The following is a 72,089-nucleotide window of genomic DNA, read 5'->3' as shown; positions in this document are numbered from 1 at the left end:
CAGCTAACAGGATACTATCGCCAAAACCTTACACTTGTACCTATTAGGGCCTTCACAAAGGGGTGTTAGAAGGGCATCCCCCTTGTAAACAGTTGGGTGAATCTGGAAGAAAATGAGGAATTGTTTACTATTCAAACCTTTTTATTTGCACTTTCAACAGTAACCATTCATAAATGACAGGAAAGTTTTTGAATGAGCTTTGATATTTATATTTTAATTGGATTGCTTATTAGTTTATGCAGCTCAAGGGGTCACATAATTTTTATAATATAACTAGTGTTTTTGCTTATCGATATTAGGTAGTTTTTATTATGTTACATTCTTTAACCTGTCTTTAATAGAGTTAGGTGAGCTATTAAGCATGTGTTAGATGACCAGTGACTCTTCTCTAATCATATTACTTTACCACATTTCTGATGAAACCATAACTAATGTTACATAATTATAGAAGACACATCCGAAGTGCTATTTTTACATATTGATTAGCAGCCGACATTTACTGAAAGGATGCGTCCGTCTCTCGTCTGGTTCATTACAACCAGTAGTTACAAACTGTTACAGTTACAACCTTAATCAGTACCGCACATCTTATTACTCAATTCAACCAACCAAAGCTAGCCATGTTGTCTATCCGAATCCATATCATATTATTTGATTAAGTTACAGTATGCAGGGCAGGCCTACTTATATTTCCAAGATAATACAACAGTACACAACAGTACACTAGCATCATGCTAAGTGCTGGTTAGCATCACAGCATATGCGCTAACCTTAGGTCAATTAGATGATCCGAGCCTGATAATCTATTGACCTATCTAAGCTTAACGTTATTACAACATTAGAGTAGGCCCGGTTGCAAACGGGACTAGGCATCAACGTGTTTATAGCATAATGCTAAGTTAGCATTTAATACCACAAACATTTTTACCACATACAACTATTATTTACTTTATTAACGCTTAACGAGGTTCGACAGTCGATGTTGTACTTTGATAACGGGACAATTGTGTGTTAAGAAAAATGACATTACAATAAATATAAACATGCATCTCTGGAAAATACTATTACTGCTGTTTCAACGTGTTGTTTGGCCATCTTGAAAGAACGAATGACTTCTTCTGCGAGGATTTATAAAAGCAGCTGGAATCCCTTAAGTTGCATTACTGCCACCTACAGTATGTATTTCTGCTGAGTGTCATTATTCTATTGGATAGGGGATAGATAGGGGAGGATCCTATAGATATAGGATCCTCCCCCTATAGGAACCGCCCCCTGCCTGCGGTCTGCATCCAGACCCGTCTCCTAATGTTAGCTAAATGGCGTCTCACCTGATGTAGTAGCACAAAGCAGCCGTCCAAGCGCCACCCTCCTCTCCCTATGATGGAAGCCTGGGACAGCCTGTGGCAGGGTTCTAGCATCCGGCGTTCAATGTGGGGTGGTGTCCGACTCACACGACTAAAAGAAAGGTGACAAAAACAGCAACAGGGTGAAAAAAAAAGATCTACGTCTTTCAGCGAACACGAACAAGTGAAAAAAGTACAGCACTATCTGTTTAAAACTATCTGCACCTCGTAGCCTACTATTGCTCAGTAAAAGTTAACAAAAGCGAGGGAAACACACATTGCCTGACTGCAGTAGCGTAGAAGTGCTGCAGTTAAGTGACGTAAATCAACTGAAAACTTAATGTGGTCGCTATTAAGATCTAGATCCCTCCGCGGGCTCCATGATCACACTGCGGGGATTTCCCCCCCCCCCCCCCCTAATGACCACCTAGCAGCACATTATACCGCTTATTACACGGCTACATACTAAAAAAACAAACAAATGATTCATAATATCAATTTTAAAATGATTTAATTGACTTGAAAACGATCGTAATGCTTCCGCCAAAATAAAAAGTCTGTTCCGCGGCGCACCAACGAATGGAACTTTAATTCAGAAAATAAACGGCAGCATTATTCGAATCTACCTGTAACTGTCAAAGTCTGTTAACATTTTATTTTCCTCTAACAAGTACTTAAACAATGCGAGAGAAGCCCACACCGTGTTCCCGCCAGTTGATACTTCCTGTGGCTGTGTTACACCCATAAGTATGAGAATTCAACCAAGCCCTGTTAGCTAAATCACTTACCAGATTCAGTAGATAAGGCAGCCGTGCAGCGTCACCCTCCTCTCCCTCCTTTGGAAGCGTAGACAGTGCGGTCAAAGGGTGTGTTAGGAATTAAAATCAATGTTTTGATGGTATAATGTAGGTTAAACATAACATCAGTTTAAATGCTGTTTTATACTGAAAAAAACAGAAATTCTCGTGAACAACCAGTTCTTAAGCTTATATTCTGAAAATCCTTCATCTCCGGTTAGCATTTAGCATGTGGCTAATATACTATTTCCTAAAGAGGTGAATTTAGTAGCGAAATGACATGGAGTGATGCACACCGAAACCTACTGATTTAACACTACAACTATAGATGTCGAGATACGACCATGCTGAATATTAAATGAAGGTACAGTTTATTTGAATACATTATTGTTTACAGACGTGGGTAGCATGTGACAACATCCGGAACTCCACCGGAACTCCACCGGAAACCAAAATGCCGTGAAGTATTTCCAGTATTTTTAAAGTATGAATTACAGCGTTTAGAATGTGTTAAATGAAAAGTGATGAAAGAGAATATGAGGAGAAAAGGCATGTGGAAGTAAGCAATTAATGTAAAATGTCGGAATCCTCCGTATAACGCAATATCGGACTCAGAAGAACGAGGGGGGAGTCCCCTACGTCACTACGGCTCCCAGAGAGGAGGAGCGAACAGCCAGCAAGCGGGAAGTACAAAGACTTGTGTGCTCTCTTCTTCACGGCCGCCATTGCGAGAGGGAGCTGCAGCTTTTCTCTCCTCACCTGAACAATATTCTGCTTGTAACACTACCGCGCCTTTTTTAATTAAAGTATCCCATTTGAATCTTCTCAGAGACTCCATTTAGTCTCATTTTTAAAGCTTCTCTCCTGGACACGAGAATAACGAACATAGTTAACAATTGGAATGACCCCGACGTGATCTCGTTCCACCGGGAGAGCAGTTGCAGTTTTCAAAGGAGCTTGAACAATGCTGGCAGACATACTCTCGGGCCCATACAGAAAGGTAAAGAAGTACCTGTTTATTCAAAATCTTCAATAGATTACATAGTGAACAATAGGAGTGTGTGTCTGTCTGGTAAGTTGGACTCCTGAGAAAGACTGCCTAAATTATTGTTAAAACAAGCCTAAATTGATAAACATTGGTATCCTATAACACGTGGCGTTGCTTTGTCACAGGCGGGGTGAGTTCACTTTCTTTTTTCTTACATTTAACCCTGCATGCTATTCGTTTGTCTGTTATTACATGTCGGCTAGAGGCCAATAGCTTCAATAAGTGTCTCTTGTTACGTTTTAAGTTAACGTGAATGGTTTTAGGCCATTAAGCAGTTGGGACTGCTTGAGGCAAAGACACAGCCACATTTGGAAGCTGAGGTTATTGGAGTGAGTGTTTGTGTTAACAACAGTGTGAGGCTGTTTTAAAAAAAAGTCCTTTGTGTGATGAGGCCAACCACTTCAATGACTGTCTCTTGTTACGTTTTAAGTTAACGTGAATGGTTTTAGGCCATTAAACAGTAGGGACTGTTTGAGGCAAGGACACAGCCCCAGTGGAACCACCACTGAGGATATTGAAGTGAGTGTTTAAACGACAGTGTGAGGCTGTTTTAAAAAAGTCCTTTTTCGAGGAAAAGGCCTGAGGACTTTGAAGCTTTCAGTGGTTACTTTTTTCTGTTTTCAACAAGACATTGCGTGTGGATTACGACGAGAAAAAGCGACATTCGTGCGTCAGATAGACGATATTCTTCTGATTGTGTTTGGATAGTGTCACATTTTGCCCCATAATAGCGTGTTTAACCTCTTAATTAAGAGGGTCCCCCCAGTGGACCCCCCCCACCGTTTTTTTACGAGACTATGTCTCAGGGCTTCTTAACATTTATGAAACTATTAATGTTCCATACCCTTTTAACGATAAGAAACTCAGCTAACTAACAATATGAACCATTTTTAGCTAAAAGAAACACAAGAGTAATACCAAGCCTTTGAATTAGCATGGAGCGAAAAAATGCTAACTAATGCTAACGGACTTTTGCACAGCACTCACGGTAGCAATGCGCTTATTACTTATCGTCACTGCACAAACAAGATATCTGATTAAAGCTGAGACTCCACAGATTCCACACATGTAATGTCATCACTGTAGGACCCCAAATTGCGGAGCTATCAGCCAGAAAAGAGAAAGTAAACAACATCCGGTTTCAAAGATATTACAATAATTACGTCTTGCCTTTTTTCGATTTGTGATCAAAAGTTGTGTTCACCGGAATAAAAACGCCGCTCAAGGTTAATCCAATGTCTTTGTGTCACGTAGAATGTTTTACTGATAATCCACCATCATATTTATGGCAATATACTGGGTATAAAGTTTTGCCGTCCAGGCTTGTACTTTCAGATGTGCTTTGTTTGCTTCTCTATTATATAGTTCTAAGGTAATGTTTACGTGGATTTGGGAACTGCCCCTCGATTCTATTGGATATTTTGGTTAAGAAAAAGGTGTAAATCACCCAAATCGACCAATGGGTTCCAGAGATATGGTCCTGCGTAAAGTATGAAGAATGCCAGCCGGCGTAAGCACTTTACGCAGCAGACTTTACTTATTGTTTACTACGTAAGGAAGCAGGAATTGCAGGACCCAGAGCCCACGGGGCACAGAGCGGACAGCAGATAATGGAATTGCAGTTTTGTTGCTTATAGATTATCAGAACATTTCAAAGGGGACACAGCCATATTGGATATTAACCTATGGATTAACTACATCAATATTGTTATCGTTTTAATGCCATTGAAGACCAGTTTAGACCAGACAAAGACAAAGGTAAACCACGTTAGCATTGTGTAGCTACTTAGCGCCACTTCTTTTGATTTACGTTTTTGTTGATAACGTTGCAAGTGTGTATCTTTCAGTGTTGAGGTGGGCACCAATAGATTCTGTGTCTTTACGATCATAAACGATTTGTTGGATGCGCAGCTGGGATAAGTAATAAGGGAGCTAGGAGTGATTTCCGGTGCATAATAGGTTAGTATTTTTCGCTCGGGGCTAATCCAGAGGCTCATTGTTAGCATTGTGGGGCCTAAGAGGATAACAGAGTATGTTTTTTTAAGTTTTTAATTTTTAATTTTTTCACAACAGCTGTATTTGGATGGAATGAATACCTATAGTGATAATCAGGGCTCTCAAGTTTTGAACCGAGTTCAGAGTGAGATTTTGGCAGCGGTGTTTGGCTCCCGTCAAAGTTCCCATGAAGCCCTCTGAACCGCGAATGTCAACAGGGGGTGCTTATAATTTACATGTTTTTACTATGTTCCATCTGAATTTACTTTAAAATAAAAACATCTAGATTGATTCTGACACTTCTACATCCAACTCATAGATGTAACCTTGCTTTGAGAGAAAAGATGATTAATTTACCCCTTTTAGAAGTGAAGATATAGTCTTTGCTGTGTTAGTGGCATTTTGGAGCCTGAAACCTGAAAAACAGGCTCAGTGCTTAAGAGGGTAAACAGAAGAGATAACCATACTGCCTCTTAAAGTAAAAAAATGTACGTACATGGGTTGAGGCAGCGCCGGCCCGTAGCACTTTAGATGTTCGCCTAGGGCGCCAGATCTGGGGAGGCGCTGCGCTGGTAGAAAAACATTTTTGACCGTTGGTGCTCATCCTAATTTTCGTCCTTGATGTAACAACATTCATAATTAAGTAAATTTAACACCCTTTTTTGACCCCGGTTACACTTTTCATTTGCCCTGTACGATGGGCGCTGTAAGGGATGAAAATGGGGGATGTTGGCTTATCTGGCGCCCGCAGCTCACAGCCAAAGTGCGAGTGAGCTTGGGAGCGAATGAGGGAGAGAGGGAGGGTGCAACGGTACCGGCGCTGTTGTTATTAGAATCTGGTGCTAGCTGCTCTAACGGATATTAGAAGAAGACGTTTCTGCAATAATGTGGAGAGTCCTCTCCAGTCAGACTGAGAGGCTGATAACTACAGCTCAGTGAGGTAAAGGACTCTTGAGTGTTCAGATAGTTCACTTTAGTCTACAGTAAGTTATCTCAGTGGGTCTCAAACGGTTTGGTCACAATGTATGTAAACAAATATTTCCAAGGCACTCCTTTATAATTATTGGGATAAAACAGGTTTGAAATAATTTCAATGTATAACCAAAAATATTGTTTTAAACTGGAGAGATTTAAAAAAAATGCACGAATAAATAAATGTTAATAGGTCAAATAAGATATGAATGAACAACAAAAATAAAATAAGTTACATGTATTTGTTATTGGCTATGGTAGGTTATTGGTTATGTTCACATACTTATTTGATTAATAAAATGTAAACCAATCTTTTTCATATGGGTGTTTAGAGTTGTACCCCCTAGATCTAGTAGTAATTCTGCTTAAAGTGCACCAGATTGAAGCATTTTACTTTAAAGGTCACATGTCATGGCCATTTCCACTGATCATAATTCCATTGTTGAGGTACTTAAATAGTGCAATTTTCCAAACTCACATTGGTTTCGCATACAGCATCTCTGTAAAGTATGTGTATCCAGACCCGGTAAGGACACTATCGATACTGACTCAGCAATCACTGTAAGTTATATTCTTGTTTAAATAGACTTCTCTGTTTCATTTATTCTACTCTGTATAATTGTTCTGTAGTTATTGTAGCTAAAACGGCGATTTCTGAGAGATTTTAAATCTCAGATCTGCTCCACTCAACCTGTAACACAGGTCTCAGTGGGTCACGCGCCTTAACCCTGCATTAAAGGTGGGCAGGAACACTCTGCTGTCGCCCATCAGCAGAAAATAGTTAACTAATTAGAGGGGCGTGCCCCCACAGCTGTGAGAACTGAGCAATCAGGTGTCCATCTTAGATTGCTCTTTCCTGGAGCGTCAGCTTCAGCGTCAGCCAGACGAAGACTGACAAAGACATTGGAGTCCTGTTGGAGTCACGAGGGAGGCAAAGACGAGGCAACTCCTACTTTGATTGAGCTAAGTATCGCTGGAGTTTTCTTTTGTTTTATTCAATTCTCCTTGGTTCTCTAGCCCCTCATGCTATAATCATGTGTATTTTCTCCATCCCTGTTCATGTGTCCTCTCGCAATTATCACTGGCCCCGTGTATCTCCTAATCGATTTAACCGGCCTGCTCTTGTCTATCCCACATGCTCCACTGACATCCAACATCTCGTTTCAGGGGGCCTGTGGAACTGCCAGTCAGCTGTTCCTAAGGCTGACTTCATCTCTGGCTACGCTTCCCTGCAGTCTCTGGATTTCCTTGCTCTCACGGAGACCTGGATCACTCCATCCAACACATCCACCCCAGAAGCTCTCTCCACAGCATATTCCTTCACCCATACACCCAGACCCTCTGGCAGAGGAGGTGGCACTGGTCTCCTGCTCTCTCCCAACTGGAGCTTTTCCCTCTTCAAGCTACCTAACTTCACTCCTTCCACCTTTGAATTCCATGCCGTCACAGTAACCCATCCTATACAATTAACCATTGTTGTTCTCTACCGTCCACAAGGCGCCATGGGGGACTTCTTGGAGGAGTTAGATAATCTCCTCTCACACATCCCTGAAACTGGCCCTCCCGCTGTACTTCTCGGAGACTTCAACCTCCAGACACGGAAGATAGACGAACTAACATCTCTGTTAACCACCTTTGCTTTCTCACTGTCTCCATCCCCACCAACTCATAACGCTGGCAATGTCCTTGATCTCATATTCTCAAGGAACTGCACTACTTCTAACCTCTCTGTAAACCCGCTTCACACATCCGATCACATCTTCATTTCATTCTCTCTACCCCTTTCCAAACATAACAACCTAATCTCTTCTAATTCTGCACCTATCCGCCGTAACCTCCGTTCCCTCTCCCTTTGCCTCATCGGTGCTCTCAGCCCTCCCTTCCTCTGATTCGTTCCAACTCCTGCCTCCAAACTCGGCTGCAGAAACTCTCCTCTCTACTCTCTCTCTGTCCTCTCACATCTCGGCCGGCTCGTCAGTCCCCTCCTGCTCCCTGGCTAAATGACGCACAGCGTGCTAATAGAACCATCCTTCGTGCAGCAGAGTGGAAATGGTGGAAATCCAAACACCATGACGACCTCCTAACCTATCAGGCTCTCCTCTCCTCTTTCTCTGCTTCCATCTCTCAGGCAAAAAGCACTTTCTTTCAAGATAAGATCCAATCTTCCTATTCCAATCCCAAAAAACTATTTTCTATCTTCTCCACCCTCTTGGACCCCCCCAAAGCCCCTCCCCCCTCCTCCCTTCTGTCAAACGACTTTGTTAACCACTTTGAAAAAAAGGTTGATGATATTCACTCTTCTTTTTCTGGCTCACCTTTACTCACCGCTGGGTCACCAGACCCACCTTTCCAAGTGAGGTTCTTACCCTCATTTCCTCTGCCCGTCCTACCGCCTGTCCTCTGGACCCTATCCCCTCAAACCTCCTTCAGACTATCGCTCCTGATATTCTACCGTTTCTCACCCATTTCATCAACACTTCTCTAACTTCTGGTCACTTTCCAAACAGTCTCAAGGAGGCAAGAGTAAACCCTCCTAAAGAAACCCACTCTCAACCCGTCTGATGTTATAAACTACAGGCCTGTCTCTTTCCTCCCGTTCCTGTCTAAAACACTTGAACGCGCTGTCTTTAAACAATTCTCCTGTTATCTCCATCAGAACAACCTTCTGGATCCGCACCAGTCTGGTTTCAAGGCAGGTCACTCAACAGAAACTGCTCTCCTTGCTGTCTCTGACGAACTGCACACTGCTAAAGCAGCCTCCCTCTCCTTTGTCATCATTCTTCTGGACCTGTCTGCTGCATTCGTCACGGTGAACCATCAGATCCTCCTTCGCACTCTCCAAGAACTTGGAGTTTCAGGCACTGCACTTTCCCTCCTCACCTCATACCTCAAAGACCGCACCTACAGGGTTACTTGGAGAGGGTCCGAGTCCGACCCTTGTCAATTAACAACAGGGGTCCCTCAGGGCTCTGTTCTTGGTCCCCTCCTCTTCTCCTTGTACACAAACTCGCTCAGGTCTGTCATTAGCCCGCATGGTTTTTCATACCACTGCTACGCTGACGACACCCAACTAATTCTGTCCTTTCCCCGCTCAGAGACCCAGGTCGTCGCACGCATGTCTGCTTGCCTAGCAGACATCTCTCAGTGGATGTCTGCTCATCACCTCAAGCTCAACCTTGACAAGACTGAACTGCTTTTCCTTCCGGGAAAATATTGTCCCACTCTTGACCTAACAATCAACATCTGCACCTCTGTTGTTTCCCCGACTCAGACTGCAAGGAATCTGGGTGTGGTCCTAGATAACAAACTGTCATTCACTGCAAACATTGCTGCAACAACCCGCTGCTGCAGATACACGCTTTACAACATCAGGAGGATACGTCCCCAGCTGACCCAGACATCAGCGCAGGTTCTGGTCCAGGCCCTCGTCATCTCACGCCTAGACTACTGCAACTCCCTCCTGGCTGGTCTACCTGCATGTGCCATCCGACCTCTGCAGCTCATCCAGAATGCAGCGGCTCGTCTGGTCTTCAACCTTCCTAAATTCTCCCACACCACACCACTCCTCCGCTCCCTTCACTGGCTTCCAGTAACTGCTAGAATCCACTTCAAGACACTGGTACTTGCGTACCATGCTGCGAATGGATCTGGCCCTTCCTACATCCAGGCCATGGTTAAACCGTACACCCCAGCACGTGCACTCCGCTCTGCATCGGCCAAACAGCTCGCTGCACCCGCACAGCGAGGGGGACCCAAGTTCCCGTCAGCAAAAACACGTGGGTTTGCTATCCTGGCTCCAAAATCGTGGAATGAGCTCCCCATTGAAATCAGGACAGCAGAAAGCTTACACATCTTCCGGCGCAAACTGAAAACTCATCTCTTTGGACTCCACTTCGAGCGATTGAATTACTAACAAAGCACTTATATACTAATAAAGGGCTGGCTTTCTAAAGCCAGTTGAGTAGCACTTGAAATGTTTGGCTCTATGAAACCTGATGGACTTATATGATTCTGTTTTCTTCAAGGTTGTATCTTCCTGGTCGAATGCACTTATTGTAAGTCGCTTTGGATAAAAGCGTCAGCTAAATGCAATGTAATGTAATGTATTCAGCAGTATTCACTTTCTCCACTAAACGGCTCACTGCAGCTCCTCCCTCCCCCCCCCCCCCCGCCCCTCTGTGATTTCCTTGTTTAGCGATACACAGCCAAACACAGCCAAACTCAAACTGAACACACACAAAGTCACAGCCGAAATAAAAACTATAAGTGTGGCTTGATATTGAGTAAGAAAAAGGTTGATAAACGCTGTGAGAATGGGTCTGCAGAGAGAATTTCGCACGATCCCAACTGTCTTTTATCAGCCTGCAGCACGGAGCAGAAATCAGCAGGGCTGCCTGCACTGAGTGTGTGTGTGTGTGGATTGGTCAATTTGGACCAATCAGCGGGGGCTTAACGTAACGGCTAAGCGGACGTAACGTAACGGCTCCACGGATTGGCCCATTTAGTTCTGGGTACGTGCTTTCGTAAGCACGTACCCGGAAGAATCAAATTGATGATGACGTCATGATGACGTTTCACCAACGAGGCGTTTTGGGGAGGTATTTTCTGTTTTAGAGTTTTACTCGCTACAGGGTGTACTTTGAGGGTTTTGACTCTGCACACCGTTTACATGCAGAAAAACCTTCATAACACACAAGGGGACGGGTAATAACTGGAAAAGCATGACATGTGACCTTTAAAACTTTAAAAATATCTTCCCGGGGGGGCATACCTCCGGACCCCCCTAGAGGATGTGACGTCCACCCCCCATTCTATTGTGTATTCCTTAGATACTCTATTGATCTTTATCTTTTCTATTGTACGATTCTCTGGCTGGGGCGCCAACTCAAATCTCGCCTAGGGCTGCAAATTGTCTAGAGCCGGCCCTGGGTTGAGGGCTATGACGTAAGGGTATGAGGCCCATTTATCATTGTAAACTAAATAGAAATGTTATTTTAAAACTACAGTGTTGTTGTGTGTTGAATTTTCTAGACTAAAGATCACCCCACCATTATGTCAACTCCGCTGTGAGAGCCACGAGGTGTGTTTTGAAATCCCTTTGTTCTTCAGGTTAAAGGTTGGATCAGTTGCCATCTTGTCTTGCCCTCATGTTCACAATTAACCACACGGCAGTCGCCATTTCGTGAAATGCTAATTGAAAGTACTCAGTTTGTTTTATCAAAACCCAATCTGATTTTGGAATTTTGCTTGCTTGTGTGTATTGGCGGTTTTTTGAAATATTCCTTTTTGCAAATGTGTTTTGGCGGTTATGTGCTGTGTTGTTTTACCATAGTGTAATTTTCTTCCCATTTTTAAGAAGGAAAATAAACTTTTTCTTGTTGAATTGAGGTCAGTTTTGCAACAGTTGTCCCTAGTGGATTGAACTGTAAATTACAACAGCGCACTCTGCTGGTATTACAGAATTATTACACAGATAGAGGAAACACCTCTTAGGAAAAATTCAATTGCATTTTGAAGTTTAATTTTAAGTGTTATAAATAAACACATGTTTGATCGCCAAGATAGAATTGCAAGTGGTTTGTAATTATAAGATAAGAAACTTTAAATAATTCAAATAAGACTATAGAATATTCAAAAAGCTAACACAAGTTATGACATTTACATAACTCCATACACTTCGGTATTGAAGGATTATTTGAATTATTTGAAGTATTAAAGTAACGGGGTATGACAGGAAAGTAAAATCTAGTATATTCCTTTAATGCCACCTTATTTATATTCATGTGTGTTAAATTAGAAAGGACAAAGTATCTTTTCCTCTCCCAATATATTGAGGTGAATTCTGTGTGTTCAGAGAAGGATGGGAGCAGGAGATCTCCATATTTGGGAATAGTGCCAGACGCTGGAATGCTTCCCTCGTAAAAGAAGGATGGGTGTGTGTGACACAATCTTGTAGCAGATGTGTATGTGTTTTCATTGAAGTAAATATAAATGCTACATGATTACTGGTCAACTATACCTCTGTTCTTATTCTTTCATGTGTGGGTACTAAATGGCTACAAACATTGTGGAGAAATTAGCTTAAACATCTTTTATTACTCTATATGAAATGGAAGCAGTTTTATGATAGGGACGAGAGAGCTGGGGGAGGGACGCATTCCAGGAGTTTCAGCATGTCAATTGTCAGGGGAATCGACTTGTTTTCAATAGAGGTGTGTGGTTAGTTACTTTGTGTTAATAATAGCAGTATGTGTAAAGGAAGCTGGAAATATACAATGTGAAACCTTTTATTTGAAGTAAAGATGTGAACAATAGCTCAAACAAATGGAGGGGCTATAGGTAAGCCTGTGAGAAGTTTGACTATTTGAAAAGCATCTCTAATACTGCTTAAGAGCATAGGTAATGTGTTCCTCGTTGTTATTTATATGAAAGTAATTAACATGTATTACGTATATTTAGCCAACTATAACAACTATATCTTAAAACATACTTTTAACTTGTGTGTGGCAGTCAGGAGGCGGGAAGATGGACAAAGGGCCATAAAGGAGATGTGTGTGTGCTGGCTGCAAGATGTGAAATAAGATAAGGAAACTTGTTGTTTAGAGCAGGTTCGTACCAGACACCAAGAGGTGTCTGGTCTTCGTCAAACTGAATGAGACTTTTTGTTTCCGGGTTTCTTCTGCTGTGTCGCACTGATTGGGTGCGACAGGCCATGTGTTCGTCTCTGCCAATAAGATGACCTCTGGGGGAAAGCACGTACACCTCCTCCTCCTGTGTTTTAGTATGAAAGACTGTGTTTTCCTTTGGTTCGCGCTCTTGTTTTTCACCAGCCGTTCCTGAGACCTGTCTCACACACGTGGTAGAACCTGAGCCCGGAGTACTCTGCAGAGTGCTTCGTGATTTCTTTGTATTTGTATCGTTACTGTATATCATTAAAGCAGGATTATTGTTTCACTTGCATTCTGGTGTTTATTAATCCCTCCCTTTTCCCGAATTCACCTAGCTTGTCAAACGACACGCGGAGACGAGGTTGGTTTGCAACATCCTCAAATCTCCAACAAATGGTGAACCCGACGTTTCTGAGTGGGGTGTTTTCGGGGAAGAGACCACCAGCGGCAAGCGGACGGAATAGTCCAGGGCTAAACATCTCGGCCTCTTCTGACAACTACAAACAGAGCTCTGTACAATAGGCTACCAGGTGAGCAAACACGATTTAATTCGAAACCTGTGATTTGACCATATTCCAAATTTTAGGGTTGTCAGACGAAGTTTACAGTGTTTTTTTATAGTAACAATGCAAATGCGTGTTTTAGTTGTTAAAACCGAATATTGAGTTTCGGCAGGCCAGAAGGGTATTAAAGTCCCTGGCTTGGAAGTGGAGGTATAAGAGTCCCCACAGTTAAAATCGGATATCAAGTTCCGACAGGCCAGAAGGGTATTAAAGTCCCTGGCTTGGAAGTGGTGGTGTTGAGTCCCCACAGTTAGACTGTCTAAGAGTAGTCAGTTGGTTGTATTAAGTCTCCATATAAGACTGACCCAAAATAACGAATCCACAGCTCGACGGGGCTGGAGATGAGTTATTTGTTATAAGTGATCCAAAGGAGAGTAACGCAAACTTCAGAAAGTCATTCTGAAGTGACCGGGCCTCACTATATCCTTTGGTGTGTTGTGAATATTTACTGGTAACAAGGACAGTAAGTCAGATCAATAGATATGAACTCTGTGAATATTTAATGGTAACAGAAACAGCCTAAGTCAGATGAATAGATACGAAGTCATAATGTAAGGAGAATTTTAACGAGAGGAGCGTGAGTTAAGAGCTTACGAGGACAGTGGGTTCAAGCAGAAATATTGAATAAAAGGATAGCAGAAGTGTTCATTGTTGAAAGAAGCCCCCCTTTTCCAAAGGAGAGGCTGAGAGCTACAGCAGGGGAGAGAGACGGGGGTGTCAGTATTTGTCTGTGAAAGTTCCCCCCACCCTTTTTCCTCTCGAGAGCAGCAGCAGCAGCCCGGAGTGTGTCTGCTTGCTTTTTTCTCTAGTGATCTGAAGTTGGAGCGAAATACATAGAAAATGAACAGATCAAGGTGTGATTTGAAGTGGTAGATATATTGAAATAAATAAGAAACAATGGTTTGCTGCTATTTAAATATAGTCTTTGAGAACTGATTGATACCGTTGCATTGCGTTGTGAATTTCATGGTATTTGTCATTAACTAAGGATTGTACTTAATTATATTCCAAGGGGAAAATTATATTAAATACAGGAACAAAAGAGTAGAAAGTAAAGAGAAGATTTTTGTGAGTTCGTCAGAGGGAATCTGTTAATGTTTAAGCATGACAGAGGTCCTGCACGAGGTTTTGCTCCAGGCATCTCACACGGTTACACAAAGGGGTGATTTATGAGAAACTTGTGGTCAGGAGAAATGAGATGTTTTGGAGAGTAGACAGAGAGAGAGAGAAAAGTAAGGTTGTTGCTAAAATATAGAGAGTAAAAGTTATATAAAGTTAACTACTATTCGGGAGAATGTCATATTGTTGAATGAGTAACCTAAAATAAGTGAAGATGGTGAAATAGTTTTATTAAGGATACAACCGGTAACAACTGATTAAATACACAGTGATGGTGTACATGAACATTGAGAGTAGATTAAGTTGTTTTGTTCTTCATGCTTTTCACCAGAAGTCATTTGAATTGTTATTATTTTTAAGTCGTGTTGTTTTGTGTTATATTTCTAGACTATAATGTACCCACATGCATGTGGTTTCTTTGTCCCAGTTCATTTTAAAGTCAGCCGCCTCATGGCTAAATCTATTTGACCCCATGAGGTCAAGAGTCATTCTGTTAGACCACCATCTTGTGAAAGACAAATCATTGTTCTTTTGTCACATTTTGAATTAGAAAAGAGTTCATTTTGCTAGATCAATTTATCTATAAATGTTGTAGTGGGAGTTTTGTGTTTGCTAACATTTTTAGGAACGACAACACTAGGAGATGAGTAAACTCAAGAATCCGTGGAGTGTAAATACATTGAGAAAAACACATTTTTATACTCTAACTTTTTGCACATCATAGATAAGGTATTTAGACAATATAAATAAATATTCACCAAAAGTAATAAGTAAAATGGAAAGTAGACATGGGCCTACACTTGAGTCAAAGTATATTACTGTGATCTGATCAGTGTGCTCTGCAGGTTTACTATTGTTCTAAGTAACAGTGGGATTTAAAATATTGGAGAAAGTATGGAGATGTTCTTTCGTAGTGTGTGAAATATGTGATGCTTGAAACAGGTATTTCAATTTATGGAAGAAAATGGTTTCCTGAAAGAGTCAGGTTGGGTAGATATGTAACAATGGATGAAACAATTTATAGAGGGAGTTTTTGTAATATCATTAGTAGACATTAATGGTGTTGTTTAGATGGCATTTAGCAACTAAGACAGATAGTATGATTAGAAAGAGACAGAGTGGAAAGGGTTGGATTGATTCAATCTCAGTGTGCTAGATTTCTTATGGATAATGCGTCCCGGGACCTGGACTCCCCCTCTGAGTTAGAAAGGCTACGACCCCGTCCCTCCAAGCAGACAAAAGACCCAACCCAAAAGGAGGCTCCTCCTTCTCCATCAAACAGACAGAGAACCGGAGCTGAACCGTCTCCACCTGAGGCATCCAGAACCAAACCGCTTGCTGACATACAGAAATACTCTCATCAGTCCCTCAGACAGGGCATGAAGCTGAGCCACGAGATTTGGCACAGGAGCAGAGTGGGGGACATGAGAGCAGAATCCGCCCTCCATGAAGCAGCAGAGAGACTGTAAAGGGGAGATGAAATGCAAAGCAGTGCAAGAACAGTGGCATGATGTGGGCTGCAGATGTGACTGGGCCAAAGGCTGCCTAAAACAGTTACAGCGGATGGATTCAAGAGCTGATGGACTGAAGAGAAGACAGAATGAGAGGAGTTGGCATAGTCGATTTGAAGTGAGGAGGTCGGGGTCACGGCTTGAGACAACCAGGGGAGGAGAAAAGGAAAACGGGAATGAGTGAGTTTACACATAAACACACTTATTCACAAAACGCGCATAGAAGACACCACATTTAAAGAACTTGAATTGACTTGATAAATAAGTAAAGATAAAAAGAGGTATTAACCATGAATTAATCGATTGGTAAATTCAAAATAGCAGTAAAGAGGAAACTATTAATGTCAAATGAGAAAATCATCCTAAAAACACACTGAGGGTTAAAGGGGGAGACATGAGGGAAATATGCACTACACTTTAAGCAGGGGGTGTTTTGGAGTAGCACAGTGTAGAACCATATTCTTCAATCTTTCCATCATATTAATAAATTATTCTTCAAGAGATTTTTATTCATGTGTGAATAAAGCAGTGATTTCATTTGTTACAATATTGATTTCACCATTGTGGCATAGTTATTACCATAGGAGGGCTTTAGGATGGAAACTGTTTTTAATCCTTGATAGAGTAAAGGGTGATGGTTGCATGTTCGGACACCCAAGGTTCCACACACTGCTAAAGAGTTTAACATTGTTTTTAAGTAGACCAGAATTGAAGATAAATGAGTATAATGAGCTATGAAATGCAGAGCTACACAGATCCTAGTAATGTTTTGACTTAAGATAATAGTTATGTACACAAGTTTCTGAATTAGATTTCTTAGACATTTTAATACTACTTAGTTGTAAATAAATTGCAGTAGTAGTAGTACTATTATGAAGTGAGTTTTGTACCAAGTTGCAGGAAATGTGGGAAGCAGCCGTCCCGATGACAAGTTAGAGATATCTGACTTAAGGTGGTAATCGTGAATTGATAAATGATGGCGCTCCATATATGACTGATTTTTGTAGACAGAGGATACTGGCCTATGCTGAAATATCAAAGTCTCTGCAGAGCACGACACATGGCCAATGAATCTGAGACCAAATGACCTTTGACCCTGACTGACAGTGTGACTTGAGAAAAGCACTATCAATGACTGACTCTGGGGCTTACCGAACTTGACTTTACAACCTGACAGTGTGGGTGTGAATGAATTTCTGCATGTGATCAGTGTAACTGCATGATTCTAAAACAATAACTAACCGAGCATGTCTTTGGACTAATACATTATTTTGGAGTTCCATGGGAAACACAGGTTTCCTACAATTTCACACATTTGGAAAAACGCACATGTGACCCGTTTCTAATTCCCACAGGAGTTGGCGGTTTGCAAACGTAAAACTCAAACTAAAATCTAAAGATTCTGTTTCTTTTAGGACTGCCAGCTGGAAATGAACACTTATTTTCCCTGGAGTGTTTACTGTGAAAGATGATGGATATACTTTTGTGAATGATGTTTGGTATTTTCTTATAACCACTGGTTACCTGAAGGTTTTCTTCCCATACAGGATTTTATTACACATGTTTACATGTGTAAAAAGGGGGAGTGTGGGATATTTTCATTTAGGGACTGGAAGAAACCTGCCGCCCCAACTCAGATGTTCAATCTGACCATTGATTGACAGTTTTAGATTTAACCTGCTCCATATCTGGGGATAAGATACTGTTTGATGAATGTTGACATGTTTCTAATATTGATTGAGTTATAACAGGTAACACAGATGCAGAATCAGTGGCCAAGGGGCTACTGAGAGAGAGGTAATTCCAGAATGAGAATGAGAAGGTGAACTGTGATAATGAAAACAATTTGGTAATATTTCAACAGGTATTAAAGTAACTGAGGTTTGAAATGTAGAAAGAACATATTACAGCTAAGTTAAAACATAGTAATGTAATGAGATAGAATTTAATTTAGACAACATCTTGTAACTAGTCTGGTAAAGAAGTAAAAGCCATAGACTGTTTAGATCATTATGGGGATGTACATTTAATTTAAAGTCATAATAGAAAGACATTTGATGACAGTATGTTGGATTTCTGTATTCATTTTTCAGCTTGATAATATCCAAGCAGTGACAGGTAGAAGCAGTCTCGCCTGGAAATTATTCACTTTGTCAGTATCATGATTTTAGTTGTTTTTAATCCATAACATTAGTGTGTTTCTTTACCAGAAACATTAGCAGTTCATATTATATTTAGATTTTAAATGGGATCTCAAGGATTTCATTTATAATAACACAGATGCTGGTCAGGAATTCAGAGCTATTGAGATATGTTATTTAGTTCAACTGAAGATGTTGGGGTTTATTTTGTTGACACAGGCCAAGTATTAGAATTCTGAAGCGGCCTACCAGTGGTGGGTCAAACACCTGAGGGCCCAGAAGCACTGAGCGTAGACTTGAGGGGTGGGTATCAGATTTCTCCACACAGGTTGCTGACGCCAAAAGGGGGACCCGAGGAGCAGGAGGCCGACACAGCGGAGTTCGTCAGGCCTACGTGACTCAACCCCAGGCTCTCCGGCCTCTACAGAGTGACCCAGAGGACATCTCATGCCGTCCGCCGAGGAGCAAAGGGGGACATCTGGTACTACTGGAGCCAGTGTGCGGCGAGGAACACTCCGGCTAGGACCTTGGAGGACATCAGGATGGACCTGGCTATCGTCAACGCGGACATCCCTACAGCAGACGACTTGGAAGCAGGCATCAGCGGACTGGAGGAGAAGGACCTCGCGGACATCCCTACAGTAGACGACTTGGAAGCAGGCATCAGCGGACTGGAGGAGAAGGACCTCGCGGACATCCCTACAGCAGACGACTTGGAAGCTGGCATCAGCGGGCTGGGGGACTTCTCGAGGCAGCAGAGGAGTCTACTTCTCTCTGATCAGATTCATCAGTTCCACCTTTGAAGGAAAGGCCGCATCTCCCCCTCCCTATCAGCTGCCCTTGTTGCCGTATTCCGCTGAGGGGGGGGCCCTGATGATTCAACAACACGCAAGGATGCTGCTGTCTGGCACTCAGGCTCTCACTCTGATAGTTTCTTCACTGTCATTGGAGGTTGTTTTCTGTTCTCAAAGGTTTAATGAAGGGGGACAGACACAGTATCAAAGAATGACAGTAGTTTGTTTCAAATGTCTTATGTGTGTTGGTCTCGTTAATGCGAGACCAAAAAGGGGGAAATGAAGGATTATTTGAATTATTTGAAGTATTAAAGTAACGGGGTATGACAGGAAAGTAAAATCTAGTATATTCCTTTAATGCCACCTTATTTATATTCATGTGTGTTAAATTAGAAAGGACAAAGTATCTTTTCCTCTCCCAATATATTGAGGTGAATTCTGTGTGTTCAGAGAAGGATGGGAGCAGGAGATCTCCATATTTGGGAATAGTGCCAGACGCTGGAATGCTTCCCTCGTAAAAGAAGGATGGGTGTGTGTGACACAATCTTGTAGCAGATGTGTATGTGTTTTCATTGAAGTAAATATAAATGCTACATGATTACTGGTCAACTATACCTCTGTTCTTATTCTTTCATGTGTGGGTACTAAATGGCTACAAACATTGTGGAGAAATTAGCTTAAACATCTTTTATTACTCTATATGAAATGGAAGCAGTTTTATGATAGGGACGAGAGAGCTGGGGGAGGGACGCATTCCAGGAGTTTCAGCATGTCAATTGTCAGGGGAATCGACTTGTTTTCAATAGAGGTGTGTGGTTAGTTACTTTGTGTTAATAATAGCAGTATGTGTAAAGGAAGCTGGAAATATACAATGTGAAACCTTTTATTTGAAGTAAAGATGTGAACAATAGCTCAAACAAATGGAGGGGCTATAGGTAAGCCTGTGAGAAGTTTGACTATTTGAAAAGCATCTCTAATACTGCTTAAGAGCATAGGTAATGTGTTCCTCGTTGTTATTTATATGAAAGTAATTAACATGTATTACGTATATTTAGCCAACTATAACAACTATATCTTAAAACATACTTTTAACTTGTGTGTGGCAGTCAGGAGGCGGGAAGATGGACAAAGGGCCATAAAGGAGATGTGTGTGTGCTGGCTGCAAGATGTGAAATAAGATAAGGAAACTTGTTGTTTAGAGCAGGTTCGTACCAGACACCAAGAGGTGTCTGGTCTTCGTCAAACTGAATGAGACTTTTTGTTTCCGGGTTTCTTCTGCTGTGTCGCACTGATTGGGTGCGACAGGCCATGTGTTCGTCTCTGCCAATAAGATGACCTCTGGGGGAAAGCACGTACACCTCCTCCTCCTGTGTTTTAGTATGAAAGACTGTGTTTTCCTTTGGTTCGCGCTCTTGTTTTTCACCAGCCGTTCCTGAGACCTGTCTCACACTGGGGGTAGAACCTGAGCCCGGAGTACTCTGCAGAGTGCTTCGTGATTTCTTTGTATTTGTATCGTTACTATATATCATTAAAGCAAGATTATTGTTTAACTTGTATTCTGGTGTTTCTTAATCCCTTTATTCTCCCGAATTCAGCCGGCTTAGCAAACGACACGCGGAGACGAGGTTGGTTTTCAACATCCTCCAAATCTCCAACAGTATGTACTGTACACAGTAGATTTTCACCAGATTTCTAATTTTAAAAGTCAAAACCATACACTGTACAATTTTTATTTTTAACATTTCATATTTTAAAATTTGCATAATTTTTATATTTTAATTCACTTTATTAATATTTCCCCCCAAAAAAAAAAAAAAATCTATAACTTAAAAAAAAAAAAAAAAAAAAAAAACCTTGAGCAACTAAAAAACAAACAAACCCAGATTTAAAGTTAAGTTCGGATGACATAGGATATTATTTATCAGGAACGAAGGTGCTAGTCGGAGGATTAGTGCTTCGATCTTTGATAACTTCGTTCGAATAGGAAGAGAGCATGTCACCGAAAGAAACTAAGTTGAGACCAGACGCAGAGCCAGTCTCAACTGCAGATATCAAGGAAAGGGTAAAAATCAGATCAGATGCTTTGACCTTTCCAAGTAAAAGACAGAAGAGATGGAACCAAATAGAGAAACTGTTGGAACAGTGGCAAACAAGAGGACTGATTCCAGCAGATGATCAACCTGGACCAACAAAAGCCCATAGAAGAACAGTACTCCACTATGAGCACGAAAAATGCCTACAACAGCTAACCATGGAGGGAAGCTGAAAAAGGATTTATAAGAGATACAAGTCTGATACTCCACCTGGAATATGCCAGCCTATTGGCAGACAGCATAAATGTGGTCCAAGTAGCAGACCTGGCAGTGAGGGAAGACATAGCAGAAAAAAACAAAGAGGCTCCAGTTATCCAAACTCCGAAGCTGTATCTAAGCTTGGCCGAAGTCCCTCCTCCCTCCCCGAATGTTGGTTTTATAGGAGAAGTCTTGCAGTTGAATGGAGTCTCCACGGACAAACATCTCAAATAATTTGCGTATGAAGTAAGAATGCTAACCAGTAAATCAAAAAACTTGATGGAAGAGAACATACGATTAGAAGAAATCACAGAAGAAAGACGACGACAAAGAGAAACACAAAAGACAGAAATGGTAGCATTACAACTGAGACTCTTGAAGATACAAATAGCTGAGAAAGATACCGAAGCTAATAAAAAAAAGAAAGCGGCAAGGCAAATGGCAGCTACATCAAAGATGGCCAAAGAACCAGAGAAGGCAGGGCAAACACCTCAAACAGTTCAACCTCGAGTAGTGCCAGAGATTCAGATGCAGAACCGACAAAAAGGAGGAAGAGGTTTCCGGTTTGAGAGATGTTACCATTGCTGCCAAATGGGACATTGGTCCAGAGAGAGTCTGCAGAACAATACACCAAATAACGGCCCTCCATGCATTTACCCCAGGGGAGGTTTCCACGACAGAAGCAGGGGGTCCCAGGGATGTCAAAGATGAACAGCATCGCCAAACATGAACCAAATACCACTGACAGCCTGGTATCAACCACAACAATGAGGAAGTTCAGAGGGCCAGACCACAAGGTGATGCATCTTCAGCACAAGGGTATTTAGAAAACCAGCTACATAGAGCCACATATGTCACCACAGGAGGGAGAGGTTGAATGTTATTTAAAAGATAGTGAGTAGAATATTGCATTTACACATAGAGCATCCACAGATTAGAAGTAGCAGAGTTGAACATTTAGCAGACTATTTTTGTAATTATGAGAAGGATACAGATTACAAGTGATGTTGTTCCCCCACACAGAAAACTATTGTGTCGACACAGCTAGTGAGGTCAAGACGATGGGCTTCCACCCCAAATATGCAAGGGGCGGCAATACACCTGACGTGAAGCTGTCCAGACCTGAAAACAGAAACTCGATTCTGCTGTGGTGAGGTCTGGCTACAAAGGGAGGTGTTCCAATAGGGTGGCTTGTCTCAAACCAGTGAAGAAGTCAACAAGAACCCAGCTGAACTAGAGAGTGACTGTTAGCGGGAGAACTGTGACGGAGCGACAGAGACTGGCCCAACATTTTCCAGCCAGTACATAGATAGACCCCGTCAGAAGACCGGGGCTGTGTTTAAAGGGGAACTTCATTTATTCTTAGCCAGAAGTGTAGTTTTTAATCAAACAATTATGTGATTTATGGAGTCAGATTACATTTTTCTCATAAACACAATTTTATAATCGGAGTGCTCTAAACAAAGTCAAAAATCCTACATCCAAACGGAATAAATATAATTAATTATTATTAATACGTTAAGTCTTGTTCATTCTTTTTCACTTTTATTAAATGTTTGATATTTCCTGCACAGACCCTTTCATACCGGCAATGCGCGATAGAAACAACAGAAAGTGTGACAGTTTAAAGAACCTGTGACAGCATCCCAACAACTGTTGTGCAATGAAATATTGGGCTACTAGTCATCTCGAACCGTCAGTTTAAAAAATAAGGTGCGATATCGCTCCGATAAATATCAATAATTTCGAACATTGCGGGGAAATTCCTTCGACTCATTTTGAAGTTTTGGGGGAAGCTGGAAGTGATGTCAATGCGGGAACGCTTCACTGTGCAGCGAGAGAACCAAACACGGACAAAGTTTGTTGTCATGCGTAGAAATGGTGAATTTCTGAGTTTAGGCACGTTAATAACGTTTTAATGAAGTTGACTACAGTATATTCATATTTGGCAGTGCTTTCATGTCAATTCGGGGAACATAAACATAAATGATCGTGGTGAAGATGATGATTAAATTAGGATTAAAAATCGGTAGTGAGAGCTGCTGAATTTTCTCCCGTAGGATGTGATATAAAAACAAATCGATTATTTTTGTAGTTGTAAACTCAAGTGGATGAAACTACATTTATTAGTGCTTTCATGTCAATTCGGCGAACATATGATACATTAAATGATCGTGAGGAAGATGATTTAAAAATCCTTTGTTTGAGCCGGTCTGCATTTCCTGATCAGAAAACAAACCGATGCTTTTTGTAGTTGTAGTACACCAACATGGATTAAACGTGTGGTTTTTTTACCACAATGTTGGGGAAATTAATGGATAAAATTATTATTATTCCCACTCCGGTCAGGACACTAGGTCCACCGTTCCCCCAGCAGCGAGGCTCCCCTCGTTGACAGTTTACGTGGGCTGGGCTGGGTGCAGTGGCGGACTGGCCATCTTGTCTGTCAAAATACATCTTACGTTTCTAACTTGCAATATCATTATTTCCGATCTCTTCACTCCAGAAGAGCGATCTCCCTGTGTCTCTCTGTGTACGGGGGGCGGGGCCTAACAGACATGCTGCAGCCAACACAAACCTACATACTGGGGGTTGGGAGATCACAGGAGGGGGGGGGAGCTGTGGAATGTGAGCATCCCCCTTGGGACACTTACTCCACACATTCCGATGGCCAATTGGCTTTAAACAAAGAGTTTGCAACATGGGGGGTGGGGACTTCTCAAAAAAGAAAATGCAGATATAATTCACTCTCTCGACTCGCTGGTATCTCGAGCTGAGCGCTCATTGGTGGTTTGTACCCGCTGCTGATGAAACTCTCCATTGGCTCGGCAAAAGTTTGTTGTTGTTTTGTGTCAGTTTTACGTCGCCACTTCCATTCACATTTTTCATCATTGTTCCACAATGTTGATCATGAAATTAATATCCATATATTTTATACTATACTACATCCCAACCCTACCGATTTGGGCGGTAGTCTACCGCTTTTGACATGTTTCTACCGCCTACCGACTTAGCTGGCTTTCCCTACCGATTTTCAATCTTCCCAAACTATAACAAATAAAAATGACACTCCATAGACACTGGACTTGACTTTTGGTGGACATCGTTTGCAGCTCGATCGCATCATACAAACAGTAGTCCTCTGTGTTTCTGAAAGAGAAACAACGTGCAGACCGGGGGTAACGCTGCGGGAAAGGCAGCGTTACCCCCGACGAGGCAATTGAGTCCTGAAGGATTTCCCTGTTAATATTAGTGTCTCGAAAACACATGTTGGCGACTGAAAGACATCCAGTGTTTGGTCTTTTCCGGAAGCATCCTACAGTGTCTCAACTGAAAGAGGACCACAAACACACACAAAATATAATGCAATTTTGAGATTTGGGGATATTTATCTCCCATTCTTTCACTTTTTCTGACATTTTCAACAGCAAACATGTCTTTAATGTGTTTAGTGAACTACAGCAATCTGAAAGCCTGTACATTATTTATATCACACTCTATCAGTATAAAAATGCAGGAAATGACTTTTTTAATGCAGTATTTTCTTATTTATGGCGCAACACAAAGAAATTTCGCTCTGTGCAAACCTTTGACTCTAATATGTCAACAACATGAAACAAGAATATGAACCTGGCTTTATCCAATGTTCACACAAGAGTTCTGCATCCTGACACATCCTTCATCTACACGGTCTAAACTGAAAAAGGACCAGAAACACATACAAAATATAATAACATTTGGAAACTTTGGGATATTTATCTCCCATTCTTTGACTTTTCGGGCATTTTACAGACCGTTTTTTTACACTGTTTACCAAACTACCACTTTTTCTGAAAAATTCATAAAATGATGCATTATATTTTAAATACATGGTTTATACATGTGATTACTTGGGTTCCATTTATTCTGATTACCTAATTTGGGCGTGCACATTTGCCCCGCGCAAACCTACCTCTTTTGGATTTGGAAAGGTTGGCATGTATGCTATACTTGCACTGCTTACTGTTTTCATACTTTATATATCTTAGCATATTCATACACACTGTTAATACTGTTCACAGGCTGCTGTGCATATCTAGTGTATTCATACCCCTCACTGTTTATTCATCATTCAATTAATTCTATATTTTATTCTGTAGATTGTACTTTTCACTTTACTGCTTGTTGCACCGTTAGAAGCTAAACTGCATTTCGTTGTCTCAGTACCTGTAATCTGTGCAATAACAATAAAACAGGCATCTTTATTGTTGCCTCAACAATCAAGTTCTAAGTAATGCAATATGAAATAAAAACAACTACACTCTTTGGGCATTGTTGTGGTGCCGAGAGATGGGAGTCGGAGGCGGGGTATCAAAGGTACAAGCTAGACTTTTATTTAGCATCTGAAAACCATTGTAAACAACTTCATGCCCGGGAAGCGAAGACCGGCGGAAACAGGAACTCCGGTTCACTAAAATGTCCGTGCAGAACAATACCCCAACCCATAGATCCGTGGGTGACTAATGTCAATCACCACAGTGTACACATTACCAACAACTACACTATTTTGGCAGTGTAACAATTAAACAAGAACTACACTCTTTTGGCAGTAACAATTAGATAAATAATAAACGGTCAGACTGACACTGAAGACAAACAAACAATTTTCCGCAATCAATCTGTTTAGTTGACTCTGGGTGACATGTGGCGATTTAAAATAATCGTTTTTTGGCTGTTTCGATGGTGTTGCTCCATCTGGGTCACTGCCGGTGGTTGAGACGGTGGGGTCTTTGGCTTGGGAGGAGATTGGCATTGCTGTTATTCGATGTGGACAATGCTTTCTGTCCTGCACACAGTTTACATTTGACCGTAATATTTTGTGCGTCCTTTATCCCCACAAATTGAAAATAGTGGTTATATCTCCAAGTTGTAAATGCGCTGCTGCTCTCGCTCATACTTGCATCTGCTATAGTGTGTGTGTGCTGGTGGTGGGCCTTGCCGTGTATGTGTGTGTTAGCCTTAGCAAATGTTTGTGTGTCTGTGTATTTTCCCCATAAGGCAAGACCCGCCCCACTCTGTCTCTGATTGGCTTACCCTGAAATGTTATCCCGCGTTAACCAATCATCACTCCTCTCTGGTCACTTTCACTTTTCCATGGTACTGTGAGAGGACATCGCTGTATTCGCCTATAAATTACATCCGCAGGGAGATTCGGATCAGTTGGATCACATAATGTGACGCAGTAACGCACCCATTTAAATCACAGTAACTATAACGGCGTTACTGAATGGGGATAGTTAACTAGTAACGTTATTAGTTACCGCAAAAGGTAGTTGTGTGCGTTAGTTTGTAACACGTTAGTCCCAACACTGGTAAACACACACCTGATCACCTGAGAGCTGCCGTTTCATTCAGACTGTTTAAAAAAAAGACAACGGTCTGATTTTAACAACTCAATGTGTGATTGTTATAGCAGTAATATTAGACACTAATAATACAGTAAACTATTAACACTGTACATATTATTGTTTTCCCTTGGGATTAGGATTATCGGTAGTGAGAGCCGTGCTGCATTTTCCTCTGGTCGGATGTGATATAAAAACAAAGCGATTATTTTTGTTGTTGTAAACTCACGTGGATTAAACTACATGTATTAGTGCATTCATTTCAATTCGCAAACATATGATACATTAAATGATCGTGAGGATGATGATTGAAAATCGTTTGTTTGAGCCGGGCTGCATTTGCTGATGGAAAAACATAGCGGTGGTTTTGTACTTACACCTACGTGAATTAAACAACAGTATTTTGTTAAATAAAAACATGGTGATGTTTTGTAAATGATTACATGTCTCTTATTTAGCACAGAATATGATCCTATCCGTGACATATGGATCTTAACAAATATCCGCTATATCAGACACCTGTAGATCTATCGGCTGTTTATTTCACATGAGTTCCAGTGTGGCAGCTTTTCACAGCTCCCCCTGGTGGATCCATGATCCATTGCAGCTGGTTTCATTAAAATAACATTTATTTATCAAGGGGGCGTATTAAGTCCTGCGGAGGGGGTTTCCTTTTCAGCAGGGGCCCACCCCGTGTAGATCACGGACCCGCACGGCTAGGCGTCTGAAATGAAACGCTACATCTGTATCAGTCTGCACTTCAATGGAGCTGCCCAGTTGACATTATTCCTTTTTGAAGAAAGAAATAAAATAACTAGCCTGTTCTTCTGTATCAAACATGTCAATCAAAAGAGAAAAGCTTGGACATTCGGCGTTCCGGCCCAGAAGTTCTTCTCTGAATAACTGACATGCTTTTTCTGGGTCCACTTCACTGGTCCAAGCTGAAAACATAATTTGAAATAGTAATAAAGTGGTTAGTGTTTTCTTTTGGGATCATTGTTTTGTAACAGTCTTCGTGAGTAGTAATTTAACCATTTAGAGCCCAAAAAAAGTGGTCTATTTTAAAACTACAACATAGCAGTAAGTGTTCTGAATAAATAACCTGCTGAATATGTTGTTGACAATCGTGGAAATGAAGGTCCTGGCAGTTCCTCTGTCATTATGAGACTGGCTGCTTCACTTTGGTTAGCGATGTCAGCTCTAAGAAAAGACAAACAAAAATAAAGAATGGCAAATAGGGACAAATCATTAGCTATGATTATTTTTCACATATTTATTCCTGCATATCGTCTATCATACAAAGCAATGTAAAATCATATCCATCAAAAAATATTTCGCTTTATGTTTTTTACATATCTGGAGATATATTACCTGTCACCACATGTGCTTGAATGTGTTGCAAGGACATCTGCTGGGTATAATCCAAGACTAATTGGGCAAACCTGCTAAAGAATAGCACATACAAGTGAGTGTGTGTTACAGTACAAAAAAAAAAAGTTTGGTGAAATGTGTTATTCTCTACACATGCACACTTACCTCAGAGGATTCTCCAATCCCTGTGGTACGGGGCTCAATCACTTGGCATTCTTCATCCATGGAAACCAGAGATTCAGTCTCCTAGAATAAAGAGAGAGCTAGTAGTATAGATAAATGTTTGAAACAGTAATTTGCACAAAAACATATTTACATATTTATTTGAGAAATAAAACCAAATGTTGGAATAACTGCTTTCAGGCATTGTGGTGTTGCATTCCGCCACATGTAAAGGCAACAGCATCAAAGGCATTTGATTGCCACATGATGTGCAGCTTGACTGTGGCATCTTTGTGAACTCGGCTGAATCATATGGCAGTGGTTCTATGGAGAGCTGCTCCTGTAGTGGAACCACAAACACTACGCTTTTGCCATTGTTGGTGGCTGATTTCAGGAGCCTTGTTGAGTACCCTTCCGAGTCTGTTGGGATTATTGAAAGCTTGCGACGTCCACTACCACCTATTTTAAAATGGAAAGAGGAACGACAGAAAGTGTCCTTTAAAACAGTCTTACTATTAAAGTAACGTGTTATAGCAGAAAGTTTAATCCAGCCTATTTCTGGTATATTCATTCAATTTTTTCCTCTTAATTATAGAGGTTTTTTATATATATTCCTAAAATAATGTCCCATTTTAAGTAGAAGTAGATTAGCGCAAATGGTCTTTTCTTCCACTTTTGTATTATAATCAAAAGGTTTTTTTTTGGCTATTTGTGAGTAGGTAAGGTACAGTATAACCTGTGATTTCTGCCTTGAGTAAAATGATTACCCGTTGATAATTATTTTTCAGAAAGTCATTTTGGGCTTTCAAGGGCAGAAGTCAGTAGGTTATCTGTAAGAGTTTTTTGTATGATCTGGAAACTTAAATTAATAAAAGGAGGACATGTTATGTCAAGTCTTGGATATATAACTGTACTTTAATTACAGTTTCCAGATATTAGAAGAGGCTCATGAGTCTCTTCGCTAATTATCAATGGTCTTTGCAATTAACAGAGGAACTCCAAGAGAGGGCTTCCTCAGATATGATACAGTTAAAGTCTTGTTAGTTAGTGGTTCATATCCTGCAAGACTCCTAAAAGAGGCCTTGAGACGATTGGGTCACACAGTTAGAGAGACAATGGTCGGTCTGAATTATCAATAGTATTCATTCCAAGTGAGCTGACTTCGAGGTGGGAGGAAGTTCAGAGAAGGCCTTAGGGTATAAGAACACTTAACCTTTGTTAGTTAACTAATCCTAAAGATGTCATGAGACGAGGACGTTTAAAACATATACAAGTATAGCTTTAAGAGGGAAACACATGTGTGACATTTGTGTGGTGGGCTGCATGATAAGATGTGTGTGTGTGTTCATTGCAGTGGCTATATGTGCTGTATGATTACTGCTCAGCTATACCTGTGTTTGTGTTTTATTGATTTCTCTGTTTTATTCTTTCATGTGTGAGAGCTAAATTGCCACAACATTTTGGAGTAGTTGGCTTAAACATATGTCTGTGTGTTGAAGATGTTAAAGGGGAATGTGTGTTCATTCTGTCACGACTCCAAAGCATTGTTGTGGGACTGCTTGAGGGCAGAGGGATGTAGACACACACACACTGTAAGGAGATGGAGCGAACCAGAAGGAATCAACAACTACTGACTCATTGCCTAGGGCCCCGCCCAGGAGTGAAGCAATCAATTAGAAATATGAAGGGAGGAGCAACCGACAACTCCTCCCCACTTGTGTGTATAAATATTATGATATCCTTATACACGGTGCTGTCTTCTGACTGACCGTCGGTGGTAGAATTCATCCCGGAGTGCTCTGTATTTTGTACTGTTGCAGAGTACTCTGTATTTGTATAGTTGTTTTTTACCATTAAAACAGATTATTGTTTAATCTTTATTCTGGTGCTTTGAATTCCTTCTGTTATAATTTGACCAGCTCATCAAGGGACGCGCGGAGCAGAGGTGAACCTTCCAACCACTCGATTGGGTGGTGCTCCAACACCATGTGTACATTAATGCATATACATTATACTTTTACAGGCAAACTACAGTTGTCTTCTACGACTTTAAAAGATGATAGTAATATTCATTTAAATGTAGGATATCACATAACAGTTATTAACAGCAATATATTTTATAATTGGAGATACAAAATGGCTACTGTACCTGTCGACTTGTAAAACATCCAGCCTCCTTTTAACGTTTTGAGTTTAGGAAATTCCTCTTGAACTACAGCCACAATCTTTAAAACAAAATGAAATAAGATTCACTATAGGCTACAGCAAATGATTACAATTGTTAATTGTTTTTATAGCGCTTTTCATGAAACTCAAAGACGCTTTGACAGAGAATTTAAGAAAACACAACAAAAAAAAGACAAAGAAATACAAAAAGAGATAAACAAAACAGAAAAAATACGGGGGGAGTGGGGTGGTCAGTGGTTGAATGCAGTGTTGAACAGGTGGGTTTTGAGTGATGTTTTGAATGCTGTGAGGGAGGAAGAATCTCTGATGGATTGTTGTAGTGAGTTCCAGAGGGTGGGTGCAGCAACGGAGAAGGCTCTGTCGCCCCAAGACTTGAGGTTGGTCCGGGTGGGGAGGGACAGGAGGTTGGCAGTGGCAGAGCGGAGGGAGCGAGTGGGAGTGTGTCTGTGGAGGAGGTCAGTCAGGTAGGATGGGGCCAGGTTATGGAGGGCTTTGTACGTCATCAGGAGGATCTTGTACTGAATTCTCTGGGGGATGGGGAGCCAGTGGAGCTTGATGAGGACGGGTGTAATGTGTTCACGGATTCGGGTGTGGGTGAGTAGACGGGCGGCGGAGTTCTGGATATATTGAAGTTTGTTGAGGATTTTTGTAGGTGAACCATAGAGGAGGCTATTGCAATAGTCCAGACGGGAGGTGATGAAGGCGTGGATGAGGGTTTCGGCAGCAGTGGGAGAGAGGGATGGACGTAGACGGGCGATGTTTTTGAGGTGGAAGAAGGCTGTCTTTGTGATCTGTTTGATGTACCTGTTGTAGGAGAGGGTTTGGTCAAATATGATGCCTTTTGTGTGTGTGTGTGTGTGTGTGTGTGTGTGTGTGTGTGTGTGTGTGTGTGTGTGTGTGTGTGTGTGTGTGTGTGTTTGGTCAAATATTGTTTTGTATATATCAGGGTTCGTACGGGTGCTGGAAATCCTTGAAATTGTACGAGGTGTTTTCAAGGTTTGAAAAGTCCTTGAATTTTGGGATAAAGTGCTTGAAATTGTAAATGCTTTTTAGATGAAAATAAAATAAAGAAGTCGGAGCGCGCTTAATTGCTTCGCTTTTACATAAAACAGCTCCGCTCCGGCCTTCCCGCGCTATGCGCATGACCGGCAAATGTTTTTTTTACGTGTGACCTGGGCATTCTGATGAGAGTGATAGATGACAGTATGCCAGAAGGTTGCAGTTTCAACGAGCGTTGGCTAGCAGAAGACAAATACAAGCCATGGCTAAGACGAGGGTCAAGCCCACGAGTAGCCTCCTGCAACGTTTGCAAAAAATAACGATGGGAGAGTCTGCGCTAACGAGCCACATGAAAGGTACGCCGTAGTAGAGCATAGTAGATTAGGCTAACGTTGCATGTTACGTTTGTTTAAGCTAACGTTAGCAAGCTGAATAGCGAACTCGATGAGGGATAATAATAATAATTGCAGGGGACAATCATTTCAGAGGAGCGTAGGCTACCTATGTTAATATGTGTGTTACAGTTGCCATCCTGTGGTGTTCAGAAGATGAAGCACTAACTGTTGTAATTCAACCCAGTCTCACAGCATTTCGTGTTATAGTCACGAAATATAATCTATTGATTCGACACAGAGCGATTTTAAAAGCAATGTATTTCTACTGGTAGTATGTTTCGTGCCTAAACCAAATGTGATTTTAGATGAAAATAAAATAAAGAAGTCGGAGCGCGCTTAATTGCTTCGCTTTTACATTGCTCTATCGAAATCAGTCACATTGACCCGAAGACACACTTTCGTTTGTATTACCGGTCTGGGGGAAGCTCGCGAGTGTGTGTGTGTGTTTGTGTATTTTTGCGTTTGCGCAAGAAACACCGGCTGTTGTTATGCTTGCTGTCACGTCAAGTTACTCCGTTCTCCGCTTGTAATTATGCCGTTAAAAGCTTCAAAGTTGTATTTGCCGAAACAAGTTTAATATTCTGAAAGCCAAGACTTTGTTTATTTGAAAACATATGAAAACAAATCAATAGATTACATTTATTTTGTGACTATAGCAGGAAATGCCGTGAGACTTGGTTGCGTCATTAGACCTTGGCTTGTTAGTATGTTATAAATTATAAACTGAGGATTTGACCGCGTCGCTATGGTTGATACTTTTAGAAACAGGCTTTTATATTAAATCTTGAAGTATTATACAAGTAAAACTACATTTTGCTTTAATCCCATCATGTAATTGTAGAATGAACAGTCTTCCTTTGAAGAAGTCAGGTGTCTTGAGTAGTCAAAATTACCTACAAATCATTGTACACATTTGTAAATATTAGTTACCTTTGTGAGTCTATTTTTATCCAGCTCTGCGTGATTTTGTGGCTACAATTCAGGCTAATACGCTACCAGACGTGGACTAAGTATTCAGATATTGTACTTGAGTAAAATTGAAGTACTCAGATCTTATAGTGAAAGTAGAAGTACTCAGATCTTGTACTTGAGGAAAAGTAGAAGTATCAGAGTGTAGGAATACTCCTTCACAGTAAAAGTCCTGCATTCAAAATGTTACTCAAGTAACATTTGAAAAGTATTATCAAAATATAGTTAAAGTAGCGACAGTAAAAGTAGTGATTGTGCAGATTGGTCCATTTCTACGGAGCCCTGGAGGGTTCATAGAGAGACAAATAAATAAAATGTAAGGGCTTAAATATGTCTCATAATTATTTGTGTGAACATAAAAATGATTTGTGTGTAAATATGTGATTTGGAAATGGAAAACACCATCTACAAATGCATTTAAAAGATTTGCAAACTCATAAATAAATTTGCAAGTGTAAAACAGATCTGCAAATACGCTAAATATTTTCACAAATAAAAAAAAGATCTGTGAATATCTCTTGTACATCAACATGTATCCCCTCTTCTTCATGTCTCTTGTACATCAACATTTGTCCCCTCTTCTTCATGTCTCTTCTACATCAACATGTGTCCCCTCTTCTCCATGTCTCTTCTACATCAACATGTGTCCCCTCTTCTACATCAACATGTGTCCCCTCTTCTTCATGTCTCTTCTACATCAACATGTGTCCCCTCTTCTTCATGTCTCTTCTACATCAACACGTGTCCCCTCTTCTTCATGTCTCTTCTACATCAACATGTGTCTCCATGTCTCTTCTACATCAACATGTGTCCCCTCTTCTTCATGTCTCTTCTACATCAACAGGTGTTTTCTTTCTCTTTTTGTCCTGATCAATTTCTATAAAAACCTGTCTGAAAATGAGCTGATCAGATTGTGGCCACTTGATGATGTCATAGTGATGTCTTGTCTTGTTCCATGGCTCCCCCCATTTCGAACACTGGTTACTCCCCCTTAATATAATCCAAAAGCATGAATATGTCTAAACACAGTAGAGCTTATATTTGATTCAACAAAAATATTTGTACATACATGTTCATATACACACTTATTTCTATCTCTACTCACCTTTCTTAAAGCTCCTTTGTGGGTTCCCTGTCAGAGGGAAGTCATGAATCAAAAATGAATAACCCAGTTTTGGCCCCAATCCAAGACGGATAAGCGTTCACAATCTATAAATACAACAGTATCTTTTCAACCCATTTTCTAGAGAATTATCAGTTTTCATACATACATTTTTCTTAGAAAGTAGGCTTACCTCTCCCTCCAACTCCTTTCCCAAAGACCAAAGACTGTTGCTATATACCTTATATGGGCCATACTTGGCCCACAGCATCTCTTTTTTCCCCCCTGCCCATTTTTCTCGGATTACAGTAAAAAAAGAATAAAAAAAGGCATGTTGGTTAAGAATGAAATGCATACTTTAATGGAGTATGAATTTTAAACCGTTGTAGAGATCTTAACCTAGCACCATCATCAATCTGCAACACTTTGCTTAATGACCAAATACATACACAACTAATGATATTCCATCAGCCTCAGCTGTATTTTCAATAAAGTGCTAATTAGCAGATGTTAGCATGCTGACATTAGCATTTAGCTCAAAGCACAGCTGTGCCTAAGTAAAGCCTCCGAGCCTCGTTTAAATGTTGCCTATATGCTGCAGTCACAGGAACACTAAGGCCAGTGAATTGGATGTTAAGCACAATTATAATCCTACACATTAAGCTCAAGTTCTCAAGTATTTTTATCTTAAAATTGTAATGAATCATGAATATAATAATATTTAGCAATATGGCTGCAGGGCATTAGTAGAGAAACCTATCAATAAAAGGAAAAGCAGGACAGATCGTTTGATATAGATGTGAACAGTATTGTGTTCATCAAAATAACACCAATTGACTGTTTCTTTAAGATAACATTTGGTTTTGATTCAAGAAGATCTGAAATGTATTTTGGCCTGAGAATATCGAGTGATTTGTTTTGCAAACTTGGCACAAAAGGGACTTCCAGGCGTGTGCAAGTTAAAAATGAAATGTTTTTACTTACTAACACGGCTGCATACTCTCGACATGGTCTACGAAGTCTCTTCAATTACATTTGTCCACATTATCGAACATTCCTTAAACATAAAATATCAAAACGACTGGTTGACCTTTAGTCAAGCTCATGCACATGAGCATATTTAATAAATTACAGGTTGTTGAATGTGGAAATAATATACTACAACATATAAAGTGATTTTGCAATGTTATACAGTATCATGTCCATTCCCAGGCCCAATATTACGTTGGGTATCATATGTACATACTAGTAGCTGCACCAGCCATAATGGCCACAGTTCTCTTCGTTCTAGCTAGGAACTTTGGCACTGGTGTTTTCAATAAGCTGAAGTTGTTTAAATTGGCAACAAAATAAAGTACATACTATACTAAACAGAAATGGGTTTACACAATGTCATGCCAAGTGAGCACAAAATTAAAGGCAATTTTGTCAGATGTTCTGCCTTTTCCAACAGGCTCCAGTGTGATTTTGCATTATCTGCCCATTAAACCTTGCTTATCCCACTGACTTTCAGCTGATTTAACAACATTATTTCTGCCTCCGGAATAACTTTGCCTCCAAGAAATGTTTGTACAACTCAAACTCCAATCTGCATTTACACCAATGAGCGCAGCATCACGGACACAGACTCCGGCATGAGTTGAAATGGGGCGTGAGCAGCAGCCACCCAACCAAAAGAAGAGTTGTGGTAGTCCACTTAACTGCTTCGGACGTGAATACACACTTAAATGCTTCCAGTGAGAAGAAAATATGGGTCCCGATCCGTATTTTGCAGTGAAATTGTCTGAGAACAATTGCTCTGCAGTGGATTTGAGCATAACTGGTAGCTTAAAGGGCCGGGGGGAGGCCCGGCTTATAGGCTTCATAACCATGTTTTCACAGTCAAGCCAGCGCCGCACAGAAAAGCCTGAGAGGTGAAAGAGATTTTCTGGCAGTCGCTGTAGTAATTTGACATAAGGAGCTGGAGTTAGGAATTATTGATGCAAATACATCAAAGAAGGTTTTCTTGATTTCTGTCAGCCTGGGACACCCAGGAGAAATATAGCAATACCAAGGCTCTCTCTCTCTCTGGGCACATTTCATATCATTATTTGTGTTGTGTAAAGCTGAACAATGTGTATGCAGCTTTATGGTATGAACAAGTGCTCTGCCAAAGAAAATAGATGAGGATGAAAAGAGGTTTGTGTCAAAGAAAAATCTAAATTGTGTGCTGTTAACTTTGTTCGTTATTCTCGCGTCCAGGAGAGAAGCTTTAAAAGTGAGTAGACCAATGGAGTCTCTGAGAAGGTTCAAATGGGTACTTTAATTAAAATGGCGCGGTAATGTTACAAGTAGAAGATGATTCAGAGAGAGGGATGCCAGGAGGCTGGTGAACACAATTTTCATGTTTACATTTGCCTGTGGTCGGCCGAGCAGAAGAGACAACACAAGCATTCATCCTTCCCGCTTGCTGGCTGTTCGCCCCTCCTCTCTGGGGGCTGTGGTGATGTAGGGGACTCGGTCTTCTGTGTCCGATATTGCGTTAAACAGAGGATTTCGACATTTTACATTCATTGCTTACTTCCACATGCCTTTTCTCTTCCTTATCTCTTTCATAACTTTATATGTAACACATTTTAACGGCGTCAATAGCCTCTTTAATACTAATGGACGGTAGTCCCGGATGTCGTCATGAAGGATTTTCAGAATAAAAGCTTGGTATTGAGAACTTCCGTTTTTTTCCAGAATAAAATAGCATTTAAACTGACGGTATGTTCTAACTAAATTATGCCATAAAACATTGCTTTTAATTTCTAACAGTGCAGAAGGTGACAGTCCCTTATATCCATGATGTAAAATGCATCTTGCAGGAGTTTTACTCTTGGGAAATAATAACAAAACAATTATGCTATATGTTTTTTTTTCAAATATATGACCTGTGTCTCGTCAGATGTTAGTTATGTATATGAATTTTGTCTGTCATTTCCTATTTTATTCTGTATTTACCTCTTGTCTCTCATTTCAGGCCCTGTTTCTTCCTCCTCATGTGTGTTTTTCCCGCCATCGTCAGTGTCTGCCCCGCCCCAGAATGTTTCCACCTGTTCCCACTCACCTCGTGTTCAAATAGTCCTGTCTCTCCCCTGATTGTTTCCACCTGTTCCCACTCACCTCGTTTTCAAATAGTCCTGTCTCTCCCCTGATTGTTTCCACCTGTTCCCACTCACCTCGCGTTCAAATAGTCCTGTTTCCACTCACCTCGTGTTCAAATAGTCCTGTCTCTCCCCTGATTGTTTCCACCTGTTCCCACTCACCTCGTGTTCAAATAGTCCTGTCTCTCACCTGATTTTTTCCACCTGTTCCCACTCACCTCGTGTTCAAATAGTCCTGTCTCTTCCCTGTCCTGTGTCAGTTTGTCTTGTTTGTTTCCCCGAATGGTCGTGCCATACCTCAGCTAAGAAAAGATGGCTTTCTCTCATGTCAGGTTTTGTGTTGTTAATTTTGTAGCCTTATGTTTTTCTTAAGTTCTCTGTTTGTTATGTTTAGTTTTTGTTAATTCCAGTACCTACTCTGTTAAGAGGGATTTCCTGATCTTTGGAATTAAAGATACCTTTTTTACATTTAAGACTTTGTCTCTGGGTCGTGCATTTGGGTCCATCAGTTTGTGTTGAGGTCCTGACATGACCTTTTCTTACATTTATTGATTTTTCTGTGTCAGCCACAGCCAAACAGTAAGGGCCAGTTGTATACTGAACGTTTATCTCCAGAGGTATGAAATCTAAATATTTGTTCCTTGGGTTGGCGATTGAACACTACAATTTAGGAAATTAATGAATACATTTTTTATACACTAATGGTGCATTTCCACTACACGACCTCGCTCGGTATGGCAAGGCCTCGTTAGGACTGGCTCACTTTATGGCGCATTTCCATTACAGTTTAGGAACTGGGGTAGTAACTATAGTAACGCAGTGTAGACGGAGCGATCGGCTTTTTGGCGGGCGGAGCTACGCTGCATAAAACTGCCGTGGCGTCATCTTCAATGCGACACAAAACACAACAATGGAGGATGTGGAAGCGATTGTTTACTTGTTTCTTGGTATGTGGCTTTTTATCAGTGCAAGTAGGCAAACTTTGTTTCGAAATAGGCTGCTTATAGCAAGACGAAACGCAGTTTGATGCGCTACCTGAATAGCTAAATATTCATTGTATTGAACATAAATACATCTTTTTTTTCACATACTTTTTCTTTGTCAAATGATTTAAACAACTTTTTTTTTGTATCAGAATGTACTATTTAGTAAATATTCGAATGTCAAGCAACAGTAAACTTCTACTGCCCCATAATAAGAACATTTGACAACATATCAGATCATGAAAATAAAATCTTTCTAATACATTGAGCAAATATTAAAAGCAAACTATAAACATAAATACAAAAGTGTAAAACACAGCAAAACTATATTCATAAATGCAAGTGGAAAATAAGTGTGGAAAATTGTCAACATGGATGGAGGCTAAAGTATCCATAACATAATATGTTAGAATATAACCTCAATCTTTCTAGACATGTTAAAAGCTGGAATGGGTTAAGGGAGCCTGTCCCTGCCTAGCTGATCAGCGCAAGTGTTACGTCCTCTCTAGGGTAGAAGGAAATAACACACCCCAGGAAGGAATTAGGTATATGACAAGCGTTTATTTATATATATATAATATATATAGGCAGAAAATAATGAGGCAGGCAGCCTGGCACAAACAAAAGGCAAAAGAGTACAAAGCTAAATGAAGCTCAACAAAAGAGCCTTGATAAGTAGCCTACAATAACATATTTGTCAATGTTGTTCATGAAGCCTTATCTAAGCTAGATCCTAAGAAACCGGCTGGCCCGGACAACGTAGACCCTTTCTTTTTAAAGATAGCTGCAAATTTTATTGCTCTTCCTCTTACTACTCTTTTTAACCTCTCCCTCAGCACAAATGCAATTCCAAAAGTATGGAAGTCAGCTTATGTCTTGCCTTTGCTAAAATGAGGGGAGGCAACTATTTTAAATAACTATAGGCCAATCTCAAAATTGTCAGTTCTGGCAAAGGAGCTCGAACGCCTAGTGAGTGAACAAGTAAAGGAGTTTTTATGTAAAAATGATATCCTGTCTAAACATCAGTCAGGCTTCAGAAAGCAACATAGCATCATCACTGCCACAATGAAAGTGGTGAATGACATTACGAGTATTTTAGATAATAAGCAGAGTTGTGCAGCTCTATTTATTGACCTTTCCAAAGCGTTTGATACCGTCGATCATCGCATCTTAAAGCAGAGGCTACTCAGTATTGGCATATCCAGCCATGCAGTGGGGTGGTTTGTGAACTACCTCTCTGAAAGGTCCCAATGTGTTCACTTTGATGGGCTGTCTTCTGAGTGGTTAAACATTGCTAATGGTGTTCCTCATGGTTCTGTTTTAGGTCCACTTTTATTCTCCATATATATCAACAGTTTAGGTGAAAATGTGAATGAAGCTACTTTACATTTTTATGTGGACGATACCGTGATGTACTGTGCAGGTCCCTCCATTAACGAGGCTGGTGTTGAATTACAGGCTGTTTTTAACATTATTCAGACTCAGCTCTCTGAGCTTAAGCTTCTTTTAAATGTTGATAAAACCAAGGTAATGCTATTTCAAAAGCTACAAAGACACCAGAGCCTGTTTTAGATATTGTTACTATGCAAGGACAAGTACTTGAAGTGGTTACCGGTTACAAATACCTTGGTATCTGGCTTGATGATTGTCTTACTTTTAAACTTCATGTCAATAACCTGCTTAAAAAGCTGAGGGTTAGACTAGGTTTCTTTTTCAGAAACAAGTCCTGTTCCTCATTTGAAGCCAGGAAAAGGCTAGTCACTGTGACCTTTTTACCTGTGCTGGATGGACTATGGTGATTTGTTGTATATGAATGCACCTGCCTATTGCCTGAACAAGTTAGATGCCGCCTATCACAGCGCACTGAGATTTGTCACAAATTGTAAAGCACTTACTCATCACTGTACCCTGTATGCCAAGGCAGGTTTGCCATCACTTACTGTAAAGAGGCTCAGTCATTGGTACACATTTATTTATAAAGCTTTGTTGGGTAAACTCCCGTATTATATCTGCTCCCTGATAACACAGAGAGTTGCAAGCAGCTATTGTCTGAGATCGCATGATGTACTATTGTTAGATGTGCCAAGAGCAAGGACTGTCTTAGGTAAGACAGATTTTATGTGCGCAGCTCCACTTGCTTGGAACAATCTTCAGCAAGAATTGAAACTGAGCAATCTCATTCCTCTGCATGTTTTTAAAGCTAGGCTAAATGAAATGCTTGTTGATACTATGGGCACTTCTAAAAGTCTATAACTATGTACCGTAATTTTCGGACTATAAGGCGCAACTGAATATAAGCCACAGCAGCTAAATTGAATGATGTGTAAATATATAAACCGCACTGGACTATAAGCCGCACGTGTTTTAATGTTTAATTACCATATGTAAGGGTTCGTGCACAGAGGGGATTGTCGGGAAAGAGATGGCTGTTTGAGGAAGCTCCCATTTATTAACATTTCAACAAACAAGTTGCATATTTGCATAACGTATTCAAGTGTTACCATTAAGTGCAATAGTAGCTACAGAACATGTACTGTGCTGTGCAAACTGTACTGTATGACATAGCGTTTCAGACACACAAACTTTTCAACTTTCAAACTTAAACGGTGCGCTCCCAGGGACAAACTGTCTCGCTCTCGTAATGTCTGTCTGTCTTGCTCTCGTTCTGTCTCTCGTACCACTCTCGGTTCCACTTTTACTTTTGCGCGCTACCTGTCTCACTCTTTTCCGGCCTCCAGCTTTTCCTGCTGGAACCCGCCGCTTAAAGTTGGGGGTCCGCGGACCGGCCATAGAGCCCATAGAGTTAAAGGTGGTGGCCGTTAGCTGTAAAAATCCATATATTAGCCGCACCGTTATATAAGCCGCAGCGTCGAGAAATGGGAAAAAAGGTGCGGCTTATAGTCCGAAAATTACGGTAAATGTATCCTGTAAATATAATGTCCTTTATTGTTTTATGTTTCATTTGGAACCTATATGCTGCAGGTCTCCATTGAAAAATAGATCTATGATCTTAATGGGACCAATCTCGTTAAATAAAGGTTTGAAATGAAAAAAATATTTAGGCTAAACAGAAAGTAATAAATCAACCCTCTCTATAAGATGGGGACAAAATAACAAAAGAAGGCTGTTTAAGAAACACAGCTGTAACATGGAGCAAACAATCAACACAACGCTATACTAATAGGAAGCACACTATATCATGTGACACCAGTCAACACAATGCTCAACTAAAAAGGAACACTCTAACAAACAAAATGTACAAGTCAACCACCGTTGACGGAATTATCACAGCGAGAGCAGAAGTGTGAGGCGTCTGATTAGCACAGCAGACCCTCCCGAATGATGTCAGTCCGCGGCCTTTGTACTCCTGCCCCGGAAGGTGTGCTGGATGGGTGCAGGGATTGGAGGACGTCGATCCAATCCCCTCTTCGGAAACGCGGACGGGACAGCCAATGACATCTAAGGAACCTCACAGCTCATTTGCATACACACAGAACAGAGTTAATGGCACCAGGGAGCCAGCGGCTGTAACAGCAAGCAATCATCTTCTCTATATTTGGTATGATGGTTTGTGTCTGAAAGTCACAGCCTCAAGGTTCAAGGTTCTTTATTTTGTCATACGAACATAGCTACAGTGTAGTTATGACGAGGAACATCTTAGGTCACTGGCTCCTCCAACAGAGCAACACAATAACACAGATACACAGACATATAGTGCAAGTAGATATTAAGCGCTGTGCACCGCTCTCTTTGTATAGGTTTTTCATGTAGTTCTCTCTTCTCTTTGAAATAAGGAATGTGTTGTTTGAGTCTAGCACAGGGGTTCTCAACCTTTTTTGGGCCAGCGCCCCCCTGTCCATTAACCAGGTCTCTTACCGCCCCCCATCAAAAAAAGTAGACTTATTTTTCTTCCCTGAATATTAATGTTGACACAAATTCTGTGTTATATCATTTAAAAAGAATGTCACTGAATGCCAAATAATAGATTTGATTTAACTGGGCAGTTGGAATATCATTATCATTAGTTTACCAGAGAGCAGAAAAGCCATGTGAATGTGAATAAAAATGATATTTATGAGTGTTAAACAAACTCAGACAAGAGCAGAGAATACAAACAGACTGCTACGGAACAGAAGCAATTTCACACATGTCCAGTGCAGAACAAACAGTAGGCTACAAAACTGTAAATTAGGCCTACAGAACTAACAGGTCGGAAAGGTGTTGCATTTCGCCAAATTGCGGGGGGGGGGGGAAGGTTAGTGTGAGCCCTGTGCTTGGTGGTTCTCCGCCAGTTTCTTCACTGCGGGTTGCAGAGAACTTAGTTTCAGTCGCAGTGCACCTGAGGCCGTCAAGTTCAAGCGATTGCGGTACTTGGACTGCATGTGGAGGACCTGGCTGAATCCCTGCTCCACGAGGTATGTGGTTGGAAAAGCCAGAAGAAGCAGCCTCGCTTTCTCCCAGAGAGCCGGGTAATGCTGAGAGTATTTGACCCACATGTTGCCCCAGCCAGAGGTGCGGAAAATAGCCTGGGCCTCATCGTCACTCTGGATGTCGATGAGATGCTCCTGTATTGCTGGCTCGCATTCCGCCACGTCCGCCTGAAAGGGCTGCACCACCCAGGTGGGAACATCGAGGTCCAAAAGATCTCTGAAGCGGATCTTCAAGTCGGCATTCACCATCCTCAGGTGGTCTGTGTAAATGAGAAGGAGCTCATCGGTAAGAGCCTCAGACACCTGCAATGAGTATAACCAGGAAATTGTTATCGGTGCAGAATGTTACCATCAGATTTTAAACTGGTTATTTTATTGCTAATTAGTTTACTAATTTATGTTTCTTTATTCTCATAATACATTCAGAACATAAGTTATTTATACTAACCAGGAACACAAATATAGTGTTGCATAGAGTAGCCTACATTTATTACATGTATTATTTATTATTATCATTATTTAGTAGCCTAGGCTAGATCACCTTGGTCAACAGCGGGAAATGAGCAAACTGCCTCCTGCCTATGCTCTGCCGGTATAGATCCAGCCTGGAGGTGAGACTGTGGATGACCGCCTTGCTCTGGATCAGAGTAACTCCTTTTCCTTGGAGCTTCAGCGTTACTTCATTCATTTTGCCAAAGAAGTCTGTGAGGTACATGATGTCGCAGCGGCTGGATGACACCTGTTCCCCGAGAGCTGCATCCACCTCCTCCAGGAACTCCACGATGCTGTCAAACAGCTCACAAAAACGAGCAAGGCAGTTTCCTTTTGAGAGCCAGCGGACATCAGTGTAGAGAAGAAGACGCTCAAAGGTCTCATCATTTTCCTGACACAGCTGTCGGAACAATCTGTTATTCAGGGCGTGGGCTTTTTTTTGTTTATTGCCTTTACTGCAACATTGAGAGACTTGTGGAGAGGTGGACTTTTAGATTTGGCCACAAGGTTGTGGCGGTGCAAGACACAGTGGACTGTGAGGACATGCGGGACCTGCTCCTTCAGCAGAGTGGTGAAGCCACGGTACCTGCCAACCATGGAAGGGGCGCCGTCAGTAGCACATGCGAGGATGTTGTTGATCGGGATTGACTTATCCTGTAGATAAGCATCCAGTGCATTAAAAATTGTCTGGCCCTTGGTGTCTGTGACCAGATATTTGGAAAATAAAAATTCCTCAGCCATCTCCTGACTGTTGGAGGTGCTATAGCGGACATAGGCCATCAACAGAACATTGTTGTCAGAAGTGGTTGTCTCATCCAGCTGAAGGCTGAATGGAGTTTCCCGCAGGATGGCACACAGCTGCTCCTCTGTATCAGCACCCATTTCATTAATCCTGCGTGCTACGGTGTCATTATTGAGTGGGATGGATTTCAGCACCTGTGTGGGATCACGCTCCATCACAGTAGATATGACCTCTTTGATGGCAGGGAGTACCAACTTCTCTCCGATTGTGAACGGCTGCCCACATTTGGCTATCAGCAAGGAGATGTTATATGACGCTATTAGCCCGCTGTCAGTCTGGGTGGTCTTCCTAGCGAAGAGACTGCTGATGGTGCTCCTACCATGTTTCTCTTTGAGGGCCTGGAAGAACGGACGCTCCTTATCTGCCTTATCCGGGTGGATCTTGGTAAGGTGCTTCTTTAAACGTGAGGGTTTCATTCCCTCATTGGAAAATACATGTTCGCAAAGTAAACACATTGGGAGTTGTGCATTGGTAGGAGACGGTATGAAGCCATAGCTAAGATATTCAATAGAGTACTGTCTGCATTTTATCTTTTTCACGGACATTTTGCTGATGTGATATGATTTTTGTTGTTTGATGATGCTAATATTTAGGGGGGGGGTAGTGTCACGATAACACTAGAGGGCTAGCTGGTGACATGACAAGACATCGTGCCGGGAGCGGACCGGAAGTCGTTGTAATTTTGAACAAACATAGCTCTGTGTGGAGCAGCCTGGCTAGCCAGCTCTTCCATGTCGTAGCAGACATAGAAACTGGTATTATTTTCATAAACTGACCACTTAGTTCGAATCTGTTAGTGGAATTTGTCATATCAAAACATATAAAAATTTAACAAAGTGACACAGATTATTAACAGTCGCGATCCCAAAATTACAACGACTTCCGGTCCGCTCCCGGCTGCTTTTTGTAGGGTACGTTCGTAAATGCGCTCAGAGCGCTCCGAGCGTCCCCGTTCCACAGTCCAGAGCGCTGCGCTCTGAGCGCTCACAGCTGGGTGCTCTGGCGGAACAGACGGGTTGTCCGAGCGGACTGAACGTTCGTGCATTTACGAACGTACCCGTAATAACACTGCTGACAGCTGACCAATCGCAAGCAGAGTTGTGGTTTCCTATAGCAACAAAAGATGCTGACAGCTGCTTTTTGTACAGGAAAAGACGCTGTGGCCAGCGTTTTTCATGACAAAAAGACATTATTCGTGAACGCCCCCCAAGAACACCTCAACGCCCCCCTTTCAAAAATATTGCTTCCAGCGCCCCCCGATGTTCTCTGAACGCCCCCTGGGGGGCGGTACCGCCCCCGTTGAGAACCAGTGGCACAACGAGGTTAATAAGATTGAGCAATTTTTACTACATGTATTATTTATCATGTATTATTCTTAATACCATTACAAAATAAATATGTAATGTAATAATGTTTTAGAGGAGGACCTCAAGCTAGCAAACTCAATGTATTGCTTTAAATCTCTTAATATTAACTTTTATCTTATGGGCTTTTTCCTAACTGATGGTGTTTGTTATTGCTTTATAGATTCATGTATGTTTATATCTTCTCAAAATCAAGATTGTGCGAATCTGATGCCATCTTTCTGTATGATCGCTGTTGGGTGCAATTATTTATCAACAAGAGATAAGATAAGTCAAAGAAGTACTTTATTGAACCCAATTTGGGAAGTGTTTTATTGCAGCAGCATAAAAAGTCATGGCATTGTAGAAATTAAAATAAACAAGAAAGTACAAATGTTGCATTTACAAATGAACAATAACAAGATATAAACAATATGATAACAATATATTCTCAGCCAGAGGTTATTTGTTTGTTTTATCACAGAGGCTCGTCTTCCTGAGGAGACGGGCCACGCCGGCTGCCCATTCCCCCTCGCACCTGGTCAAGACTGCAGGAAGGCTAAGTTAAATGTCTGTGCTTGAGCGGCCTCCTCCCTTCTCAAGGTCGCATCCATCTCCCTCGACTAGCAGCAGCCGCTCCATCTGGGCCACATCCTGTCCTCCTCGTTTCCTCTGGCCTGGGTGACTGTTACGTGCTTGTGTTGCTTTTCTCCGTCTCTCTGCTGCACAGGTACACCTGGTCCGCCCCTGGCTCCGCCTCCTCCAGGTGTCCTAATGACATTCAGTTGGGGACTTTAAAAGGAGAAGCTGGAGGAGAAGAGGCCCTCTGAGTGGGTGCTCGACACACGTGCTGAGACTGAGTAGACGGAGATAGGAGTGAAAGTTGAAGTGAGTGCGAGATTGAGAGCAGCTGGTGGAATGGCGTCTTTGAGTCCTGGAGAGGAGAATATGGAAAGTGCATCTGAAGGAGGATGGAATGAAGTAAGGAAAAAGACTTCAAGAAAGAAGAAAGACATGTCAAGTGACAGTCTTAGTGAATCTGATTCACAGAATGAATTGAAGAAAGTAAAGAAAAGGATTGAGAATGAAGAGTGGAAAGTGATTGTGGAGTTTAGTGAGCAATCCGCAGCTAAGCTACATCCAGTGGCCCTGACTAAAGCAGTTCACAAAGAAATTGGATCGATAAAACAAGCAAGATTTCTGAGCAAAGGACGGATGTTGGTTGAGTTGATTAATGCAAAACAACAGGAAAAGTTACTGAAAATGAAGACCCTGAATGAAGTTCGAATTAAATGCCATGTTCCTGGAGCAAATCGGAAAATACTTGGAGTTATCAGTGGAGTTCCCATAGAAATAGGCATAGAAGAACTCAAGAAGGAAATTAAAGGGGGGAAAGTGACTGTAGTAAAGCGTCTTCCTACTAGGTATCAAGGTAAGATAGTGGATAGTTTGTCTGTTCTTCTTCAGTTTGAAGAAATAATACAACAAAAGATAATGATCGGTTGCATGGGCTTTCCAGTAAGAGAATTCATCCCTAAACCTCTGCGGTGCTTTAAGTGTCAAAGGTTTGGGCATGTGGCAGACAAGTGCAAAGCAACTAAGCCCAGGTGTCCAACATGTGCGGGGGAACATGAATATGGTAGTTGTACTGCAGGTGCTAAGGTGAAATGTTGTAACTGTGGTGGGGAACATAGTGCTGCGTATCAGGGCTGTGAAGTGCAGAAAAAGGCCAAAGAGGTGCAGAGATATAAAGTGCAAAATAAAGTCTCATATGCTGAAGCAACAGAAAAGGTTTCACTAAACATAGCTACGAAATCCCAAGTAGCATCAAGTATGTTCTCTTCAAAAGATTTTCCCAAACTCCCACAGGCAAAGGAAAGCTCCACAAAGTGTTCACATAAGTGTGTGATAGGAGAGGATGCATTGATTGTTAATAAGTACAAATGTGTGGCCTTTATTGGAAAAGTGGTGAATGTTGCTTTACAACAAACAAAAAAGAGGTCAAGACTGAAAACAATAGTGGAAGCAGCAGGTGAATTTTTGGGGATAAAGGATATAACCGTTGAAATGATACATGAAATGCTAGCCACCAATAATGATGATTCACAGATTAGTGAGTAGATGAATGGTTTTTCTCATTCTGCAATGGAATGCTAGAAGCCTTATTGCAAATGGACAAGAATTCAAGACCTATATATATCAGTTAAAAGAAAAACCAGATGTTATTTGTATTCAAGAAACATGGCTGAAGACTAATTTGGACTTCATAATTGGGGGATATACTGCTATAAGACAAGATAGAAATGATGGCCAGGGAGGGGGATGTGCAATCTTTATCAGAGAAGTCATGTCTTATAGTAAGCTAACATTTAAGAACAGTCATGATTTAGAAATAGTGGGTGTAGAAGTTTGGATTAATAAAAGGAAAATTAGTGTCCTGAATTTTTATAATCCATGTAATAAACTCAAAATAGAGGAATTAGACAGTCTTTGCCAAGGAAATGAAATAATATGGTGTGGTGATTTTAATGCACATAATACAATGTGGGGAGGGAGATCAACAGATTACAACGGACAGGTGGTGGAGGATTTAATGGAGGCAAAGGAATTAGTTTGTTTAAATAATGGGCAAGGTACAAGGATACATTTTAGAGATGGAACAGAGTCTGCGATCGACCTAACTCTTGTAACAAGTGAATTAGCTTCTGGTAGCAGTTGGGAAGTATTGGCAAATAACAGTATTGGGAGTGATCATCTTCCGATTATAATCAAGTTTGATATAAATCATGTGGTTGAGCTAGACGGTATCATGAGATGGACTTTTTCTAAAGCAAATTGGGAGATGTTTGCTAAATTGTGCGATAATGAATTGGATCAGATTGATATGGCAGAAAGTATTGATGAAATAAATGAGCAATTTACTTCAAATATAATTAAAAGCGCTAATCAAACTATTGGGAATAAAACTGGGAAATTTAGTAAATGTGTTAAGATGGTACCGTGGTGGAACAAAGAATGTAATGATGCAATCCGAAACAAAATCAGGCTGTTTGGAAAGCTAAGAAAGACACATTCATTACATAATTTATTAGAATATAAAAAGGCACAGGCTCAGGTAAGGAACATTGTTAAAAGAGCAAAAAGGGAGTGTTGGAGAGGATTATGTTCAAGTATTGGGAGAACTACACCATTAGATAAAGTATGGGGAATGATTAAGAAGATGAGGGGAATAAGACAGCAGAGTAACCTGCCAGTATTAGGGATTGGAGGGGAAGTTGCCACTGGTGCTTTGGAGAAGGCAGAAATGCTAGCTAAAAATGTTGTCAAAGTTCATTCTTCGGAAAATGTGACAGAAGAAGGTAAGATCAGGAGGCAGGAAGTGTTAGATGAACATCCTAATGTATATGAAGAAAGACATTCGTCGCAGAGTGTTGTAAATATACCTTTCTCTATTCAAGAGTTGAGAAGAGCATTAAGTAAGTGTAAAATGACTGCTCCTGGGAAAGATAATGTATGTTATATAATGTTGACCAAATTAAGTGATTTTGCATTAGGAAAGCTGCTGGAGATGTACAATAAGATCTGGGAGAAAGGGAAGCTGCCAATAATATGGAAAGAGTCAGTCATTATTCCTATTAGGAAACCTGGGAAAGATCCAACCAGTCCAGGCAGTGAGAGACCTATAGCTCTGACATCACACTTGTGTAAAGTTATGGAAAGAATGATAACAGAAAGGCTGACATACTACATTGAGAAAAATGAACTAATGACTCCTTATCAGAGTGGGTTTAGAAGAGGGCGGAGTACTTTAGATCCACTGCTGTGCCTGGAGTCTGAAGTCAGGAAAGCCCAAGCGAACAAGGAGTGTGTTGTAGCTGTATTCTTTGATGTGGAAAAAGCTTACGATATGATTTGGAAGGAAGGATTATTAATAAAACTGGACATTATGGTTCTGGGAGGTAATGTATATAATTGGATTATGGATTTTTTGTTTGGCCGTGCCATCAGAGTCCGAGTTGGCAAGTCATATTCTCGAAGGCATGAAGTTGAAAATGGAACCCCGCAGGGGAGTGTCATCAGTCCTCTTTTATTTTCTATCATGATCAATGATATATATACACAAGTAGGATCTGATATTGGTAAGTCACTTTTTGCAGATGATGGAGCTAATTGGAAAAGGGGCAGAAATTTAAAATATATTGTAGCTAAGATTCAGGAAGCCATTACGGAAATTGAAAGCTGGTCTCTGACATGGGGGTTTAGATTGTCGGTGGAAAAAACTGAAACTTTATTTTTTACGAGGAAAAGGATAGGTGAGGAGGTTAGGTTAAAACTTTATGGACAAAATCTAAAGAAAGTGAAGACATTTAAATTTCTGGGAATATGGTTAGACGAGAGAGTCACATGGAGTACTCACATTGATAAAGTAGTAGATACATGTAAAAGGTTTTTAAATGTTATGAGGTGCTTGGCAGGCACTAAGTGGGGGGCTGATAAAGCTGCTTTGAGGAACGTATACACGGCCTTAATAAGATCAGCCATAGAATACGGACTAATAGTGTATGGGTCAGCTGCATATTCTTCTCTTCAAAAATTAGATAGAGTCCAGGCACAAGCACTAAGGATATGCTGTGGGGCAGTAAGATCTACACCAGTGTCGGCACTTCAGGTAGAGGTCGGAGAAGTACCTATTTCTTTGAGGAGAAAGCGGTTAATTGTTAATTACTGGGCAAATCTACAGGGTCATAAAGATACTCACCCTACTAAACAAACTGTACAAACAAGTTGGGAAAGTAACAAAATAAAAAAAGAAAGTTTTTGTTTTTGTGTTTTGGAAATATGTAAGGAATTCAAAGTTAAAGAATGGAATATTAGTCCGACGGTGTTGTTATCAGCTGTTCCACCATGGTTGCTACCTCAACCTATAGTAGATTTGTCACTATTGAAACGGGTACATTCAATGAAAAACAAATTCAATGTACAGGCTTATGTGAACACTGTTCTACATGAACAATATGGGCACTTTATAAAAATATTTACTGATGGATCCAAAAATCCAGAAAATGGTCTAACTAGTTGTGCATTTTATGTTCCTGAGTTAAAAGTCAAAGTGGGAAAACGTACAAGTGATCACATTGCAGTATATACAGTAGAGATGATGGCTATCTCTCTAGCACTTCAGTGGGTAGAGGAAATACAGCCAATGCGAGTGGTCATTTGCTCTGACTCCAGTGCAGCTCTGGAGAGTATAAACAACTTCTCTTCAGAATGTCGTCAGGATATTTTACATGAAATTTTACACATCATGTTTAGGTTAGTTCATCTGGGAATTGTTGTTCAATTTGTGTGGGTTCCAGCGCATGTGGGTATTAGAGGGAATGAAGTAGTGGATCAACTGGCAAAATTTGGTTTGAAAGCAAACCAGATTGATATTATGGTACCCATCAATAGAGCAGAAGTGAAATCTTTTACAAAAGTGGTTATCAAGCAACAATGGCAAAAAATATGGGACAGTAACACCAAAGGAAGACATTTATATCAGATATAAAGGGAAGTAGGAACAGGAAGCACTTGGGGGAGTAGTAGAAGAGAACAGAGCATAAACAGCAGGATAAAATTGGGACACTCTGGACTAAACTCATCACTGCATCTGATTGGAAAACATCCAAATGGCAATTGTGATGGTTGCCAACAACCAGAGACAATACATCATGTATTTTTTAGCTGCCCGGATTATAACAGACAAAGATTCATTCTGAAAACTGCACTGGAACAACTCAACATCAAGGACATGGATTTCAAGGCAATATATGAAAGTAAATCAAGAAATGAAGCAAACAAGCTGATCTTCAAATTCCTCAAAAGCACTGGTCTGAGGACAAGGATTTAATATGAACATTTAATAACTCAACAGTAGGTGGCGATATATGCTCCAAGTGGAAGCGATTCACCATTAAGAAGAAGAAGAAGAAGAAGAAGAAGAAGAAGAGGCCCTCTTTTCCCGTCCTGAAACCAAGGGAATACGACCCTAGATTTGCTCTCACCTCATGTGGATTTTTATATATTTTGCTGTATTCTTTTGTGTGAACTCTGGAGGATATTAGTATAGGTTTTTCGCGGCTTTGTTTCCTTCCCAGTAGGCTGTGTTTGGACCTTTGGGTAGAGGAGGGAAGTCTGGATCCTACGGCTCACGGTGTGGCTGGCCCAGGCCCCCTTCTTCTTTTTTTGTTTGTTTTACGATCCTCCAGACTTGGTTCCTTATTGCCGGTAGGCATGCATGTGAGTTACGGCTGTGCTGAAAATAAATGCCCGTCGATAACTAAATTCTGTGTTTGGCGTGGTTGTTTTTATGTTGCGGGTCTTCACACGAGCCACTACCGCTTGGTAGAGGGATGGGACGTAACAGTGACAATAAGATGATTATAGCAATAAGAATTAGCAATAAGAATGAAAAACACAGGACAGGTACAGGTCACACAAGGATATAAGAATACAATGTATAAACAGAACAACAGTAAGGATGAACTAAAGAGCTTCGCTAGATATATGCGACGCTAGGGATTATCTCACGCGCAACGATTGTGACGATTCTCTCTGACCAGTCGACAGTGTTGACGTCACTAGTTTAGCATACTCAGACCTGGTTGTTGGCCTGGAAAGAACCTCGATTTTATGGGGCCAGAAAATCTGGAAATAGTACCCGCTAGCCGGTACTACGCTAAGTGGAAACGCAACCAAAAAAATGCGATTACCTCGGTGCTAACTTGTTGCTTCTCTTGTGAAGTTGTCCGTGGCTAGCTTCTTGCTGTAGTAAGTGGTGCTGGTTTGGGGGTTAACCCACCTCTGTAGCCCACTGCTGTCCCTTCTTGATAGTGCCCCCAGAGTCTAAATTCTTCACTTCTAGCACCATTAGCCTAATCTGCCATTTCAAGTTGTATTGAGGGTATTGTAGGCACCAGTGCTGTGTCTCAATATAGGTATACTTTTACACTATCTTAAGAGGTGGAAATATATAAAACATATATAACACAAAAACACGCCAGTGGTGGTATCAAAACGGACACTGTGACAGACTCCAGCATCAAATCACATTAACATATTGTACAATGTTTCCCCACACAGGTACAATAATGACACAAATGTCTTTAATAGGGTCTTTGACATGATTTTTCTAAATGTTCATAGTATTTACTCCAAGTGAAAATAATACAATAATTATATAGGACTCTGTAAGCTATAATGGATTTCTCTACATGCTTTATACTAGGACAAATTCATTTGTAATACATTAGGTATGGAAGTGCTGCAACAGGTCAGTTACAGCAGTGGTCACTGCAGAGGTGTGTTTGAATGTCTGCTGAAAGCATTTGGCTGAGTTGGTGGCATTAATTGCTTCCCAGAGAACATTTCATCTTGAGTACCTGCAAAAATATGCGGACGGCACTTTTCTTTTTAGTACTTAGTAGACCCATTTGGAAATGAAAAAATATAAAAGATTTGTAAAACGGGCATTTCACCAGCTTTAAAGTCTGCCAAAACTATTTAATATCACACCGATTTAAAAAAATGTGAGCAAATATAACAAGTCGGAATCTGATTATTATTAAATTAAGGTGCAAATTTAACTCAATAGGACGGTTTCATTAAACGGAATGACTCATGGGAAATGAAATGTCAGCAAAGGCTCCTCAGTGTTTCATCAGGAGACATGAATAACTTAGTTTCATTAAAGCCAGAGCAAAGGGCTCTCTGGAGCTCCATTAATAAATAACTGTAGTGGACTGCTTATTTCAACATTTACTGCAGCAGTATTGGCAGACTGCATCGAACCAGGGTAGTTAATCATTCCGATTGTGATGATGTACAATTTCCTCTATGGAAATAACTATTTCATTTAATAACAATAAAGTAAATGATGTCTGTAATTTCAATTGAATAATATCCCAAGTGTAAGTTAAGTGATGTTTACCAGAATGTGCACATGCTCAATTTCCCATCATATTCCATGGCATGATGGGAAACATACTTGTCAGTTCAATGGTCAGGTCACAGGGGTGGACACACTGGTTCCGCGAAATGTTTCTACACGGACCACAATTGCGGTAAGCATGTTGTAACTTCCGGTTGTTGTGGTCATCTCCGGGTATCCCCTGTGCCTGTTCTGTTGCTGATAGCTTATTATCTTAACTTAATCGATCGTTTTAAAACTCTTGATCACTGCAACTGCCTGACGTTGTAATCACACGTTACTACAGCTTAAGCACTCACAACTCTCCTTCTCTTAGCGACTGTAACTCCACAGTTGCCTACACTCTTTTCGGGTTTGCTAACGGTAGCTACTTTAGCTTGATAGCTAGCTATGGCTCTTTCCCCACCCTCGGGTGCTATTTCCTGCTCTAACTGTCTCATGTTTGGTTACTTCCCTACTTCCTTTACTGGTACCGATACATGTGTTAAATGTAGTATAGTTGTTAGGTTGGAGGCGGGAATCATAGCCATAGAAGCCCGGCTCCGCATCTTAGAAAATAACTCAGCTACAGTAAAGCCCATGTTAGCCGGTGCGGACCGGCAACAGGTAGCTCCTCTTAGCCGTCCCCAGGCCACTCCCGAGCAGCAGGGAGATTGGGTGACTGTTCAGAAGGGGCCTAACGCAAAACCCGCAGGTCCCCACGAACCCGTTCACGTATCTAACAGATATTCCCCACTCAGCGAGACACCCGCTGAGAAGCCAACTCTGGTTATTGGTAGCTCTATTATGAGACACGTGAATTTAGAGACCGAAGCCGCCACAGTCACATGCATTCCGGGGGCCAAAGCGGGCGACGTTGAGGTGCATCTTAAACTGCTGGCTAAAAATAAACGTAAATACAGTAGGATTGTTATTCACATCGGTGGTAATGATGTTCGTTTACGCCAATCAGAATGCACCAAACTTAATGTGGCGTCGGTGTGTAGTTATGCTGAAACAATGTCGGACACCGTAATCTTCTCTGGTCCCCTCCCCAATCTGATCAATGATGACATGTATAGCCGCATGTCATCATTTCAGCGCTGGTTGTCTTGGTGGTGCCCAGCAAACAATGTGGGCTTCGTAAATAATTGGACAGCCTTCTGGGGAAAACCTGATCTGATTAAGAGAGACGGCATTCATCCTACTTTGGAAGGTGCAAATCTCATTTTGGCAAACATTTCAGGGCTTTGTGGACTTAATCCATGACAAACTGGAGTTGAGACCAGGAGGCAGAGTCACAGTCTTACACGCTTCTTTGCGCTCTCTCCTAGGCAGTCATCCATAGGAATCCCGAACCCGATAAAATACCCAATATTAACGGTGTGTGTGTCTGCCCAAGGACAATTTAAGGTAAAACCTAATAGAGGTGTCATACATAATAACCTAATAAAAGTAAATGTAACAACTACTACAGTGCAACAAAACAGGAAGATTAAATGTGGTCTCTTAAACATAAGATCTCTAGCATCTAAAGCAATATTGATAAATGATTTAATATCAGATTATAAAATATGCTGTCTCACTGAAACTTGGTTGAGACATGAAGAATATGTCAGCATAAATGAGGTCACTCCACCCAACCATATCAATACTCATATTGCCCGAGGCACGGGCCGAGGAGGTGGAGTTGCAGCAATCTTTGACTCAAGTTTACTTATCAATACTAAACAAAGATTTAATTATACCTCCTTTGAAAGCCTCATTTTTAGTCTTACACATCCGACCTGGAAAACTTTGCAGCCAATCTTATTTGTTACAGTGTACCGTGCACCATGTCCTTATTCATAATTCTTATCAAAATTCTCTGAGTTTTTATCAACTTTGGTACTTAAAACAGATAAAGTAATTATCGTAGGTGACTTTAATACTCATGTTGACGATGATAACAATAGCCTTACTGTTGCATTTAACTCTATATTAGATTCTGTTGGTTTCTGTCAGAGTGTAAATAAACCAACCCACTGCTATAATCACACTCTCGACCTTGTTCTGACTTATGGTATTGAAATTGAGCAACTATTAGTCAAACCGCATAATCCTGCTTTATCCGACCATTTCTTAGTAACTTTTGAAGTACTGTTACTAGACTACAAAGCATTAGTCAAAAGCTCCTGCAGCAGAAACCTATCTGTTAGTGCTATAGCCAAATTTAAGGAAGAGATTCCACCAATGCTTAACTCGATAGCATGTCTGCATGTAAGGGAGGAAACTTATACAAAACGTACACCACCCCAAATTGATCATGTTGTTGATAGTGCTACAGATGCGCTGCGAATAAAATTAGACTCTGTTGCTCCTTTGAAAAAGAAGAAAATAAAACAACATAGATTAGCTCCATGGCATAATGCCGAAACCCGCAAAAATAAAGCAAAAGTCGAGACAACTTGAAAGGATATGGCGTTCCACTAAACTTGAAGAATCTCGTTTAATTTGGCATATTACTCTCAATGAATATAAGAAAGCACTGCGTAAAGTGAGAGCAGCCTACTACTCTTCATTAATAGACGAGAATAAGAATAATGCAACATTTCTTTTCAGCACTGTAGCCAGGCTGACAGAGAGCCACAGCTCGACTGAGCCTTCTATTCCCATAGCACTCAGTAGTAATGATTGTATGTGCTTTTTTAGCGATAAAATGTTTACTCTTAGAAACAAAATCAATGACCTCTTGCCTTTGACCAGTATAGTATTATCAACAGCTCCCGGAAATGTAAGTTCTAATATTACACTAGATAGTAAACTAGAATGCTTTTCAGCCATAAACCTTGAACAATTAAATTCAATGATTCTCTCTTCTAAACCATCAATGTGTATCTTAGACCCAATTCCAACAAAGCTGTTAAAATAAGTTTTTCCATTAATTAGCACTTCTTTATTAAATATTATGAATATGTCTTTATTATCAGGCTATGTTCCACAATCATTCAAAGTAGCAGTGATAAAACCACTAGAGACTAGACTAGAGCACTTAGTTGGCATACAGGGAACTGCTTTAGGCTGGTTTAGGTCCTATCTATCTGAACGCTCTCAGTTTGTACGTGTCAATGATGAATCTTCCATGCAAACCAAAGTTAGCCATGGAGTGCCACAGGGCTCAGTGCTTGGACCTATTTTGTTCACACTATATATGCTTCCGTAAGGCAATATTATAAGGAATCAATCTGTAAACTTTCATTGTCATGCGGATGATACTCAACTATATTTATCAATCAAGCCTGATGAAATGAATCATCTAAATAAAATTCAAGACTGCCTCAAGGACTTAAAAACGTGGATGACCTTACATTTTTTTATGTTAAACACGACCAAAACTGAAGTTATTGTTCTTGGCCCGAAGAATCTACGAAACAAATTATCTAAAGATATACTAACTATGGATGGCATTAATTTGGCCTCCAGTGAGACTGTAAGGAATCTTGGTGTTATATTTGAACAGGATTTATCCTTTAACACCCACATAAAATCAATTTCAAGGACCGCCTACTTCCATCTACGTAACATTGCAAAAATCAGGCATATCTTGCCTCAAAACGATGCAGAGAAACTAGTCCATGCATTTGTTACTTCAAGGCTGGATTATTGTAACTCCTTATTATCAGGGTGTACCAAGAAGTCAGTCAAGTCGCTTCAGCTGATTCAAAAGGCTGCAGCTCGTGTACTAACCAGAGTTAGGAAAAGGGACCACATTACTCCTGTTCTGGCTGCCTTACACTGGCTCCCTATAGAACACAGGATAGAATTTAAAATTCTTCTTCTCGCCTACAAAGCCCTTAATGGGCAGGCGCCATCTTACCTTAAAGAACTCATTATACCCTACTGTCCTACTAGGGCATTGCGTTCCAAGAATGCAGGGTTGTTGGTTGTTCCTAGAGTCTCTAAAAGTGCAATGGGAGCCAGCGCCTTTTCTTATCAAGCTCCACTTTTTGTGGAATCAGCTTCCAGTTTGTGTTCGGGCGGCAGACACCCTATCCGTTTTTAAGAGTGCGCTTAAGACCTTCCTTTTTGATAAAGCTTATAGTTAGGGCTGATTAGATTCAGCCCCTAGTTTTGCTGATATAGGCTTAGTTTGTCGGGAGACATCTTACTTCTTCCTTCTCTCTGTCTATACCTGTGTACTCTCATGTTCCGATTAACCCAGCTTCCCCAAATTTCTTTCTTTTTGGTGTCTATATACGCCGGGATCCGGAGTCATGGATGATCCTGCGGTCCTGTGTCATGGATCGCGAGTCCTGGATCTTGAGTCGTGGCTGTGGTCCTGGATCATAAGTCCTGGATGGATATCCTCGTGGATTCATCTTCCTATTATACACACATGCATTTCCAAACATTTGGACTACCTATGTTGCAAATGTATTATCTTTTCAATTTACACACGGCATCTATTGCACGTCTGTCCGTCCTGGGAAAGGGATCCCTCCTCTGTTGCTCTCCCTGAGGTTTCTCCCATTTTTCCCCCTTTAAACTGTGGGTTTTCTCTGGAAGTTTTTCCTTGTACGATGTGAGGGTCTAAGGACAGAGGGTGTCGTATTGTCATACTGATATTCTGTACAAACTGTGAAGTTCACTGAGACAAATGTAACATTTGTGATATTGGGCTATATGAATAAACATTGATTGATTGACTTGGATATAAAACAAAAAACAGCTGCTTTTATAATGAAAACAATAATATAGATCATCAAATAAAAAGGTTATAGCTCATGTGCAGCCGATGTGGAAGTGCCTTAAACGCTTTGTAACGGCCAGCCGGAAGCAGCACGACTTGTTGCAAAAAGAATTCCGTTTATTTAGATTATATGATGAGATAACCTTATTTGTAATTTGACATATTACTTAAGTAATCCTTCTTGCTTTTTTAAAATATATTTTTGGGCAACCAGTCACTCTATTGTAGAGCCAGAATGGGAACGGGGAGACAGAGGGGACGACACATGGCAAATGGCCCCGGGCCGGAACTGAGCCTGAGTCCGCCACTTGGGGACCAAACCCCAGGTGAATGGGCCACCAGCTCTACCAACTGAGCTTCCTTTTCCCAGAGATGGCAAAAGTACACACATCCTTTACTCGAGTAGAAGAACAGATACTGGTGTTTAAAAATACTGTGGTAAAAGTAGAAGTACGGACTAAACTTCTTTCCTCAAGTAAAAGTAAAGAGGCTTTGAAATGTAGGGGAGACCGGGGTTGGTTGTCACAATTTTTACTCATGCATGAATTGCTCATCTTCAAAAACTCTTTCAGCAGTAACTCCTACATGAAATGAAAGCTTGGGGTCTTGGCTTTAAATGTGTATCATTTTTACTTTTAGAATGTATTGTAACAGGGAGCAATTAACCATCAAAGACACTCTGACACAATGTGACAATCAACCCCATCACGGGGTTGGTTGTCACAGGGTATGGGGTTGGTTGTCCCTATAGAGTTTCAACGGGATTTCAGTGATAAAAAGGGATGTTAAAAAATGTGTAACTTTTTCGTTTTTTAAGCTAGAAACTGCAAATAAGTTTTAATATGAATACCACCCCTATGATAGTTGTCATCAATGCCCCTTATGTTTAAACAATGGGATTAAAGGAGGTGATCAGTTACTTGAATTGTCTACTGTGTTGAGAAATAAAATTAAATCATTTTCAGTGCTAAAACCTCTTTATTAGCATGTAAGTTGCCTAACAGCAAACAAAAACAAACAGACCAACAGTCTTAAAAGGTTTACAATACAATATTCTCAACAACCTACTGAACTAAACTAGCAGGCTGTGCTTCATTCAGTCACAAGAATCACAGTTGTGACAAATGTATGCCCCTGGATTGCCAGGGGTACAGTCTTTGTGGGCCCACATTTGTCAGCGAACACATCTGAGCCACACTTCCCTGGACTTGCTATTCATTATGTAAGTTATAACAGTAAACAAAAACAAGCAGACCAACAGTCTTAAAAGGTTTACAAGACAATATTCTCAACAATCTACTGAACTAAAGTAGGAAACCCTGCGCAGGACAGGCTGTGCTTCATTCAGAGTCACAAGAATCACAGTTGTGACAGATGTATGCCGATGGATTGCCAGGGGTACAACCTTTGTGGGCCCACATTTGGCAGCGAACACATCTGAGCCATACTTCCCTGGACTTGCTATTGCTGTATGGCTCAATGCAGACCAGGCAGAAGCATTCCTCCTCCTCAGACTCCTCTTCTAGCTTTAGCTTCTTGGCTGCCTTCTTTTTAAGAGGGGCTTTTCTTTTTGACAGCTGAGGAGCATCTTTGGTCACAACAATTTTCTTCCTAGCAGCAGCAGACCTTTTCTCATTTTCAATTTGGGCTTTCACGGGAGTATCTGTTAGTACAGCACTTGTGCGTTTTCTCCTATGCTGGACCAGTTTCCTTGGGCCCGCCTTTGGAAATGGACGGATATCTTCTGGGCTTGACCAAATAGTTGAACAGGTAGCGGTGGGAGGGGACAGTGGCTGCTGTTGACTGGTGGTGGGAGGGGACAGTGGCTGCTGTTGACTGGTGGTGGGAGGGGACAGTGGCTGCTGTTGACTGGTGGTGAGAGGGGACAGTGGCTGCTGTTGACTGGTGGTGGGAGGGGACAGTGGCTGCTGTTGACTGGTGGTGGGAGGGGCCAGTGGCTGCTGTTGACTGGTGGTGGGAGGGGCCAGTGGCTGCTGTTGACTGTTGGTGGGAGGGGCCAGTGGCTGCTGTTGACTGGTGGTGGGAGGGGACAGGTCCTGCTGTTGCACAGTGGTGGGAGGGGCTAGGGGCCGATCTGTAACGAAAGATGGGGCAAACTCATAGTCCTCAAACACATCCCTGTTAAATGGGTAAATGCCCGAAACCCTGAAGCCTGACTGGATGTTGGTAGGGGTTGCAGCCAGTGGGTAGGCAATGGCGACAATGCCTGGAATGTCATAAATTGACATGGTCTTCCCTGGGTTTTGCATCATCCAGGCGTGACAGGCAGAGCTGACATGCTTCTTAAAAGGTCCATACACTGACCTGTCAAGGGGCTGAAGCTTGTGTGAGCAGTGTGGATGAAAGGACAAGATGACCACACCATTTTCTTTGGCATAGTCAAGGCCATCCACAGAGAGATGTGATCCGTGGTTGTCCAAAAGCAGCAGAGAGGGCTTCTCTTTTGAACATTTCGTGTGGCTGACAAACTGCTTCAGAAAATCCACAAAATGCTCCTCCTTCATCCATCCAGACACGTTTGCTACACCTCTACTTCCAACAGGCCCATTTTTAAGGAAGTGATCTCGGTAATTGACTCTTGGGAAAACAAAGAAAGGGGGGATGCTGTTCCCAGTGGCAGAAACAGCTGCAGCGATTGTGACAAGTGTTCCCCTTTCGGCGGATGTGAGGCTGCCCACTTGTTTGTGGCCCTTCCGAGCCACAACTTTATTTGGCTTATGTACAGTGGTGACACCGGTCTCGTCCATGTTCCAAATATCATTAGGCCCAAATTTGTACTTCTGCATGACCCTCTCCAAGTTGTCAAAGAACTTGGCAACATTCTCCCTATTGAAGCTTGAGGCTCGTGCCAAGCTTGTGGCCTCAGGTGATCGGATGGAGAGAGAAGGATGGCGCTTGAGAAAGCCACTGAACCAGTCAGCACTGGCTTGACTAGTGTCACTCCAGGACTGTGGAATCTTAATTTGCTGTGACACAGAAAACTGGTAAGCCAGACAGCGCACTTCTTTGGGAGAGAGACCATAATAGATCTCAGAGGCCTTTAATATGTAATCTCTCAGCTGCTGTTCTTGGTGACTGTTGAAAATCTGGCGATTTTTTCTATATCCAACTGGCACTGAGGGAGTGGTAGCGCCACCCTGGATGTCTTCATCTGACATTTTCTGGCAGTAACGGGTCAATGTCCTGTAGTTAATATTGAATTCTTTAGCTGTCCTACGTATGCTTTTGCCTTCTAGCTTCACCTGCCTCACAGCCAAAAGCATAATGTATGCTGGTGTTCTGCCCCTCTCTGTCTTTCTCTTGAAGTTCCTGACCGTTCTACCAACAAAGACACAAGATATCACTGTCTGCACATCCTAAGTTGAAAAAAAAACCTAATTCTAGTACTTGAGGGGTTGGTTGTCACCTGTGACAACCAACCCCACGAACTATGTGACAACCATCCCCAACTGACCTCTTGACAAAGATGCTAACCTAGCTGCCACATGGCTTTAACTTGATAGCTAAAATATGACTCAAAATAAAGCGACTACCTTTGGCTTTTTAATGAGTGTTTTGTTTTTGAATGACTAATATCCTACAAGCTCTCAATACAAAAACAACACCAACATGAAAATTTACTCTGACCCATGAAAATTAAAAATTGTCTCCTCACCTCAATGTTGTGTGTCTGCTCAGCAAAATTCCTAGTGCAAATGATTAAGCTATCAAAGGTTAACAGTTTGATATCAAAATGTTACCACAGCGCCACCTAGTGTGCCTGGAATAAGCAATGTGACAACCAACCCGTGAGAAAACCAGCCCCGGTCTCCCCTACTTCAGTACAAAGTACCCATAACTAGCAGCTGTTTTAAACAGTACCTAACCTCCCTTTATATTAATAGAACAATAATGTCATTCTTAGCTAATGAATGTTTCCATGCTGAACAACGGCAACATGATAACGTTTTCATTGGTCCCTCTTCTTTAGAGAAGACCAGGAAATGAGGGATACACGGATCGTGTTCAAATCAATAGGCATGCAATGACTCTAAATAATAATGATCACGCCACCAAACACACATTCAAACTAAAGGAACCAGCCTGTTTGGAAAATGTAAGAAGTAGAAAGTACAAGTATTTGTGTCGAAAATGTAAGAAGTAGAAAGTACAGGTATTTGGGTTCAAAGTGTAAGAAGTAGAAAGTACAGGTATTTGTGTTCAACATGTAAGAAGTAGAAAGTACAGGTATTTGTGTTCAACATGTAAGAAGTAGAAAGTGCAGGTATTTGTGTTCAAAGTGTAAGAAGTAGAAAGTACAGGTATTTGGGTTCAAAGTTTAAGAAGTAGAAAGTACAGGTATTTGGGTTCAAAATGTAAGAAGTAGAAAGTGCAGGTATTTGTGTTCAAAGTGTAAGAGGTAGAAAGTACAGGTATTTATGTTCAAAGTGTAAGAAGTAGAAAGTACAGGTATTTTGGTTCAAAGTGTAAGAAGTAGAAAGTACAGGTATTTGTGTTCAAAATGTAAGAAGTAGAAAGTACAGGTATTTTGGTTCAAAATGTAAGAAGTAGAAAGTACAGGTATTCGTGTTCAAAGTGTAAGAAGTAGAAAGTACAGGTATTTGGGTTCAAAATGTAAGAAGTAGAAAGTACAGGTATTTGGGTTCAAAATGTAAGAAGTAGAAAGTACAGGTATTTGGGTTCAAAATGTAAGAAGTAGAAAGTGCAGGTATTTGTGTTCAAAGTGTAAGAGGTAGAAAGTACAGGTATTTATGTTCAAAGTGTAAGAAGTAGAAAGTACATGTATTTGTATTCAAAATGTAAGAAGTAGAAAGTACAGGTATTTGGGTTCAAAATGTAAGAAGTAGAAAGTACAGGTATTTGGGTTCAAAATGTAAGAAGTAGAAAGTGCAGGTATTTGTGTTCAAAGTGTAAGAAGTAGAAAGTACAGGTATTTGGGTTCAAAGTTTAAGAAGTAGAAAGTACAGGTATTTGGGTTCAAAATGTAAGAAGTAGAAAGTGCAGGTATTTGTGTTCAAAGTGTAAGAGGTAGAAAGTACAGGTATTTTGGTTCAAAGTGTAAGAAGTAGAAAGTACAGGTATTTGTGTTCAAAATGTAAGAAGTAGAAAGTACAGGTATTTTGGTTCAAAATGTAAGAAGTAGAAAGTACAGGTATTCGTGTTCAAAATGTAAGAAGTAGAAAGTACAGGTATTTGGGTTCAAAATGTAAGAAGTAGAAAGTACAGGTATTTGGGTTCAAAATGTAAGAAGTAGAAAGTATAGGTATTTTGGTTCAAAATGTAAGAAGTAGAAAGTACAGGTATTCGTGTTCAAAGTGTAAGAAGTAGAAAGTACAGGTATTTGTGTTCAACATGTAAGAAGTAGAAAGTACAGGTATTTGTGTTCAAAATGTAAGAAGTAGAAAGTACAGGTATTTGTTCAAAATGTAAGAAGTAGAAAGTACGGGTATTTGTGTTCAAAATGTACAAAGTAGAAAGTACAGGTATTTGGGTTCAAAATTTAAGAAGTACAGGTATTTGTGTTCAGCATGTAAGAAGTAGAAAGTACAGGTATTTGTGTTCAACAAGTAAGAAGTAGAAAGTACACAGGTATGTGTTCAAAATGTAAGAAGTAGAAAGTACAAGTATTTGTATTCAAAATGTAAGAAGTAGAAAGTACAGGTATTTGTGTTGAAAATGTAAGAAGTAGAAAGTAAAAGTATTTGTTTTGAAAATTTAAGAAGTAGAAAGTAGAGGTATTTGTGTTCAAAATGTAAGAAGTAGAAAGTACAAGTATTTTTGTTCAAAATGTAAGAAGTAGAAAGTACAAGTATTTGGGTTCAAAATGTAAGAAGTAGAAAGTGCAGGTATTTATGTTCAAAGTGTAAGAAGTAGAAAGTACAGGTATTTGGGTTCAAAATGTAAGAAGTAGAAAGTGCAGGTATTTATGTTCAAAGTGTAAGAAGTAGAAAGTACAGGTATTTTGGTTCAGAGTGTAAGAAGTAGAAAGTACAGGTATTTGTATTCAAAATGTAAGAAGTACAAAGTACAGGTATTTTGGTTCAAAATGTAAGAAGTAGAAAGTACAGGTATTTGTGTTCAAAGTGTAAGAAGTAGAAAGTACAGGTATTTGGGTTCAAAATGTAAGAAGTAGAAAGTACAGGCATTTGGGTTCAAAGTGTAAGAAGTAGAAAGTACAGGTATTTGTGTTCAAAGTGTAAGAAGTAGAAAGTACAGGTATTTGTGTTCAACATGTAAGAAGTAGAAAGTACAGGTTTTTGGGTTCAAAATGTAAGAAGTAGAAAGTACAGGTATTTGGGTTCAAAAAGTAAGAAGTAGAAAGTACAGTTATCTGTGTTCAAAATGTACAAAGTAGAAAGTATTTGTGTTCAAAGTGTAAGAAGTAGAAAGTACAGGTATTTGGGTTCAACATGTAAGAAGTAGAAAGTACAGGTATTTGGGTTCAAAATGTAAGAAGTAGAAAGTACAGGTATTTTGGTTCTAAATGTAAGAAGTAGAAAGTACAGGTATTTGGGTTCAAAATGTAAGAAGTAGAAAGTAAAGGTATATGTGTTCAAAATGTAAGAAGTAGAAAGTACAGGTATTTGTGTTCAACATGTAAGAAGTAGAAAGTACAGGTATTTGTGTTCAAAACGTAAGAAGTAGAAAGTACAGGTATTTGTGTTCAACATGTAAGAAGTAGAAAGTACAGGTATTTGTGTTCAACATGTAAGAGGTAGAAAGTACAGGTATTTATGTTCAAAGTGTAAGAAGTAGAAAGTACAGGTATTTTGGTTCAAAGTGTAAGAAGTAGAAAGTACAGGTATTTGTGTTCAAAATGTAAGAAGTAGAAAGTACAGGTATTTTGGTTCAAAATGTAAGAAGTAGAAAGTACAGGTATTCGTGTTCAAAGTGTAAGAAGTAGAAAGTACAGGTATTTGGGTTCAAAATGTAAGAAGTAGAAAGTACAGGTATTTGGGTTCAAAATGTAAGAAGTAGAAAGTACAGGTATTTGGGTTCAAAATGTAAGAAGTAGAAAGTGCAGGTATTTGTGTTCAAAGTGTAAGAGGTAGAAAGTACAGGTATTTATGTTCAAAGTGTAAGAAGTAGAAAGTACATGTATTTGTATTCAAAATGTAAGAAGTAGAAAGTACAGGTATTTGGGTTCAAAATGTAAGAAGTAGAAAGTGCAGGTATTTGTGTTCAAAGTGTAAGAAGTAGAAAGTACAGGTATTTGGGTTCAAAGTTTAAGAAGTAGAAAGTACAGGTATTTGGGTTCAAAATGTAAGAATTAGAAAGTGCAGGTATTTGTGTTCAAAGTGTAAGAGGTAGAAAGTACAGGTATTTATGTTCAAAGTATAAGAAGTAGAAAGTACAGGTATTTTGGTTCAAAGTGTAAGAAGTAGAAAGTACAGGTATTTGTGTTCAAAATGTAAGAAGTAGAAAGTACAGGTATTTTGGTTCAAAATGTAAGAAGTAGAAAGTACAAGTATTCGTGTTCAAAATGTAAGAAGTAGAAAGTACAGGTATTTGGGTTCAAAATGTAAGAAGTAGAAAGTACAGGTATTTGGGTTCAAAATGTAAGAAGTAGAAAGTATAGGTATTTTGGTTCAAAATGTAAGAAGTAGAAAGTACAGGTATTCGTGTTCAAAGTGTAAGAAGTAGAAAGTACAGGTATTTGTGTTCAACATGTAAGAAGTAGAAAGTACAGGTATTTGTGTTCAACATGTAAGAAGTAGAAAGTACAGGTATTTGTGTTCAAAATGTAAGAAGTAGAAAGTACAGGTATTTGTTCAAAATGTAAGAAGTAGAAAGTACGGGTATTTGTGTTCAAAATGTACAAAGTAGAAAGTACAGGTATTTGGGTTCAAAATGTAAGAAGTACAGGTATTTGTGTTCAGCATGTAAGAAGTAGAAAGTACAGGTATTTGTGTTCAACAAGTAAGAAGTAGAAAGTACACAGGTATGTGTTCAAAATGTAAGAAGTAGAAAGTACAAGTATTTGTATTCAAAATGTAAGAAGTAGAAAGTACAGGTATTTGTGTTGAAAATGTAAGAAGTAGAAAGTAAAAGTATTTGTTTTGAAAATTTAAGAAGTAGAAAGTAGAGGTATTTGTGTTCAAAATGTAAGAAGTAGAAAGTACAAGTATTTTTGTTCAAAATGTAAGAAGTAGAAAGTACAAGTATTTGGGTTCAAAATGTAAGAAGTAGAAAGTGCAGGTATTTATGTTCAAAGTGTAAGAAGTAGAAAGTACAGGTATTTGGGTTCAAAATGTAAGAAGTAGAAAGTGCAGGTATTTATGTTCAAAGTGTAAGAAGTAGAAAGTACAGGTATTTTGGTTCAAAGTGTAAGAAGTAGAAAGTACAGGTATTTGTATTCAAAATGTAAGAAGTACAAAGTACAGGTATTTTGGTTCAAAATGTAAGAAGTAGAAAGTACAGGTATTTGTGTTCAAAGTGTAAGAAGTAGAAAGTACAGGTATTTGGGTTCAAAATGTAAGAAGTAGAAAGTACAGGCATTTGGGTTCAAAGTGTAAGAAGTAGAAAGTACAGGTATTTGTGTTCAAAGTGTAAGAAGTAGAAAGTACAGGTATTTGTGTTCAACATGTAAGAAGTAGAAAGTACAGGTATTTGGGTTCAAAAGGTAAGAAGTAGAAAGTACAGGTATTTGGGTTCAAAAAGTAAGAAGTAGAAAGTACAGTTATCTGTGTTCAAAATGTACAAAGTAGAAAGTATTTGTGTTCAAAGTGTAAGAAGTAGAAAGTACAGGTATTTGGGTTCAACATGTAAGAAGTAGAAAGTACAGGTATTTGGGTTCAAAATGTAAGAAGTAGAAAGTACAGGTATTTTGGTTCAAAATGTAAGAAGTAGAAAGTACAGGTATTTGGGTTCAAAATGTAAGAAGTAGAAAGTAAAGGTATATGTGTTCAAAATGTAAGAAGTAGAAAGTACAGGTATTTGTGTTCAACATGTAAGAAGTAGAAAGTACAGGTATTTGTGTTCAAAACGTAAGAAGTAGAAAGTACAGGTATTTGTGTTCAACATGTAAGAAGTAGAAAGTACAGGTATTTGTGTTCAACATGTAAGAAGTAGAAAGTACAGGTATTTGTGTTCAAAACGTAAGAAGTAGAAAGTACAGGTATTTGTGTTCAACATGTAAGAAGTAGAAAGTACAGGTATTTGGGTTCAAAATGTAAGAAGTAGAAAGGACAGGTATTTGTGTTCAAAGTGTAAGGAGTAAAAGTAAAAAGTCGTCGAGTAAAGTACTGATACCAGAGAAATTAACTTAATTTCAGTAACTAAGTATTTGTACTGCACTACTTGCCACCTCTGCCTTTTCGTAATGAGTTTATTATCTCAATACAGCTGTTCCGCCTTTGAGTAAAATAGATTGGGTACATTTTAAGAAGTTGCTTCCACTGTTGGTTGCTACCGCAGCCTTGGGTTTTACTCAAAGACTCTCTTAAGAATCAGCTGTTTGTTTTCGGTAAACATTTTTCAGTTCACGCCTGTTTTCCATTTAGCATCTTAATTGCACCAAGTTTACAGAGCCAGTTGGCTAGCTGGTGAATGTGCTAACGGTACGTAAAGCTGCTGGGCCTTGCTCCTCTACAGCAGTGGTTCCCAAAGTGTGGGGCGCGCCCCCCCTGGGGGGCGCAGAGGCATGACAGGGGGGGCGCGAGAGACCAGGAGGAAAAATGGTTATAAAAAAAAATCCTAATTTGAAAAATTATTGATTCGAAAATAATATTATACAGTACAGTACTATTAAGTCTGGGTCTCTGTGTTTCATTAAAGCTCGGCTCTGTGTGTGTGTGGAACGAGCCATTAAGTGTGCGCGAGAGAGCACACCGGTACCAGAGATCGTAGTTGTTAGCTTCTGGTGCTAGCGAGCTACGCTAACGGATATAAGGAGTTTTTTCAACAACAAAGTGGAGGGGAGTCCTCTCATGTCAGACTGAGAGGCTCAGTGAAGGACTCTCTCAGTGTTATCTCAGTGGGTCTCAAACGTTTTGGTCACCATTAATGTAAACAATTATTTCCGAGGCACTCGTTTATATGATCATTATAGTTATAAAAAAATAAGAGAATAAATGAAAAACAGGAATGAAATACTATATTACAGTAAAAAAAGAATACAGTTTAAAAGGGTGATTTGTAAAATATCCATAAAGAAAAAGTAAATCTGTTTACAGTTCTGTTTCATATGGGTGTTGAGAGATGTATCCATAGATCTCTCATATTGCTCTCAAAGTGCACCAGATTGATGCTTTTAACTTCAACATTTAAAAATAAATCTTCCCGGGGGAGCTTGCCCCCGGACCCCCCTATGTTAGGTCCACACACCACCTATAAAAATAGCACTTTACCCCAGCTTACACCTATATGCCTTGAGCCTTCATTGTAACTGTCTCCCTGTGTATTTGCGTGGGGATTGTTGCAGTCGAGCATTTCACTGTAGCGCCCGGTACATTAATGGGAAACCCTAAATGTTTGAACACCCTCTATGAAACGTCAAGCTACCCCACAGCACCCCAAAATAAATATCTCGCGCAGCCACTGAGCCTGACTATTTGTGTTGGGGGGGCCCGACTTGTTTTTTTCTCCAAAGGGGGGGCCTGACAGAAAAAGTTTGGGAACCCCTGCTCTACAGCTTCATCCTCACAGCAAAATATGGTTCCGTCGAAACAAGATGGCAGCGGCCAAAATGCCAGACTTTAAGCATCATTATGATAGTCAATGTGGCTAAGTCCACCTCTTTTAAACAGTATGTGGAATTAACATAAACTACTGGTGGAATTTGCTAAGAAGAAAATGTCATGGGTAAATGTTGCCTAGAATGTGCTACTTCAAGAATAACATAAAACTCTCTCACATATGCTTCAGGAGATCTAAACACTAGGCTGCAATAACATCGTTTGAAATCCATTGTAGTGATTGAGACCGGTTGATAAAAAACCAGCAGACAGATGTGCCAGTTGCTCAGAGGAGTGATGGATGATGGGAAAGCGTGACTCTGTAAGAACAACTCCTTCCTCACAGAAAATAAATCAGGTTTAGGAGCTGCATAAAATATAACGTCTTAACTTGATTATGCATGCTGACAAAGCGTATGTTCTGCAGGAAGTGGGCTCTTGAGATCTACAGAGAGGCTGGAAACAAATAAAGTTAATAGAATAAAGATGGTAATATAGTAAAGAAGGATCAATGTAGCAGGTCGACAAAGTACAAATCATCAGATAAGGGTGTTACTGCATGTGGAGGTCGTTGATGGAGATTAGCCTCATGCTTGCAGACATATTTAGACACACCACAGAAAATGCAGAACCAAATTCAAACTTGTTTTCTAACTGTGGGTAGTGGAAGCCTAGTCATTGAAGATAAAGATTTGCTTGCCGTTTTGGAAATTACCCCAATTAAATATAACATTTTAAAATGACAAGAAAATGGGACCACTCTCTGGATCATAAAGCCGTTTGAAAAAGACTTGACTGTCAACGTTTTCTGATTTAGTGACAGTGTGAAGCTATTTTTTGTCCTGCACAGTCAACAAGCATCTGCTGAATGGCTCCTCTACCCATTCAGAGAGAGGCTGGATGAGAAACAGTGAGGCAGACAGAGATGAGATGGGAAGGGATTGCTTCCTTGTAACAAACAGAGCTGAGCTCAGACTGGAGGCTGAACAATGCCGGCTTCTCTGCATCCATTCTGTTGTGGGAACCTACACAGCATTGTGTATTGTGCAGGTTTAGGACTGTTGTTGCTAGGTGACTCGTGACGAGCAGATTGGAGACTGCCAGCTTTCAGTCGAATACGTCTGAGTCAAGAACTCTCACATGTATTGGAGGGGTCACAGAGACTGGGAAAGGTATGCAGTCTGGATGTCATGATGGAAGCAACAGTACCACAACAAGACTTTTGGAAAAGTGAACTGCGCAGCTATAAAACACAGTTATGACACATTTCTGTAGGCCGACCACAGTAAGCATCGCAAAGGCTCCCTTGATTATATGTTCCATTGGATTTAGGTATTTATCTGATCTGTGACAAAACCCTTTTTTTGATACTAACACGCTTTGTATGTGCAAACGTTATAAACAAACTAAATGACTATCGTACTCATGTTCCTCATGATGACATTGAGTAGTCTCATTTAACCACTTCTTAGGATGCGCTGTTTTTAAGATATAAATAAATAAGGACATCAACAGAAGCAAAGCTAATGAGGGCATGATGTGCAGGTGTACATAAAGGCAGGTTGTTGCAGGGCTAATGGGGAACAAACAACATCAAACCAGGTGGGAAAACACACAAGATCAGGAAATAAAAACAGACGCAGGCGTGGTATCTTTGCTAAAAAGCAAACAATAAACAGAAAATACAAAAGCGTGTCTTTCTTCCAACACAAGGGTTAAAAATGAGACATGACAATGAGATGTAAAACGCTGTATGTGTATGGTCTAAGTGCTAAATGCCTTAGCACAAAGTTAATTCCAATACATATGTCTCTTTAAAAATGTCCTACACCATTTTAAATAAAAGCATTGTTGGGAATGCACCATTATTCAAATTCACAATAACAATACACAGAACTCTCCCATGTGATCTTAAATATCTGCTGCACATCAGAGTACCACACACAGATCTCAGTGTCAATACATTAAGTGCTAACCGTAATGAATGACCTTGTTAACAAGAAGCTTTAGCCTCCCCATCAATACACAATGTCTCTTCTATTAGTACCAGAGTCAACAAATGGCTTCTGTGACAATATGTACCCATTATCTTTGCTTTTTCCAATGTTCACCCTGTTCCAGTGGAAAGCTTCCACCATGCTGTCTTTGCTGAACATGTTTCATGACAGCAGAGAAAATGAACCCCAGGAAAATGTAGCCATTCTCTGCTCCCTGTCAATCCCAAAAAGTGATTACATTTTCCATTTCTGGAGGGCTTGTCAGGGTTTCAATTAATCTTCAGCCAAAAAGCAGGCCCAAAATAGGCTTCATTCACTGGCTCACCTTTTTATTAACACACTTCCATTCATGGCAATAACACAGTTACCTTCTCTTACAATTTCCATGCCTTCTACCTTACTTTTCTTTATCGCCCGCCCCTGCCTTATTCCAGTCCCTTCTCTCCCGATGTACTTCTCCTCCATCCATCATGCCTCTTGTCTCAGGCTGTCAGCGCAGCAGACACCTCTTTAAATTCCTTTGGTAATGAAACTCTGACACCCATCTGCAAATCAACTCACTCACTGCGTGAGCTATGCAGGTAGGGATGGGTCCTGTTGTGTGGAGAATACACTACCTCATATTACTGGGAGTAATCTTCAAATAATGGAGCTAGCAATTGATGTAAAGTTTCCAAAAAAAAGATTTCTGTCCAATGCTATCAGTGAGGTGTGGGCCATTTTCCTTTTTATTTTCTTCACCACAAGGCTTTATGACCTGATATTCGGTAAACTGATCTGTATTCATTTCAAACATTGTGGACTTGACTCGAGATCCAATTAAACAGAAATTCCATTATTCAGCTACCGCATATAGATCTGCATTTGAGTGAAATGTGCTTTGCTCTCTTTTGAGAACAGATCAGTACACAGAGGGGAGAAATATGTTGTTGCTCTAGACCAAAATCCATAGTATAGCCTGTAGCTAATATAATACAATGTCATTTCTAACCATTTGCAAGTCACATTTTAGAGGCAGCGTAACAGCATGTTACAGAGTCAATGCAAATGTAGTGAACAAAAATAGAATTGTACCTGGTAGAGTGAATTGCCAGAGTTTAAATAGGTTTGAGTTATTCCTCCACTTTGAACAACATTCAGGAAGAACAGCAAAGAACAGGCAGACACACTGGAACCAAACACTACAAACAGCTGTTGTTGCTGATGAGGCCGGAGATCAGTCAGTTCCTCAAACTACTACAACCCTATATTTCTAAGCTAGTTATAGCTCAAATTCCTTGAGTCCAACACATTTAAAAACGTAGTTTAACAGAAGTTCTTGGATAAATCCAGGAACAGAACTTGGTTTGGGTTAAAATAACTTAAAGGTCTCATGTTATGGCCATTTCTACTGATCATAGTTCCATTGTTGAGGTCTACTAGAATACATTTACATTGTTCAATGTTCCAAACTCACATTGGTTTCTCATACAGTATGTGTATTCACTCTCTGTCCTACACGGCTTGTTGGAGCTCCTTCCCCCCCCCCTCCCTGTGAGCCCACTGGCCGTCTGCAAGACAGGGAGACACAGCGAAACCCAGCCCGAACACACACACACACACACATCCGCAGCCTGGCTGGGAGTTTGTGTGTGTGCTCACACACCGACTCACAGCCTCGCCGCGTCCATCCGTCTCAGGGAGGAGAAATCAGCGGAGCTGCAGCTGAGAAAAGATTGAGTGTGTGTGT

The 72,089-nt window shown here is 40.5% G+C and overlaps 1 long non-coding RNA gene across 1 annotated transcript; it reads right to left on the bottom strand.

Annotated features, from left to right (window-relative positions):
* Nucleotides 1-11,983: 11,983 nt before the first annotated feature.
* On the bottom strand, nt 11,984-20,464 carry LOC307034358. Its single transcript, XR_013806869.1, has 2 exons — nt 18,844-20,464; nt 11,984-18,780 (listed from the first exon to the last, which is right to left on the bottom strand). It is a non-coding gene; the product is annotated as an uncharacterized lncRNA (long non-coding RNA).
* Nucleotides 20,465-72,089: the final 51,625 nt, after the last annotated feature.

The sequence above is a fragment of the Notothenia rossii genome (assembly GCF_949606895.1).
Source record: "Notothenia rossii genome assembly, chromosome: 3".
NCBI lineage: Eukaryota > Metazoa > Chordata > Actinopteri > Perciformes > Nototheniidae > Notothenia > Notothenia rossii.
This window is presented reverse-complemented; position numbering and strand designations above follow the sequence as displayed.